The sequence below is a fragment of the Acomys minous genome (genome assembly GCF_964271855.1).
Source record: "Acomys minous genome assembly, chromosome: 7".
In the NCBI taxonomy this organism is placed as follows: Eukaryota; Metazoa; Chordata; class Mammalia; order Rodentia; family Muridae; genus Acomys; species Acomys minous.
In genome coordinates this window covers 83,294,130-83,352,285 of record NC_140488.1, presented here as the reverse complement: position 1 = coordinate 83,352,285, position 58,156 = coordinate 83,294,130, and the positions used below count along the sequence as shown (strand labels likewise).

General features: G+C 42.4%; 1 protein-coding gene across 1 annotated transcript; it reads right to left on the bottom strand.

The window, feature by feature from the left end:
- Positions 1-10,481: 10,481 nt before the first annotated feature.
- LOC311601239 (melanoma-associated antigen E1-like) lies at positions 10,482-57,947 on the bottom strand. Its single transcript, XM_084788628.1, has 5 exons — positions 57,865-57,947; positions 57,085-57,140; positions 55,919-56,972; positions 40,821-40,956; positions 10,482-12,138 (listed from the first exon to the last, which is right to left on the bottom strand). Exons 3-5 carry the CDS (start codon positions 56,944-56,946, stop codon positions 10,924-10,926), a joined length of 2,379 nt encoding a protein of 792 aa, XP_084644754.1. The 5' UTR covers positions 56,947-56,972; positions 57,085-57,140; positions 57,865-57,947; the 3' UTR covers positions 10,482-10,923.
- Positions 57,948-58,156: the final 209 nt, after the last annotated feature.

The following is a 58,156-nucleotide window of genomic DNA, read 5'->3' as shown; positions in this document are numbered from 1 at the left end:
ATACTGGTCTCTGGAGTCTGTTTCCTGGGTTGATGACTCATCCCCTCCTAGACCCTGGTTCCCACAGGTCTGTAATAGAATGAATTAAGCAAAGGAAAGAGGGTGTAAAAAGGAACTAAAGAGATTTATATTCTGGTAATGGTAGTTTTTATTGTTTTATAACCTAAATTTTCTTTGGTTTCATTTTTTTATTTTGTTTATTTATCTTTGATACAGTGTTTGTTATATAACCCAGGTTGGCCTCTAATTTACAATGTACCTGCTTCTGTTTTAGATCTTCTCAGATTACAGACAATATTTCTTAGAATTAAAGCTTCAATAACTCAAGTGAAAAAAATTAGCTGAAAACCACACCAGAATTCTAAATCAAGCAGAAAGACTACTAGGATTTAACAATGTTGATGAATTATTATCTTCTGACAGTAAGTCTGAAGCAAAAATGAATTATGCCTATAACATAGGAGATCTTTGAAACAACATTAAGAGATCAATCTTAAAAACAAAGCAGTTAGTTGAAGATGCACATATATTATACTGAAAGTATAAAAATATATTAAGTGAAATAATTGACAAAGACTCAAGTTCTGAGAAGTTATGAACATCAAGGTACTGAAAGCATTTAGAATGCCAAACAGACATAAACAGAAAAAATTCTCCACATGATATTTCATTTAAACTGCTAAGATTTCAGAGAACAGAATGTTGATAGGTGCCAAAGAGACATGCCAATTCTGTCATGAAGGGGCAATATGATAACTTTTGATTTTGAGGCAGAAACTATAAAATTTTAGGAAATCTTGGAGTAATGTTTCTAAGTATTAAAAGAATATAACTTCTAATCTGGTTTATTATTTCCTGCCTATTTGACACTCAAAATTAAATGAAAAAATAACCTTTCAAGATAAGCATAAACTAAACAATTCATGACTACTAAGCCAACATTACACAAAATACATAGAGGAATCATATACACAGATGAAAGAGAAAGACTATAAAACACAATCATGAGAGTTCAGGAAAACATAATACTTACTTGAAGATTATATAAAGAAGGTGAATTTAAAAACATGCAAATATTACTAACTCAATAGTTGTTGAAAATCTAATGAGAATGGAAGAATATAAAGTATTTGAAAACTCAGAAAACAAAAACAAGAACATAACATCCTCCCAAACTAGTAGTAGCTTGTTTAAAGTAACTATGAGGGAAAATAGTGTTAATTTTCAGACATCGAGTGTCACATATTGTCTGATTAGAAAAAAACCACAAGAAATTTATCTTATCTACAAAGTTGTATAAAGATCAAGAATGGAAACATGGAGAACTACATGCAAGCAAATGAAATTAAAAGGAAAGCAAAACTAGGTTTATTCTTACCTGACAAAGCAGAATTCAATTCAAATTCAGTAAAGACTGCTGTCAGAATAAATAAAAGTTTCTACAGATAAAGGTGACAATTTACCAAAAAGAAATAAGGGTTTTAAATATATAAAGAGTGAATGTTGGTCTATTCAATTTCATAAAAGTAACACTATCACTCATAAATGGGCATAATTCAGGGTTACATCAACATCTAATTTTCACCAATAGATAAGCCATCCAGAAATACACTAAGAAAAGAAACACTAACGTTTAGCTATGCTATGGATCAATCAGACTCAACAAATACCATTGAAAAGCTACAGAAAATATATTTTCTCAACAGCTCATGGAACATTCTCCAAAGCAGAATATAAAACATTCTTTATTATTTTATTGTTTGAGATTTTCATGCATACATCTTTTGTATGCTAAAGGAAACCATCATTGGAGTGAAAAGACAGCCCACAGAATAGGAAGAACCTTTACCAATGAAACTTTTGATAGAGGGATTGTATCTAGGCTATATAAAAATTTCAAAAGGCTGATCACCAAGAAAGCAAGCCACCTGATTAAATTTGGCACAGAAATAAACATTTGTGATAATAATAAATGGCTGATAAATTATTTTTAATGTTCAACATCTTTGCCTTGAAAAAATGCAAATGAAAACTATGAGATTTCATCCTAGCCTAGTTAGGATTGCCAAGATAAAATAATATCAACAACAACAACAGAAAGAAAGCAATTGCTTGCATGGATGTGGGAAGAGACAAACAAAATAGCTGATAGTGAAGCACAAACTGGTTTAGCAACAATGGAAATCAGTGTGAAGTTTCATCAAAAAGCTAGAAATAGTTCTATCACTCATGGAAAAATTCCTAAAGTATTCTATATCCTACTGTAGAGATTCTTGCTTATCCAAACTTGTTGCTGTTCTGTTGACAAAAGCTAGGAAATTGAAATAGCCAATATGCCCTTCAACTGATGAATCAATAACAAAAAGCATCATGATCAAAGGTAACTTGGGGAAGAAGGTACCAGAAGCCAGGACAGGAACTCAAGTAGAAAGGGGGAGGGGAAGACATAATGAAAATATATTTTATGAAAATATCTGATAATAAAACTGCAGTAAAAGACATGAAATTGGATAAAGAGACAGGGAAATGATGAGCCCTGAAAAACTAGCCTGAGAAAAGAAAGTGTTGTGTTTCAAAACCAATTGGAAATAAGGGCTTTACCAAGAAAAATTTCAGCATTGGAAAACAAGGAAGACAATATGAGTCCTCTACTTCAATATAGAGCCACAAATATGTATTTATTAGTGCCTTTTAGCAATCATGGTAAGCCTTATAAACTGCCAAAGCAGGTTTCTCATAATTGGGTATAAACTCTTTCAGATGAGGTTGAAATAAATATCATACTCAGGTGGCCATCCAAGCATATGGAAAATACTAATTCAAGTCCTGTGCTTCAGAAGTGGAAAAGACTGTAATAAACATTTCTAAAAGGGAAATATACAAAGTTCTGAGAAAACATATCCATCAAAACACCTGAAAATGGTTATCATTTTTATTGTACTTTCTTGGGCAAAAAAAGAAATTTAACAGTATTCTTTATTGATTAATTTTTAATGGAGTATATTATTGTAAAAATTAAGGAGTGCAAAAAACAAAATTTCCTTGAAATGAACTTATATTGCCGATAGAAAGAATAAAAAGGCAAGAAAACTGTTACAGTTGAACAAGTAGCATCCATTTTTTTTCCTGTGTGGAATCTCTGGTATAGAACCTACCCATCTAGAAAACAGCTGTCAGCAACACTGTCACAATAGGCATTTTGGCAAGTATGAGCAAGAGTAAATAAACCTCATGTTTAGTTGGAGGTGAGGAGTGAAAAAATAAGAGGCAAGAAGAAACAAAAATGATCTATTTAAGTATTACTTCTGGGAACAATTGGATGCTTCTGCCCCCAGGTAACAATCTTGTAAAAAATTATAATTTATTTTTAACATAATTTATTCAGGTTATATCCTGAATGTTATCCCCTCTCCTGTATCTTCCCATTCCCACCCTCTCTCCCACATCTGCCCTATTCCCCTCCCCTAGAACTATGACAGAAGGGAAATTCCGGCCCCACCATATGACAACAGCCTATCAGGTCTCATCCAGATAGCCTGCTTCCCCTTCCTCTGTGTGCTACTGGGCCTCCCCACCAAGGGGAAGTGATCAAATAGGGGGCACCAGAGTTCATGTCAGAGGCAGTCCCTGCTCTCCCCACTACCTTGGAGAATGAGCTGTCCATTGGATAGATCTGAACAGGGGGTCTAGGTTCACTGCACGCATTGTCCTTGGTTGCTACAGCAGTTTGTGCAGGTCCAGATTCGCCAGCCTTGATGGTCTGCTTGTGGGGCTCCTGGGCCCTCTGGGTCCTTCTATCCCCCAATTCTTTCATACCACTCTCTCACCTGGAGTCCAGCAGTGAGTCACAAAAAGTTCTTTCTCTCTGGGATCCTCAGTTATACACACACAGAGAAAACAATTTTGAGGAGTCTTTCTCTCATACCATGTGGGTATCAGGAACTGAACCTTCATACGTCTTCGGGCTTTACAGCAAAAATCTTTACCCTGAGCTATCTGAGCTATCTCTGCTGGACACATGCCCAGGTCTTTGATTTTGTTTTTAATATAGGGTCTTTTGGTTTTATTTTGTTTTTTGAGGCAAGTTCTTGCTATGTACTTTTGGCTAGCCTGGGACTCATTCTGCAGGCCAGGCTATCTCCACAAACATATAGAAATATACCTGCCTCTGCTTCCAGGATGCTCAGGTAAGAGGTGTGCACCACAACACCCAGGTTTATATATCCATATTTTATTCCACCAGGCTACTTATGTAATATCTTTCACTTCAGAAATTTCAAGCAGGATTTACATTGGGTTTTCATGCACCTTTTTAAATGGTCTCTACATGAGCAGTGGAGTGGAAGATGCTAGCTGGCAGGACCTTGATCTTTACTAATTTTGAGTCTAGGACATTTTATCACATTGCCAGCCAAGTAATAGTGATGGCCGTACCTCAGAAGACCTGTCTGCAGTAGGGGAAACTCTGAGAAATATCTCTGCATGAAAGAGGAAATAAAGTGGGATATTCTTGCCCTCTAGTAGGCCTGAGCACCCTGAAGTCCATGCAGCACTTTTCATGGACGCACAATTTACTCTCTTCCTCTGAGGCACAGCTTGGGTGAGGGATAGCAGGCCTGATATTATTGTGGTAATTTAAATATATATATCATAAGCACAATGAGATAGTATGATCATGGAGTGTCTATCTTGATTTTTACTTAGACTGCAAGTATATATCTATGATATCACACTGTTCTATGAACCTAAATGGTGCCTTACTAAGCATATTCCCTGTGTGGGAAGTAGAAGAAGCCTAAAGCTACATCCTGCCATCCCTGTCTGAGGCACACACAGGAAACTGAACAACTTTCCTGTTAGGCTTATGTTTGGGAGTAAGAGGTCTTCCCAGTTTCAATTCAGGGTCATTTTGCCATCCTGTAATAGCACTCAGGAAAACTTTCCAACAAAGATAACTTGAAACCACAAGAATCAAATGGCAGGAGCCTCATTACACCATCCCCACCAGAGGTGATGTAATTCTAAGTAATGAAAATGCTAGGAAATCCTCTCTTTCCTGGGATCATTTATCCACCGTCTTTCATCAGAATTCTAATCTTTACCTCTGGAAGTTTATAGCATGTAGACTTGCTTTTGTTTTGGTTTTTGTTGCTGTTGTTGTTGTTTTGTGGTTGTTTGTGTTTTGTTATTTTTGATACCTATTTTGCCTTTTATTGAAAATAGACCTTTTCTCACATAATGCACCCTAGTTACAGTTTTCCCTCCCACCCCTTCTCCCAGTTCCTCTGCAGACACCCCTATATTCCAGATCCATGCACTTTCTGTCTCTTATTAGAAAGAAACAGCCTCCTGAGTTATAATAATAAAATAATATTTTCATTTCTAGAATTCCCTCAGTTTATGCTTTCTTTACTGATTTCAATTTTATGTTTAGGTCCTTTATCATCATCATCATCATCATCATCATCATCATCATCACTATTACTATTAATTCGCATTACATCCCAATTGTAATCCCCTTATTCTTATATTCTGGTTCCCACCCTAACTCCCTCTTCTGCCCTATTGTCCTCCCCTAGACCTTTAACAGGTGGGGTTCTCCTCCCCCACCATCTGACCACAGCCTATTAGGTCTCATCTGGATAGCATTTCCTTCCTCCATGTTCCCACAGGGCCTCTCCGCCAAGGTGTGGCAATCAAATCACAGGCACCAGAGTTCATGCCAGAGGCAGTCCCCCTGCTCTTCCCTCCCCTTCTGCATGTGGAGAATGGGCTGCCCATCTGCTACATCTTAGCAAAGGGGGGGGAGGTCTAGGTTCTCTGCTCGCAATGTTCTTGGTTAGTGCAGGACCCTTAGGTCCAGATCCACCAGCCTTGATAGTCTCCTTGTGGAGTTCCTGACTAAATCCCCCTAATCCTTCCATCCCCAAAACTCTTCCTTACAACTTTCAGTTCTTTGCTAGGAGTCCTGCTCTGAGTCCTAGCATCTGTCCCAATCCCACACTGGGTGGAGTCTCTCAGAGAACAACTATGTTGGGCTAATATCCACTTATAAGTGAGTATATACCATGCGTGTATTTCTGGACCTGGGTTACCTCACTCAGAATGATCGTTTCCAGTTCCATCCATTTGCCTGAAAATACCAAGACTTCCTTGGTTTTGACAGCTGAGTAATATTCCTTTGCGTAAATGTGCCATAGTTTATGCTGTTTTAGTTGTTTCTTTTCTCTGCTTCTTTGTGTTTTCATAGATTTCTTTAAGGGACTTATTCATTTCTCCTTAAGGGTCCCCTATTGTATTCACAAAGGTTATTTTGAGGGTTTGCCTGTGCCTCAGCTATGTTGAAATTCTCAGGGCCTAATGTGATAGGCTTCCTAGGCTCTAGTGGAGACATATTGTCCTGGATGTTATATGCCATATAGGTATCTGGGATTGGGAAGACTGTAGTTCTAGGCGCTGATACCTGGTCTTATCTTTGTTGGGTGAGTGTTTTGTTTTTTCGATTGTGTTGCCTTCTCTGTTTCTTAGTAGATTGGGGTGGCTATGTGTTGCCTGGTTAAACAAATACTTCTGGGGTGCTGGTAGGTGTGGCCACTGGGGGGGGGTTCCTGTTGAAATATATTTCTGTGTATTGAGAGCTGACATTTAGGAAAATGGATTGGCTGGGGAAGGCCGAGGGTATCCACAGGAGTTAGGAAATGAGGGTGTTCTACCAGTACCTGATTAGTCCCCTGGGAATGGGTGAAAAGAGCGAGGAGAGGCCACAGCAGAAGAGCTGGGAGGAAGCTGGGGAATTGATCTTGGAACAGAAAGGGGAGTGTGAAGATCTGCAGTTAGCTTACTTGTTTCCTTGGTAAGAGTGACCTGGCAAAAGTGCCTGTGTTCATGGTAAAGTGCCTGCTAGGGTTGTGGCCCAGGATAAAGCAAATGGAGGATGGAGTTTAGCAGGGGCATAATATGTGTATCCACTGGAGATGGGGATGGGGTGGTGGCTGCAACTGGTTATCTTCAGCTTGAGAATTTGTTAACTTAAGGTTCTAGGGGCTGACCAAATCAGATGACTGCTGTCTTTCTTTTCCTCTTCTTTCTTTCTTTCTTTCTCTCTCTCTCTCTCTTCTCTCTCTCTCTCTCTCTCTCTCTCTCTCTCTCTCTCTCTCTCTCTTTCTTTTCCTCCTATTTAAATTCTTTGAGAATTTCATCCAATGAATTTTTAACAATATTCACCTCTTTCCCAAATTTTCCCAGAGAATTTCATCCAATGAATTTTTAACAATATTCACCTCTTTCCCAAATTTTCCCAGACCCACCCCACTCCATTCCCCCTACACACTCAATTTTGTGTTCTCTTTGTGTTTATTCATCGATTTGCATTTGTGCTACGCATGTATTCATGTATATTTGGCCATTTAGTGGAGCATGCTCAACCTACCAGTGGCTTTAGGTGAGAGCTACCTGTAAAGTTCCCATGTAAAATAGAGTATCTCATTGAGACATGAATTATGTTCAGGATATAGACTTATACTAAATTCATCAGAGATCCACTGTCAAGATATACATAAATGAGAATCAATTAATTGCTCATAAATAAACACACCCTTAATCACTACTTCATGGTTTCACTAGTCGCGCCTGATAAATTCCATGGGAATTAAATTTTAACATGAATTTTACCAGCGACTTAATTATACCATAATAGGTGTGGTCTTATTGGTCTACACTCGGTGTTGTTAACTTGACTTCTGGGGAACCCAACTCATCTCTCTTTACTGATACTATCTTCTCATACTAAAACCCTGCCTTCTCTCACAGGCACTTAGAGAAGAGACTCTAGCCTTCCTTGGTCATAACTATCTGTAGTTTGTTAACACAGAGACCTGTGGCAGGTAAATTATGTGCACCTAATGGTTGTTCTCAAAGACCTTCTCATAGTTCTCATCTTTACATACATCCATTGCAGGCATAACAAAATCTGCCCCTCAGTTTGCCATACCACAAGCAAAATAATAACATGTGAATCTTATAATACATGTGAATCTACTTTATAGGCCAAGTCCAAAAAACAAACAAACAAACAAACAAAAAGAAACCCCCAAAACGATGTAGTAACCTGTCTAGTTCTAATCTTAAACAATTATCATTCTCCTTGTTTCTTAGAAAAGTTTGCAGGGTGGAGAGATGGTGGAGAGGTTAACAGCACTGGCTGTTCTTCCAAAGGTCCTGAGTTCAATTGCCAGAAACCACAAGATGGCTCATGACCTTTTATACTAAGATCTGGTGCCCTCTTCTGCCCTGTAGGTACACATGCATGCAGAATAGTGTACTGGAAGGAGCTGAAGAGAAGGAACAGGACAGGAGCCTACCATAGAGATCCTCTGAAAAGATTCCACCCAGCAGGGCATTGAAGCATATGCTGAGACTCACAGCCAAACTTCAGGGTGGAGTGCAGGGAGTCTCATAGAAGAGTTAGGGGATAGAAGGACCTGGTGAGGACAGAAGCTCCACAAGGAGATCAACGGTGCCAACAAATACCTTGGGGGTGCAGGGGGGGGGTTCTGCGGAGACCGATGCACCAACCGAGGACCACCACACATGGTCCTAGACCCTCTGCTCAGATGTAGTCTGTAAGTAGCACAGTCCCCTTGTGGGTTCCATAGTATGGGGAGTAGGGGCTACCTCTGATGTGGACTCTGGTGCCCACTTATTGATCACTTCCCCCTGGCAGGGCAGCCTTGTCAGGCCAGAGTGGAAGAGGATACAGGCAGTCCAGATGAGACTTGATAGCTTGAACTCAGATGTTAAGGGTGCAGGGCTCCCTCTTTCTGAGGACTAGGGAAGGGAGGGAGAGGGTGTGAGGGAGGGAGGGATGGGGAGGTGACAAGGGAGGGGCTACAACTGGGATGTAAAGTGAACAACTTTTTAAAAAGTTGCTTTTGTAAGGGTATCACAGAATTAGGAAAATAAATTAAAATATTAGGTATTAATTAATTAATTAATTAAAAAAAAAAACGGAGCAATTGATGCACAATATGATCCCCATGCATCGAAAGGACCTAGGCCCCCTGCTCAGAGGTAGCCAATAGGTAGCTCAGGCTCCATGGAACAAGGGCTGTCCCTGCCATGGGCTCTGTTGCCAGCACTTTGATCACTTCCCCCTGGCAGAGTGCCCTATCAGGCCACTGAGGAAGAAGATGCAGGCAGTCCTGAGGAGACTGGGCAGGCTGAGGTCAGTTGACAGTACAGAAGGACTCCCCTTCTCTGAGGACCAGGGGAGGGGCATAGTGGGAAAGATGGAGGTAGGGCAGGAACAGGAGGAGACAAGGGAGGGGGCTATGATTGGGATACAAAGTGAATAAATCTTTTAAAACATATAAACAACAGAAAAGATTTTGGGAGAATATACGTAAACCACCTGTTATGTAAAGAGTGCACCCCAGCCCTGAAAATAGAATCCAAGGCACCTCCTCTTCCTGTCGAAGTGGAGAGTGCCCCATATGTACACTATCTCAAAGTCACTTATGAAAGCAGTTCACCATTGTAAACCATTGCATGTGATCCTTAAATTACCATGAAAAACTATTATTATGAAATGTGGTGGGATTATAATGATGGGCTTCAGAAGCAATTGTTACTTAATGATGTTATGAGGGCAAGCAACCATTTGGGGATTCATGGACCTGTAACAAAAGAATAGAATTTTTGTTTCTCCATTTCTCTCCCTTTCCCCTTCTGTCTATCCCACCTTTCCCCTGTGCCCTTCCCTAATCCCCCCTTCCCCCTCTATGCTCAGCTGCCCCTTCCTCCCTTCCCCTCCCTCCTCATTCCCATTCTCTTTCACCTCTCTCCCCACTTCTTCCATCTTTGTCTCAATCCCAGTGTCTTCCTTTTAGTCCATCCCATCTCCTCTATAGATCAGGAAGTATACTGTCCCCAGGAACTGGACTTCTGGACAGCCTGATCTTGTAGTTCCTGACCTCCGAGATGTAGAAAATTCCATATCCGTTAAGGGGATGCACATATCCCACCCATTGCGTGTGTTGTTATAGAAGCCAGCCGACTTGCACAATCCTGCCCCTTGACTATGAAGCACACCATTTCAGGGTATATATTTACCCACCACTTCAATTAGCACACCATCCACATAAACAATGAAAATTATATATCAGTCTTAGGTTGTTTAATCTTCCCACAACATACTATGTTCTTTACTCAGTGTGTTTCCCCTTAATAACTTTCATAAGAAACACCTTCACATCCATACCCCTTCTTTTCACTCTACCTTAACTTTCACTCTACCTTAACATGTATTGACAAGCATCACAGTGGTTGTGCTGCAGTTCATATCCTTGAGAATTCTCAAAGCAGAAACTCAGCCGGACGTGATGCCTCACGCCTTTAATCCCAACACTCGGGGAGGCAGAGGCAGGCAGATGTCTGTGAGTTTGAGGACAGCCTGGCCTACAACGCGAGTCCAGGACAGCCAAGGCTACACAGAGAAAACCCGTCTTGAAAAACTAAAGCAACAACAACAACAAAGTGAAACAAAGCAGAAACAAAACCACAGACACACACACAAAAAGGGAAGGTATTGGTTTATCTTAACATGCCAGTTTGACCAATGACTTATAAAGAATGAGGAATAACAGTAAAAAAAAGAAAAAGTACAAATTCCAAATCATAAACATTTAGTTTCTTCAACATTCTAGCACAAACCAAGGACAAAATCCTATTGCACGTAACTTTACCGTACCACATAGCAAAAATAGTGAAAGAAAACTAGGATTTGGCTATCATTTAGTCCTCCTAACTGTAGACCTATTTCATACGATCAAGAAAATTCTTCTTCTGATGCTTCGTCTTCTTTTCTTGACAGGAAAACTTCAAGTGTCAACAGGGGTGGTGGAAGCTGCTGGTAACTTGACTAGCTTAGTCAGCGTCAGCAGCAGCAGCGGCGGCGGCAGCGGCGGCGGCGGCGGCGGCGGCGGCAGCAGCAGCAGCAGCGGCAGCGGCAGCGGCAGCAGCGGCAGCGGCAGCAGCAGCAGCTCTATCTTCACCTCTGGCTTCTTCTCCTCCTTGCTTCTGCTCCTCCTCGTCCAGGGTCTCTTCGTAAAGGGCTTCGATGACAGCAGGTGTTGTTTTGTTGATCCTGGCCAAAAATTCCAGGACTTTCTTCTTGCTTGTTTCAGCGTAGGCTTGGGGACCCCACAGGAACTCATAGCGTGGAGGATCGCTGTTGGCCACCTGGCGGTACTCCAGGTACTGCAGCTTCACCAAATACTGGGTCATGAGCTTCCGGGGTTCACCAAAGATGTGGTGCTTCTTCCCTGGGTAGATGTGCTTCTTCTTCAGGATTTCCCACATCTCTTCTTCACTGGTGCGATTGCCCCGAACGAAGATGATAGCCAGGACACTCAGCAGGAAGCCATCCTTGGGTAAGCCTCTGCCAGCACGAATCCTCCCATTGTTGGGGAGCTTCAGCTGGCTGATGAGGTCATATGAGGAATTACTGGAGTTGACTTCCCTCACTTCCACTGCAAAGGTATCCTCGAGCTTCTGAGAAGCTTTCCTGAAGATCTCAGGAAAGTCTCTCTCATGCTTCTTGCTGACAAGCTTCAGCATTTCTTCCTTGGTGGTAAGCTGCTTCAAATTGTAGTTGTAGAGCAGGTACTGCAACAGCATCATCACCCTTCCTTCTATCAGAGCTTGGTGCTCAGCGTCAGAGTATAGGCTGGCCCCAGCAGAGTGTGCCCACTGCCTACTTTGCTCACTTTGCTCATAGCAACTTTCATCTGAATCAGAGGAAGAAATAATCAGAAAACTTGGGGTAGACGGTGGTGTAGTCGGAGGTGCCTCGGGAGTGCTGGGCACCTCAGCCTCAGCCTCAGCCTCAGCCTCAGCCTCAGCCTCAGCCTCAGCCTCAGCCTCAGCCTCAGCCTGGGTCTGGGAGGCAGCAGGGGACTCTTCCACTGCCTCTGGTGCTTCTTGGGCTGTTCTCTGAGCTTCCCGAGAAGTCTGAGCCTGACTTCGGGCCTGTTTGCGTTTCTCCCGGGCGTGGAGCTTACTCTTCTGACCTCGAGGCATGATGACTCTGGCTAAGGTCAAGAACAGCAAGTGTTTGAAGGAGGCTGGGGATGCAAACACCTGTAAGAAACAGAAGATGATATGAACCCTTTAATCAGAGAGAGAACACCTTGTTTGTAACTAAGGCTGCCTCTGTAGGTTTTCATGAGTGCAGCCCTTCAGGGATCCAACATGGTGCAGTTATAAAAAGATTATCCCCTGAATAAGAAGGTAGACACGCTTTTCTTTTTTCTTCCCAGTCTAGGGCTTCTCTATCTTGCCTGTCTTGTACTTGTCTAATGAGTAGGGGTGGCAGTGGAGGACTTCAGTTTTGAGGTTCAGGGAACCTCTCATTTCCTCTCAGTTCACATCACCAGCGGAAAACTTTTGAGCCCCTCTCCTTTTCTACCCTGAGGCTGTGATTTCTGTGAAATTCTAGCCCCTGTGTAGACATTATTCTTTACCTTGGCTTCTGGAAATACCTAGAAGCCACACTAGTGTGGATTTAATCCACGTCTTTTACCTAAATAAATAAATAAGTAAACAAATAAATAAAATCTGTCACTACTATTATTAGAACCACCAGCCACCACATAGCACTGGAGTAAACCAGTTTCTCTTCCATCAAAACTGCCCAGTCAGGCTGTAAAGTGGTGGCGCATGCCTTTAATCCCAGCACTCATAGGCAGAGGCAGGCGGATCTCTGTGAGTTCAAGGCCAGCCTGGTCTACAAATCGAGTCCAGGACAGCCAAGGCTACACAGAGAAACCCTGTGTCAAAGCACAAAATCAAGACAAAACAAACAAACAACAAGAAAAAAAACCACAAAAGCCGCCCCGTCAGTTTAGGCTGTCATTGATGGAGGGCTTCCCTAGGTTGACCTGCATCCTCACCTTGATTTCTGGTCATATTTAGGTTCTCCCCTATGCTGATTTGAGGCCCTCTACCCACACTGAGTTCCCCATATCTCCATGTACAAACAGCCCAATAGATTTCCTTGGGGTTCCTCAAGATGGATGGCATGGATAGGTCTCAAGTCACCTGACTCTCCTGGGATGGGTGATTCCTTCAGAACTCAACACTCTGCCTTTTAATTTCCAGAAGAACATGGTACTCCTTTTGCTTAGTGGAGGCAGCTGTATCATGAGGTTAAGCTCTCTACTCAACTTCCTTGTTTGAGATTCTCAAGTACACATATAGGATCCTCGCTGGTAAATTTCCTTGCACTTTCTGTTGTTACCACGGGCTTTCCCTCCAGCTGCTCCCTAGTTTTATTTTCTGCCTCATTCCAGAGAGCACAGAAGGAAAATGAGCGTGGATCTCTAGTGGCACACTCTCCTCAGGACTTCTCCAGACTGAGGACAATGGAGCTCAAAAGCACCATTAACTTGAGCTCCAGGGTATTCAGCACCCTCTTCTGGCTTCTGCCGGCAACTGCACCCATGCGCATCTATGCCCTCAAAGACACCTTTGATCAGAGCACTCTGGAGGAAGAGGCAGGCACACATCTGTGAGCTCAAGGCCAGCCTGGTCTCCAGAGTGAGTCCAGGACAACCAAGGTCACACAGAGAAAGCTGGTCTCGGAAAAAAAAAAACAGAAAATTTAAAAATGTAATAAAATAAAATAAATCAACCGGGCAGAGCGGCTGCACACCTTTAATCCCAGCGCTGGGGGAGGCAGAGGCAGACAGATTTCTGTGAGTTCAAGGACAGCCTGGTGTACAAAGTGAGTCCAGGAAAGCAACTCAGTCTCAATAAATAAATAAACAAATAATAAATAAATAAGTAAAGCAAAAATGAGTCTACTGGGCAGAGCGGCTGCACACCTTTAATGCCAGCACTGGGGGGGGGGGAGGGGGCGGCGGAGGGGGCAGATGAATGCAGTCGTCTTTGAGTTTGAGGCCAGCCGGGTGTACAAAGTGATTGAGTCCAGCAAAGCCAAGGATACTCATAGAGACCCTGTCTCCAAAAAAAAAAAAAAAAAAAAAAAAAAAAAAAAAAAAAACCAAAAAATGAACTAAACTAAACCAAAATAAAATAAAATAAGTAGCCAGGAGGAGCAGCTGCACATCTGTAATCCCAGCACCAGAATAGGCAGAGACAGGCAGATTTTTGTGAGTTCATGGCCAGCCTCATCTACAAAGTGAGTCCAGGAAATCCAAGGCCACACAAAGAAACCCAGTCTTGAAAGAATAAATAAATAAATAAATAAATAAATAAATAAATAAATAAATAAAATAAAAAAGAGTCGGCCAGGTAGAGTGGCTGCACACCTTTGAATGCCAGCACTGGGGGAGAGAGATGCAGGCAAACATCTGTGAGTTCCAGGCAAGCATGGTATGCAAAGTGAGTGAGTCCAGCAAAGCCAAGGCCACCCAGAAAAATCCTGTCAACAAAAAACCAAAAGAATAAATAAAGTAAAATGAAATAAAATAAAACTAAGTCCGCTGTACAGGGAGGCTGCACACTTTTAACCCCAGTCCTGGGGGTGGCAGATGCAGGCAGATTTCTGAGAGTTCAAGGCCAGCCTGGTGTAAAAAGTGACTGAGTCCAGGAAAGCCAAGGCTACACAGAAAGACCCTGTCTCAAACCCCCCACTCACCAAAGACGAAGTAAAATAAAATAAAATAAAATAAAATAAAACAAAACTAAGTCAGCCCGGCAGAGAAGCTGCATACCTTTAATGCCAGAACTGAGGAAAACAGAGGCAGGCAGATTTCTGTAAGTTTGAGGCCAGCTGGGTGTACAAAGTGAATCCAAGAAATCCAAAGCCACAAAAAGACACCCAGTCTTGAAAAGTTAATTAATTAATTAACTGATTAAAATGAAAAAAAAATGTCAGCCTGGTGGAGCAGCTGCACACCTTTAATGCCAGCACTGGGGGAGGCAGATGCAGGCAGACATCTGTGAGTTCGAGGACAGCCTGATGTACAGAGTGTGTGAGTCCAGCAAAGCCAAGGCCACACAAAGAAGCCCTGTCTCAAATACACGAAAAAATAAAATAAAATAAAATAAAACAAAATAAATAATACAAAATCAGTTGGTGGAGCAACAGCACACCTTTAATGCCAGCGCTGGGGTAGGCAATTGCAGGCGGCCATCTGTGAGTTCAAGGACAGCCTGGTGTACAAAGTGAGTCCAGGAAATCCAAAGCCACACAAAGAAACCCAGTATCGAGATATAAATAAATTAATTAATTAATTAAAATGAAGCATAAATATGTCAGCCTGGCAGAGCGGCTGCGCACCTTTAATGCCAGAACTGAGGGAAACAGAGGCAGGCAGTTTTCTGTGAGTTTGAGGCCAGCCGGGTGTTCAAAGTGAATCCAAGAAATCCAAAGCCACACAAAGAAACCCAGTCTCGAAAAATAAATAAATAATTTGATTAATGAAAATGAAAAAAATATGTCAGCCTGGAGGGGCGGCTGTGCAGAGTTTGTGATTCCAGCAAAGCCAAGGCCACACAAAGAAACCCTGTCTCAAGAACATGAAAAAATAAAATAAAATAAAATAAAATAAAACTAAGTCGGCTGGTGGAGCAACTGCACACCTTTAATGCCAGAGCCGGGGAGGCAGTTGCAGGTGGCCATCTGTGAGTTCGAGCACAGCCTGTTGTACAATGTGAGTCCAGGAAATCCAAAGCCGCACAAAGAAGCCCAGTATCAAAATACAAATAAATAAATAAATAAATAAAAATGAAACATAAATATGTCAGCCTGGCAGAGCGGCTGCACACCTTTAATGCCAGCACTGGGGGAGGCAGATGCAGGTAGACATCTGTGAGTTCGACGACAGCCTGGTGTACAGAGTGTGTGAATCCAGCAAGTCCAAGGCCACACAAAGAAACCCTGTCTCAAAAACATGAAAAAATAATGTTCTTCTTGTAGGTTTCTAGGACCCTCTGGGTCCTTCTATTTCCCCATTCTCCCATGCTTCTCTCACCTAGAGTCTCAATAGCATGTCCTCCCCTCTGTCCCACTTTCCTGGTAAGTGAAGACTTTCATGGGACACGCCCCTTGGGCTAGTGTCCAGAAATAAGTGAGTATATACCATTTGAGTCTTTCTGCTACTGGATTAACTCACTCATTATGATCATTTCTAGTTCAATCCATTTGCCCACAAAATTTGGAAACAGATCTGGGCCCAGAGGTCCTGCCCAAACTATGGCACCAGCCAAGGACAAAACCTGCAGTAAACTCCGAACCCCTACTCAGATCTAGCCAATGGACAGGACAATCTCCACAACTGAGTGGAGAGTGGGGTCTGACTTTCACACGAACCCTGGTGCCCCACATTTGACCACGTCCCCTGGATGGCGAGGCCTGGTGGCACTCAGGGGAAGGATGGCAGGCTACCAAGAAGAGACTTGATACCCTATGAGTATATACAGGGGGAGGAGGTCCCCCTCAGTCATAGTCATAGGGGAGGGGAGTAAGGGGAAAGTGGGAGGGAGGGAGGAATGGGAGGATTCAAGGGATGGAATAACAATTGAGATGTAATATGAATAAATTAATAAAATATATTTTAAAAACACGAAAAAATAAAATAAAATAAAACTAAGAGAGCCTGGGGGAGTGGCTGCACACCTTTCAGCACTGGGGAAGGCAGATGCAGGCAGCCATCTGTGAGTTCAAGGACAGCCTGGTGTACAAAGTCAGTGAGTCAAGCAAAGCCAATGCTAGAAAATGGAACCTTGTCTCGAAAAAACACAAAAGAAAATAAAGTAAAATAAAATAAAAATAAGTAAGCCAGGCTGAGAGGCTACACACCTTTAATGCCAGAACAGGGGGAGGCAGAGTTAGGAAGATTTCTGTGAGTTCGAGGATAGCCTGGTGTACAAAGTGAGTGAGTCCAGGAAAGCCAAGGATACACAGAGAGACCCTGTTTCAAAAAAACAAAAACAGAAAGAAATGAACAAACAAAAAGAAACAAAATATAATAAGTCAGCCAGGCAGAGCTGATGCTCACCTTTAATGCCAGAACTGGGAGAGGCAGAGGCAGCCAGATTTCTCTGAGTTCGAGGACAGCCTAGGGTACAATGTGAGTCCAGGAAATCCAAAGCCACACAAAGAAACCCAGTATCAATAAATAAATATATAAATAAATTAATTAAAAATAAATAGATAAAATTAAGTCAGCCAGGCAGAGGGGCTGCACACCTTTAATGCCAGCACTGGGGCAGGCAGACTCCGGCAGCCATCTGTGAGTTCGAGGGCAGCCTGGTCTACAAAGTGAGTGAGTACAGAGAAGCCAAGGCTACACAGAAAGACCCTGTCACAAAATACCAAAAAAAAAAAAAAAAGGAAAAACAAAACCAAATTAAATAAAATAAAAATAAGTCAGCAAAGCAGAGCAGCTGCACACTTTTAATGTCAGCACTGGGGGAGCCAGATGAAGGCAGACATCTGTGAGTTTGAGGCCAGCATCTTGTACAAAGTGAGTGAGTCCACGAAAGCCAAGGCCACACATAGAAATCCCGTCTCGAAAACACAACAAATAAAATAAAAGGAAATAAAAACAAGTCAACCTGGCCAAGCTGCTGCACACCTTTTAGTCCTGCACTGGGGGAGAGAGAGGCACAAAGATTTCTATGAGCCCAAGGCTAGCCTGGTGTAGAAAGTGAGTGGGTCTAGGAAAGCCAAGGCTACACAGAGAGATCCTCTATCGAATAAAACCAAAAAAATAAAGTAAAATAAAAATAAGGCAGCCAGGCAGAGTGGCTTTACAGATTTTATCCCATCCCTGGGGGAGACAGATGCAGGGAGATTTCTGGGAGTTCGAGGCCAGCCGGGTTGACAAACTGAGTGAGTCCAGGAAAGCCAAGGATACACAGAGAGACCCTTTCTCAAAAAAACCAAACAAACAAAAAATAAAATAAAATAAAATAAAATAAAATAAAATAAATATAAGTCAATCAAGCAGAGCGTCTCTACACCTTTAATGCCAGAACTGGGGGAGGCAGAGGCAGCAAGATTTCTCTGAGTTCGAGGCCAGCTTGGTGGACAAAGTGAGACCAGTAAATCGAAGGCCACACAAAGAAACCCAATCTCGAAATATAAATAATAAATAAATAAATAAAATAAAGTAAAATCAAAATAAGTGGCTGGGTAGAGTGGCTGCACACCTTTAATGCCAGCACTGGGGGAGGCAGATGCAGGCAGACATCTGTGAGTTCGACGACAGCCTGGTGTACAGAGTGTGTGAATCCAGCAAGGCCAAGGTCACACAAAGAAACCCTGTCTCAAAAACATGAAAAAATAATGTTCTTCTTGTAGGTTTCTAGGACCCTCTGGGTCCTTCTATTTCCCCATTCTCCCATACTTCTCTCGCCTAGAGTCCCAATAGCATGTCCTCCCCTCTGTCCCACTTTCCTGGTAAGTGAAGACTTTCATGGGACATGCCCCTTGGGCTAGTGTCCAGATATAAGAGAGTACATACCATTTGACTCTCTGTGCTTCTGGGTTAATTCACTCATTATGATCATTTCTAGTTCAATCCATTTGCCCACAAAATTTGGAAACAGATCTGGGCCCAGAGGTCCTGCCCAAACTATGGCACCAGCCAAGGACAAAACCTGCAGTAAACTTCGAACCCCTACCCAGATCTAGCCAATGGACAGGACAATCTCCACAACTGAGTGGAGAGTGGGGTCTGACTTTCACACGAACTCTGGTGCCCCATATTTGACCACGTCCCCTGGATGGCGAGGCCTGGTGGCACTCAGGGGAAGGATGGCAGGCTACCAAGAAGAGACTTGATACCCTATGAGTATATATAGGGGGAGGAGGTCCCCCTCAGTCACAGTCATAGGGGAGGGGAGTAAGGGAAAAATCGGAGGGAGGGAGGAATGGGAGGATACAAGGGATGGGATAACCATTGAGATGTAATATAACTAAATCAATAAAATATATTTTAAAAACACGAAAAAATAAAATAAAATAAAACTAAGAGAGCCTGGGGGAGTGGCTGTACACCTTTAATGCCAGCACTGGGGGAGGCAGATGCAGGCAGCCATCTGTGAGTTCAAGGACAGCCTGGTGTACAAAGTCAGTGAGTCAAGCAAAGCCAAAGCTAGAAAAAGGAACCCTGTGTCGAAAAAAACACAAAAGAAAATAAAGTAAAATAAAATAAAAATAAGTAAGCCAGGCTGAGAGGCTACACACCTTTAATGCCAGAACAGGTGGAGGCAGAGTAAGGAAGATTTCTGTGAGTTCGAGGATAGCCTGGTGTAAAAAGTGAGTGAGTCCAGGAAAGCCAAGGATACAAAGAGAGACCCTGTTTCAAAAAAAAAAAACAAAAAACAAAACAAAAAGAAGCAAAATATAATAAGTCAGGCAGGCAGAGCTGATGCTCACCTTTAGTGCCAGAACTTGGGGAGGCAGAGGCAGCCAGATTTCTGCTAGTTCGAACACAGCGTGGTGTAAAAAGTGAGTGAGTCCAGAAACCCAAGGCTACTCAAAGAAAGTCTGTTTCTAAAACAACAACAAATAAAATCAAGTAAACTAAAACAAAATAAAGTAAAGTAAAGTAAAAGTAAGTCAGTCAAGCAGAGCGGCTCTACACCTTTAATGCCAGAACTGGGGGAGGCAGAGGCAGCAAGATTTCCATAAGGCTGAGGACAGCCTGATGTACAAAGTGAGAAGTCCAGGAAAGCCAAAGGTACACAGAGAGACCCTGTCATAAAAAAGGCAAAGAAACAAAAAATAAAATAAAATAAAATAAAATAAAATAAAATAAAATAAAATAAAATAAAAATAGGTCAGCCAAGGAGAGCAGCTGCACACATTCAATGCTAGGCCTGGGGGTGGCAGAGGCAGGCTGACATCTATGAGTTTGAGGACAGCCTGGTGTACAAAGTGAGTGAGTCCGCAAAGCCAAGGCCATACAAAGAAACCCTGCCTAGAAAAACCAAAAAATGCAATAAACTAAACCAAAATAAAATAAGTCAGCCAGGGGGAGCACCTGCACACCTTTACTGACAGCACTGCAGGAGGCAGATGCAGGCAGACATCTGTGAGTTCCAGGCTAACCTGGTACAGAAAGTGAGGGAGTCCAGCAAAGCCAATGCTACACGAAGAAACCCTGTCTGTATAAAACCAAAAAATAAAGAAAAAAACAAGAAACCATTATCAAATAAAATACAACTAAGTAATGCTTGTGGAGTGGCTTCACAACTCTAATGTCAGCACTGGAGGAGGTTGAGGCAAGCAAATTTCTGTGAGTTCGAGCACAGCCTGCTGTACAAGGTGAGTGAGCTAAGCAAAGCCAAGGCTACCCAAAGAAAGCCTGCCTCTAAAACACGAAAAAATAAAATAAAGTAAAATAAAATAAAATAGAATAAAGTAAAAATAAGTCAGTCAAGCAGAGCGGTGCTACACTTTTAATGCCAGAATTGCGGGAGGCAGAGGCAGCAAGATTTCTGTGAGTTGGAGGACAGCTTGGTGTACAAAGCCAAGCCCACACGAAGAAACCCTACCTCAAAAGAATCAGAAGATAAAATAAAATAAAACAAGTCAGCCGGGCAGAGCGGCTGCACACCTTTACTGACCGCAGTGGGGAAGCAAATGCAGGCAGACATGCGAGTTTGACGCCAGCCTGGTGCAGAAAGTGAGGGAGTCCAGGAAAGCCAAAGCTATACACACACACACACACACACACACACCACTGTCTCTAAAAAACCAAAAAATGAAAAAACATTAAACCACTATCAAATAAAATAAAACTAAATAATCCTGGTGCAGTGGCTGCACACCTTTAATGCCAGAACTGGGGGAGGCAGAGTTAGGAAGACATCTGTGAGTTCGAGTACAGCCTGGTGTACAAAGTGAGTGAGTCAAGGAAAGCCAAAGATACACAGACAGACCTTGTCTTAAAAAATTGAAACAAACAAACAAATAATAAAATACAATAAAATAAAAACCGGTCAGCCAAGCAGAGCAGCTGCACACTTTTAATGCCAGAACTGGGGTGGCAGAGGCAGGAAGAGATCTGTGAGTTTGAGGACAGTGTGCTGTAAAAAGTGAGTGAGTCCGCAAAGCCAAGACCACATAAAGAAACCCTGTCTCAAAAAACCAATAATAATAATAATAATAATAATAATAATAATAATAATAATAAACTAAACCAAAATAAAATTAAGTTAAATAAGTCAGCCGGAGAGAACAGGTACACACCTTTACTGAGAGCATTGAGGGAGGCAGACACAGCCAGACATCTGTGAGTTCCAGGCCAGCCTGGTGTGGAAAGTGAGAGAGTCCAGCAAAGGCAAAGCTACACAAAGAAATCCTGTCTATGAAAAGAACGAAAAAAATGAAAAAATATAAGTAAACCAATATGAATTAAAATAAAACTAAGTGATCCTGGTGGAATGTCTGCACACCTTTAATACCAGCACTGGGGGAGGCAGAGGCAGGCAGATTTCTGAGTTCTAGGACAGCCTGGTGTACAAAGTGAGTGAGTCCGCAATGTCAATGCTACACATAGAAACCCTGTCTCTATAAAACCTAAAATGAAAAAAATGAAACCACTATCAAATAAAATACAACTAAGTAATCCTGGTGGAGTGGCTTCACAACTCTAATGCCAGCACTGGGGGAGGCTGAGGCAGGAAGATTTCTGTGAGTTCGAGCACAGCCTGCTGTACAAGGTGAGTGAGTCAAGCAAAGAAAAGGCTACCCAAAGAAAGCCTGTCTCTAAAACACCAGAAATAAAATAAAGTAAAATAAAATAATATAAAATAAACTAAAGATAAGTCAGTCAAGCAGAGCGGCTCTACACTGTTAATGCCAGAACTGGGGGAGGCAGAGTTAGGAAGATTTCTGTGAGTTCGAGGACAGCCTGGTGTAGAAAGTGAGTGAGTCAAGGAAAGCCAAGGACACACAGAGAGACCAGGTCTCCTAAAAATAAACAAACAAACAAACAAACAAACAAAGCCAAACCAACAATCAGAAAATAAAATAAATTAAAAGAAAATAAAATTAAATATGTTAACCATTGGTTAGGGAGGGAGGCCCATCTTTACTGACAGCACTGCAGGAGGCAGATGCAGGCACACATCTCTGAATTCCAGGCCAGCCTGGTGTGGAAAGTGAGGGAGTCCAGCAAAGCCAAGGCTACACAAAGAAACCCTGTCTCTAAAAAACCAAAAAATGAAAGAAATTAAACCAATATCAAATAAAATAAAACAAAGTAATCCTGGTGGAGCAGCTGCACACCTTTAATGCCAGCACTGGGGGAGGCAGAGGCAGGCAGATTTCTGTGAGTTCAAGCACAACCTGGTGTATAAAGTGAGTCAAGCAAAGCGAAGGCTACCCAAAGAAAGCCTGTCTCTAAAACACCAAAAAATAAAATGAAGTAAAGAAAAATAAAATAAAATAAATAAAAATAAGTCAGTCAAGCAGAGCAGCTCTACACCTTTAACGCCAGACCTGAGGGAGGCAGAGTCAGCAACATTTCTCAGCGTTCGAATACAGCCTGGTGTATATAGTGAGTCCAGAAACCCAAGAAATCCAGTCTCAAAAATTACTAAATAAATGAATAAATAAATAAGTAAGTAAAAATACAAGGAAGTCACCAGGCCGGAGTGGCTGTACACCTTTAATCCCAGCACTTGGCAAGGCAGATGCAGGCGGATGTCTGTGAGTTCCAGCACAGCCTGGTGTACAAAGTGTTTCAAGCAAAGCCAAGGCTACCCAAAGAAAGCCTGTCTCTAAAACACCAAAACATAAAACAAAGTAAAATGAAATGAAATAAAATAAAATAAAAATATGTCAGCCAAGCAGAGCAGATCTACACCTTTGATACCAGAACTGGGAGGAGGGAGAGTTACAAAGATTTCTCTGAGTTCCAGGACAACCTGGTATACAAAGTGAGTGAGTCAAGGAAAGCCAATGATACACAGAGAGACCCTGTCTCAAAAAAAATAAAGCCAAACCAACAAACATAAATAAAATAAAATAAGTCAGCCATGGGGAGGAGAGGCACACCTTTACTGAGAGCACTGTGGGAGGCAGATGCAGGCAGACATCTGTGAGATCCAGGCCAGCCGGGTACAGAAAGTGAGGTAGCCCAGCAAAGCCAAGGCTACACAAAGATACCCTGTCTCTAAAAAACAAAAAAAAAATGCTAAAAAGAAACTGGACCAGTATCAAATAGAATAAATCTAGGTAATCCTGGTGGAGTGGGTGAACATGTTTAATGTCAGCACTGGGGGAAGCAGATTTCTATGCGTTCCAGCACAGCCTGGTGTACAAAGTGAGTGAGTCAAGCAAAGCCAAGGCTACTCAAAGAAAGTTTGTCTCTAAAACACCAGAAAATAAAATATAATAAAATAAATGAAATAAAATAAAATAACATAAAATAAAGTAAAGTAAAAATAAGTCAGTCAAGCAGAGCGGCTCTACACCTTTAATGCCAGAACTGGGGGAGGCAGAGGCAGGTAGACATCTGTGAGTTTGAGGACATCCTGGTGTACAACGTGAGTGAGTCCACAAACCCAAAGACACACAAGGACACCCTGTCTCAAAAATAAAATAAACCAAAATAAAATAAGTCAGCCTGGCAGAGCTGCTACACACCTTTACTGACAGCACTGGCAGAGGCAGACATCTGTGAGTCCCAGGCCAGTCTGGTACTGAAAGTGAGGGAGTCCAGCAAAGCCAAGGCTACACAAAGAAACCCTGTCTCTAAAAAACCAAAAAATGAAAGAAATTAAACCAATATCAAATAAAACAAAACTATGTAATCCTGGTGGAGCGGCTGCACACTTCTATTGCCAGCACTGGGGGAGGCAGAGGCAGGCAGATATCTGTGATTTCAAGCACAGCCTGGAGTACAAAGTCAGTTAGTCAAGCAAAGCCAAGGCTACCCAAAGAAACCCTGTCTCTAAAACACGAAAAAATATAAAGTAAAATAAAATAAAGTAAAAGAAAATAAAGTGAAAACAAGTCAGTCAAGCAGAGTGGCTCTACACCTTTAATGCCAGCACTGGGGGAGGCAGAGGCAGAAAGATTTGTGAGAGTTTGAGGGCAGCATGGTAGACAAAGTAAGTCCAGGAAATCCAAGGCCACACAAAAAAATCCAGTCAAAAACTAGTAAATAAATAAATAAAGATTAAAATAAGTTACCAAGGTGGAGCATCTGTACCCCTTTAATCCCAGCACTTGACAAGGCAGATGCAGGCCGACTCCTGTGAGTTGAGGCCAGCCTGGTGTCCAAAGTGAGTGAGTCCAGGAAAGCCAAGGATACACAGAGAGACCCTGTCTCAAAAAAAAAGCCAAACAAACAAAAAATATAATAAAATAAAATTTGGCAGCCATGGAGAGTGGCTGCACACCTTTACTGACAGCACTGGGGGAGGCAGATGCAGGCAGACACCTGTGAGTTTGAGGCCAGCCTGGTGCAGAAAGTGAGGGAGTCCAGCAAAGCCAAGGCTACACAAAGAAACCCTGCCTATAAATAACCAAAAAATGCAAAACAAAATTAAACCAGTATCAAAGAAAGTAAAACTAAGTAATCTTGGTAGAGAGGCTGCACACCTTTAATGCGAGCACTTGGGGTTGGCGAGGCAGATGCAGTCCGATTTCTGTGAGTTCAAGGACAGCCTGGTGTACAAAGTCAGTGAGTCCAGCAAAGCCAAGGCTACCCAAAAAAAGCCCGTCTCTAAAACACCCAAAGTAAAATAAAGTAAAAAAAACTAAATAAAATTAAGTAAAAATAAGTCAGTCAAGCAGAGCAGCTCTACACCTTTAATGCCAGAACTAGCGGAGGCAGAGGCAGCAAGATTTCTGTGAGTTCTAGGACAGCCTGGTGTGCACAGTGAGTGAGTCCAGGAGAGCCAAGGCTACACAGAGAGACCCTGTCGCAAAAAAGCCAAACAAACAAAAAATAAAATATAATAGGTCAGCCAAGCAGAGTAGCTGCACACCTTCAATGCCAGAATTGGGGGTGGCAGAGGCAGGCAGACATCTGTGAGTTTGAGGACAGCCTGGTGGACAAAGTGAGTCAAGGAAATCCAAGGCCACACATAGAATTCCATGCTCAAAAAATAATAAAAAATAAATAACTAGAAATAAATAAATACAAATAAAAATATGTCACCAGGACAGAGTGGCTGTAGGCCTTTATTCCCAGCCCTTGGCAAGGCACATGAAGGTAAGATTTCTGTGAGTTCGAGGACAGCCTGGTGTACAAAGTGAGTGCAGGAAAGCCAAGGATACACAGGGAGACCTTCTCTCAAAATAAGCCAAACAAACAAACAAACAAAAAACATATAAAATAAAATAAAAATAAGCCAGCAAAGCAGAGCAGCTGCACTCCTTTACTGACAGCACTGCGGGAGGCAGAAGCAGACAGACATCTGTGAGTTCCAGGCCAGCCTGGTGCACAAAGTGAGGGGGCCCAGCAAAGCCAAGGCTACACAAAGAAACCCTGTCTCTATAAAACCAAAAAATGAAAAAAATTAAACCATTATCAAATAAAATAAAACTAAGTAATCCTGGTGGAGCAGCTGCACACCTTTAATGCCAGAGCTGGGGGAGGCAAAGGCAGGCAAACATCTGTGAGTTCAAGCACAGCCTGGTGTACAAAGTGAGTGAGTCGGCAATGCCAAGGCCAAACAAAGAAACCATGTATCGAGAAAACAAAAAAAAAAAAATAAAAATAAAATAAATCAAAATAAAATAAAATAAAATAAAGTTTAAAAAAGGCAGTCAAGCAGAGTGGCTGTAGACCTTTAATGCCAGAACTGGGAGAGGCAGAGGCACAAAGATTTCTGTGAGTTTGAGGCCAGCCTGGTGGACAAAGTCATTCAAGGAAATCCAAGGCAACACAAAGAAATCCTGTCTCGAAAATTAATAAATAAATAAATAGATAGATAGATAAATAGATAAATGAATAGATAACTAAAAAAATCAAAATAAAATAGGTAACCAGGGCAGAGCTGCTGCAAACCTTTAATCCCAGCACTTGGTAAGGCAGATGCGAACAGATTTCTGTGAATTTGAGGACGACTTGATGTACAAAATCAGTGAGTCCAGGAAAGCCAAGTATACACAGAGAAACCTTTTCTCAAAAAAAAGCCAAGAAATTTCGCAATTGGGTTGTTTGGTTTTGTGGTGTTTAGTTTTTTGAGTTCTTTATATATTTTGTATATTAAACCTTTGTCAGAGGTAGGGTTGGTGAAGATCTTTTCCCAGTCTGTAGGCTGTTGCTTTGTTTTGTTGACAGTGTCTTCTGCCTTACAGAAGCTTCTCAGCCTCATGAGGTCCCATTTATTAATTGTTGACATTAAGTCCTGGGCTGTTGGTGTACTGTTCAGGAAGTTGTTTCCTGTGCCTATGTGTCCCAGGCTCTTCCCCACTTCTTCCTCTAACTGAATGAATGTCTCTGGTTTTTTGTGTGTTTATTTGTTTTCTTTGCTTTTATTTTTTTCTTTTTTTTCCTTTATTAATTTATTCTTGTTACACCTCAATGGTTATCCCATCCCTTGTATCCTCCCATTCCTCCCTCCCTCCCATTTTCCCCTTATTCCCCTCCCCTATGACTGTGACTGAGGGGGACTTCCTCCCCCTTTATATACTCATAGGGTATCAAGTCTCTTCTTGGTAGCCTGCTATCCTTCCTCTGAGTGCCACCAGGTCTCCCCGTCCAGGGGACATGGTCAAATATGAGGCACCAGAGTATGTGAGAAAGTAATATCCCACTCTCCACTTTACTGTGGAGAATGTCCTGTCCATTGGCTAGATCTGGGTAGGGGTTTATGAGAGAAGCATGGGAGAATGGCAAAATAGAAGGATCCAGAGGATCCTAGAAAACTACAAGTAGAACATTATTATAGGCATATTTAGACCCAGGGGTCCCGCTCAAACTAAGGCACCAGCCAAGGACAATGTCTCTGGTTTTAAGTAGAGGTCTTTAATCCACTTGAACTTGAGTTTTGTGCATGGTGACAAATAAGGGTCTAACTGCATTTTTCTACATGTAGACATCCAGTTAGACCAGCACCATTTGTTGAAGATGCTATCAATTTTCCATTGAATAGATTTGGCTTCTTTGTCAAAAATCAAGTGAGCAAATGTGTGTGGATTCATCTCTGGGTCTTCAATTCGATTCCATTGATCCACCAGCCTATTGCTTTGCCAGTATCATGCTGTTTTTCTTACTGTTGCTCTGTAGTACAGCTTGAGATCAGGTATGGAGATTACCTCCGGAGGATCTTTTATTGTATAAGATTGTTTTTGCTATTCTGGGATTTTTATTTCTCCATATGAATTTGAGAATTGATCTTTCAATATCTTCAAAATATTTTGTAGGTATTTTGATAGGGATTGCGTTGAATTTGTAAATTGCTTTTGGTAAGATGGCCATTTTTACTATGTTGATTCTCCCGATCCACGAACAAGGTAAATCCCGCCATCTTGTGATGTCACCTTCAATCTCTTTCTTCAGAGGTTTGAAGTTTTTTTCGAATAAGTCCTTCACTTGCTTGGTTAGAGTTATGGAGAATTCTCAACAGAGGAATATCAAATGGCCGAGAAACACTTAAAGAAATGCTCATCCTCCTTAGTCATCAGAGAAATGCAAATCGTAACGACACTGGGATTCCACCTCACACCCATCAGAATGGCTAAGATAAAAAACTCAAATGCCACCACATGTTGGCGAGGATGTGGAGAGAGAGGAACACTCCTTCATTGCTGGTGGGAATGCAAACTAGTACAACCACTTTGGAAAGTTATCTGGCATTTTCTCAGAAAAATGGGAATAGGGCTTCCTCAAGACCCAGCTATCACACTCCTTGGAATATGCCCAGAAAATGCTCTAACACACAACAGGGACATATGCTCAACCATGTTCATAGCTGCTTTATACATAATAGCCAGAACATGGAAACAGCCTAAGTGTCCCTAGGTAGAAGAATGGACTAAGAAACTGCGGTACATTTACACTATGGAGTACTACTCAGCTATTAAAAACAAGGAATTCCTGAAATTTGTGGACAAATGGATTGACCTAGAAATTATCATAATATGTGAGTTCACCCAGAAGCAAAAAGAGACAAACGGTATATACTCACTTATATCAAAACACTAGTCCTAGGGATACGTCCCATGAAAAACTTTACTTACCAAGAAAGTGGGTCAGAGGAGAGGACACCCTATTGAGATTTTAGGAGAGAGTAGCATGGAAGAATGGGGAAATAGTAGGACCCACAGGGTCCAAGAAACCTATAAGAAGAACTTTATGACAGGCACATCTGGGTACTGGGGTCCTACTCAAACTATGGCACGAGCCAAGGAGAAATAGGCAGTAAACTTCAAACCCCTACCAAGACCTAGCCTATAAACATGATATTCTCCACCGTTGAGTGGAGAGTGAGTCTGACTCTCACACGAACTCTGGTGACCTTTTTCTGACCACGTCCCCTGGATGGGGAGGCCTGGCAGCACACAGAGGAAGGATAGCAAGTTACCAAGAAGAGACTTGATATTCTTAGAGCATATATAGGGGGAGGAGGTCTCCTTCAATCACAGACATTGGGGAGGGGAAAAGGAGGGAAGTGGGAGGGAGGGAAGAATAGGAGGAAACAGGGGAAGGGCTAACAATCAAGAAGTAATATGAACAAATTAATAAAAAATATTTTTTAAAAAGCCAAGAAAACAAACATAAAATAAATTAAACTAGTAGAAAATAAAAACAGGTAAGCCAAGCAGAGCAGCTGCACACCTTCAATGCCAGAACTGGTGGAGGCAGAGGCAGGCAGACATCTGTGAGTTTGAGGACAGCCTGGTGTACAAAGTGAGTGTGTCCGCAAAGCCAAGGCCACACAAAGAAACCCTGTCTCAAAAAACCAAATATACAATAAACTAAACCAAAATGAAATAAAATAAAGTAAGTCAGCCATGCAGAGCGGCTGCACACCTTTACTGATAGCAGTGCTGGAGGCAGATGCATACACACATCTGTGAGTTTGAGGTCACCCTGGTATACAAAGTGAGTGAGTCCGCAAAGCCAAGGCCGCACAAGAAATCTTGTCTCAATAAACCAAAAGATACCATAAAGGAAAACAAAATAAAATAAGTCAGCCTGGCAGAGTGCCTGCAAACCTTTACTGACAGCGCTGCAGGAGGCAGATGCAGGCCGACTTCTGTGAGTTCGAGGACAGCCTGGTGGACAAATTGAGTGAGTCCAGCAAAGACAAGGTTACACAGAGAGACCCTGTCTCTAAAAAACTAAAACAATGAAAAAACAAAACAAACCAAAAAATATATACATTAAATAAACCTAAGTAATCCCGGTGGAGTGGCTGTATACCTGTAAAGCCAGCACTGGGGGAGGCAGAGGCAGGCCGGTTTCTGTGTGTTCAAGGCCAGCCTGTTGTAGAATGTGAGTGAGTCCCGGAAAGCCAAGGCTACACAGACAGACCCTATCTCAAGAACAAAAACAAACCAAAAAATAACAACAAAAACAAAAAGTAATAAAATAGAATAAAAAGAAGTCAGCCAGGTACAACGGCTACACCCCTTTAATGCTAGAATTTGGGAAGGTAGATGCGCATAGACAGCTGTGAATTTGAGGCCAGCCTGGTGTACAAAGTGAGTCCAGGAAATGCAAGGCCACACAAAGAAACCCAGTCTTGAAAAAAAATAAGCAATAATTAAAATGAAATAAAATCAGAATAAGTCAGCTGGGTGGAGCAGCTGTACACCTTTAATCCCAGCACTTGGAGAGGCAGATTCAAGCAGAATTCTGTGAGTTTGAGGACAGCCTGGTATACACAGTGAGTGAGTCCAGGAAAGTCAAGGATACACAGAGAGACCCTATCTAAAAAAAAGCCAAACAAACAAAAACTAAACTAAACTAAACTAAACTAAAGTAAAATAAAATAAAAAAAAGTCAGCCGGGCAGAGCGGCTGCACACATTTACTGACAGCAGTGGGGAGGCAGATGCAGGCAGATATATGGGAGTTTGACACCAGCCTGGTGCAGAAAGTGAGGGAGTCCAGCAAAGCCAAGGCTACACACACACACACACACACACACACACACACACACACACACACACACACACACACAAAACCCTGTCTGTAAAAAAACAAAAAATGAAAAAACATTAAACCAATATCAAATAAAATAAAACTAAGTAATCCTGGTGCAGTGGCTGCACACCTTTAATGCCAGAACTGGGGGAGGCAGAGTTAGGAAGACATCTGTGAGTTCGAGTACAGCCTGGTGTACAAAGTGAGTGAGTCAAGGAAAGCCAAGGATACACAGAGAGACCTTCTTAAAAAATCCAAACAAACAAACAAATAATAAAATACAATAAAATAAAAATAGGTCAGCCAAGCAGAGCAGCTGCACACTTTTAATGCCAGAACTGGGGTGGCAGAGGCAGGAAGAGATCTGTGAGTGAGGACAGTCTGCTGTAAAAAGTGAGTGAGTCTGCAAAGCCAAGACCACACAAAGAAACCCTGTCTCGAAAAACTAAAAAACAACAACAACAAAAAAAAACAACAATAAACTAAACCAAAATAAAATTAAGTTAAATAAGTCAGCCAAAGAGAAAAGCTACACACTTTTACTGAGAGCACTGAGGGAGGCAGACACAGTCAGACATCTGTGAGTTCCAGGCCAGACTGGTGTAGAAAGTGAGAGTCCAGCAAAGGCAAAGCTACACAAAGAAATCCTGTCTATAAAAAAAAAAACAAAAACAAAAACAATGAAAATAAGTAAACCAATATGAATTAAAATAAAACTAAGTGATCCTATTGGAATGTCTGCACACCTTTAATACCAGCACTGGGGGAGGCAGAGGCAGGCAGATTTCTGTGAGTTCTAGGATAGCCTGGTGTACAAAGTGAGTGAGTCCGCAATGCCAAGGCCAGACAAAGAAACCCCGTCTTGAAAAAACCAAAAAACAAAATAAAATAAGCCAAAATAAAATGAAACAAAATAAAATAAAACAAAAATAAGTCGGCGAAGCAGGGCAGCTGCACACTTTTAATGCCAGAACTGGGGGAGGTGGCAGATGCAGGCAGATATCTATGAGTTTAAGGACAGCCTGGTGTACAAAGTGAGTGAGTCCACAAAGCCAAGGCCACACAAAGAAACCCTGTCTTGAAGAAACTAAAAACTAAAATATAATAAACCAAAATAAAATAAAATATGTCAGCCAGGCAGAGCTGCTAGGCACCTTTACTGACAGCACTGGGGGAGGCAGAGGCAGGCAGATTTCTGTGAGTTCCAGCACAGCCTGGTGTACAAAGTGAGTGAGTCAAACGAAGCCAAGGCTACCCAAAGAACGCCTGTCGCTAAAACACCAAAAAATAAAATAAAGTAAAATAATATAAAATAAAGGAAAGGAAAGGAAAAATAAGTCAGTCAAGCAGAGCGGCTCTACACCTTGAATGCCAGAACTGGGGGAGGCAGAGTTAGGAAGATTTCTGTGAGTTCGAGCACAGCCTGGTGTACAAAGTGAGTGAGTCAAGGAAAGCCAAGGATACACAGAGAGGCCTTGTCTTAAAAAAGCCAAACAAACAAACGAAAAATAAATTAAAATGAAATAAACAAAATAAAAATAGGTCAGTCAAGCAGAGCAGATGCACTCCTTCAATTAAAGAACTGGGGCATGCAGAGGCAGGCAGACATCTGCAGGTTTGAGGACAGTCTGTTGTACAAAGTAAGTCCGCAAAGCCAAGGCCACACAAAGAAACTCTGTCTCGAAAAACCAAAATATACAATAAACTAAACCTAAATAAAATAAGTCAGCCGGAGGGAGCAGCTGCACACCTTTACTGACAGCACTGGGGGAGGCAGAGGCAGGCAGATTTCTGTGAGTTTGAGCACAGCCTGGTGTACAAAGTGAGTGAGTCCAGAGAAGCCAAGGCCACACAAAGAAACCCTGTCTCAAAAACAAAAACAAAAACAAAAACAAAAACAAAAAACAAAAACAAAACAATAAACTAAACCAAAATAAAATTAAATTAAATAAGTCAACCAGAGGGAGCAGCTGCACACCTTTACTGAGAGCACTGAGGGAGGCAGACACAGTCAGACATCTGTGAGTTCCAGGCCAGTCTGGTGTAGAAAGTGAGAGAGTCCAGCAAAGCCAAAGCTACACAAAGAAATCCTGTCTATGAAAACCAAAAAATGAAAAAAAAAATAAACCAGTGTCAAATAAAATAAAACTAAGTGATCTGGGTGGGGTTTCTGCACACCATTAATGCCTGCATTGGGGGAGGCAGAGGCAGGCAGATTTCTGTGAGTTCCAGCACAGGCTGGTGTACTGAGTGAGTGAGTCGAGCAAAGCCAAGGCTACCCAAAGAAAGCCTGTCTCTAAAACACCAAAATAGGAAAGAAAGTAAAATAAAATAAAATAAAACAAAACAAAATTAAGTAAAAATAAGTCAGTCAAGAAGAGCGGCTCTACACATTTAATGCCAGAACTCGGGGAGGAAGAGGCAGGCAGACATCTGTGAGTTTGAGGACAGCCTGGTGTACAAAGTGAGTGAGTCAACAAACCCAAGGACACACAAAGACATGCTGTCTCAAAAAATAAAATAAAATAAAATAAAATAAACCAAAATAAAATAAGTCAGCCTGGCAGAGCTGCTACACACCTTTACTGACAGCACTGGCAGAGGCAGACATCTGTGAGTCCCAGGCCAGTCTGGTACTGAAAGTGAGGGAGTCCAGCAAAGCCAAGGCTACACAAAGAAACCCTGTCTCTCCAAAACCAAAAAATGAAAGAAATTAAACCAATATCAAATAAAATAAAACTATGTAATCCTGGTGGAGCGGCTGTACACCTCTAATGCCAGCACTGGAGGAGGCAGAGGCAGGCAGATATCTGTGATTTCAAGCACAGCCTGGAGTACAAAGTCAGTCAGTCAAGCAAAGCCAAAGCTACCCAAAGAAACCCTGTCTCTAAAACATCAAAAAATAAAATAAAATAAAATAAAAGAAAGTAAAAGAAAATAAAGTGAAAACAAGTCAGTCAAGCAGAGCGGCTCTATACCTTTAATGCCAGCACTGGGGGAGGCAGAGGCAGAAAGATTTGTGAGAGTTTGAGGGCAGCATGGTAGACAAAGTAAGTCAAGGAAATCCAAGGCCACACAAAAAAATCCAGTCAAAAAATAGTAAATAAATAAATAAAGATTAAAATAGGTCACCAGGGTGGAGCATCTGTACCCCTTTAATCCCAGCATTTGGCAAGGCAGATGTAGGCAGACACCTGTGAGTTGAGGCCAGCCCGGTGTCCAAAGTGAGTGAGTCCAGGAAAGCCAAGGATACACAGAGAGACCCTGTCTCAAAAAAAGCCAAACAAACAAAAAATATAATAAAATAAAATCAGGCAGCCATGGAGAGTGGCTGCACACCTTTACTGACAGCACTGGGGGAGGCAGATGCAGGCAGACACCTGTGAGTTTGAGGCCAGCCTGGTGCAGAAAGTGAGGGTGTCCAGCAAAGCCAAGGCTACACAAAGAAACCCTGCCTATAAATAACCAAAAAATGCAAAACAAAATTAAACCAGTATCAAAGAAAGTAAAACTAAGTAATCTTGGTAGAGAGGCTGCACACCTTTAATGCGAGCACTTGGGGTTGGCGAGGCAGATGCAGTCCGATTTCTGTGAGTTCAAGGACAGCCTGGTGTACAAAGTCAGTGAGTCCAGCAAAGCCAAGGCTACCCAAAGAAACCCTGTCTCTAAAACACCCAAAGTAAAATAAAGTAATAAAATAAAATAAAATAAAATAAAATAAAAATAAGTCAGTCAAGCAGAGCAGCACTACACCTTTAATGCCAGAACTAGGGGAGGCAGAGGCAGCAAGATTTCTGTGAGTTCTAGGACAGCCTGGTGTGCACAGTGAGTGAGTCCAGGAAAGCCAAGGGTACACAGAGAGACCCTGTCGCAAAAAAGCCAAACAAACAAAAAATATAATAAAATAAAACTAAATCAGCCTGGTGGAGTGGCTGCACACCTTTTATCCCTACACTGAGAAAGACAGAGGCACACAGATTTCTGTGAGTTCGAGCACAGCCTGGTGTACAAAGTGAGTGATTCAAGCAAACCCAAGGCTACCCAAAAAAAGCCTGTCTCTAAATACCAAAACATAAAATAAAGTAAAATAAATTAATATAAAATAAAATAAAGATAAGTCAGTCAAGCAGAGCGGCTCTACACTTTTAATGCCAGAACTGGGGGAGGTAGACTTAGGAAGATTTCTGTGAGTTTGAGGACAGCCTGGTGTACAAAATTAATTAGACAAGGAAAGCCGATGATACACAGAGAGACCCTGTCTCAAACAACAACAACAACAAAAAAAGCCAAACCATCAAAGAAAAAAGAAAAGAAAAGAAAAGAAAAGAAAAGAAAAGAAGCCAGCTTGGGGTAGGAGAGGCACCCTTTTACTGACAGCACTGCTGGAGGCAGACACAGTCAGACATCTGTGAGTTCCAGGCCCGCCTAGTGTAGAAAGTGAGAGAGTCCAGCAAAGCCAACGCTACACAAAGAAACCCTGTCTCTAATAAACAAGAAAATGAAAAAAATTAAACCAATATCAAATAAAATAAAGCTAAGTAACCTGGTGGAGCAGATGCACACCTTTAATGCCAGCACTGGGAGAGGCAGAGGCAAGCAGATTTCTTTGAGTTCCAGCACAGCCTGGTGTACAAAGTGAGTGAGTCCAGCAAAGCCAAGGCTACCCAAAGAAAGCCTGTCTCTAAAACACCAAAAAATAAAACAAAGTAAAATAAAGTAAAATAAAATAAAATAAAGTAAAGTAAAAATAAGGCAGTCATGCAGAGCGGCTCTAGACCTTTAATGCCAGAACTGGAGGTGGCAGAGGTAAAATGATTTCTATGAGTTTGAGGCCAGCCTGGTGGACAAAGTGAGTCCAGGAAAGCCAAGGCAACACAAGGAACACAGTCTCAAAAAATAGTAAACAAACAAACAAACAAACAAACAAATATAAAAAATGTCATCAGGGCAGAGCGGCTGTACTCCTTTAACCACAGCACTTGGGGAGGCAGATGCAGGTAGATTTCTGTTACTTCGAGGACAGCCTGGTGTACAGAGTGAGTCCAGGAAAGTCAAGGATACACAGAGAGACCCTGTCTCAAAAAAGCCAAACAAACAAACAAACAAAAATAAAATAAAATAAAATCAGGCAGCCAAGCAGCATGGCTGCGCACTTTTACTGACAGCACTGCTAGAGGCTGATGTAGGCAGACATCTGTGAGTTTGAGGCCAGCCCGGTACAGAAAGTGAGGGAGTCCAGCAAAGCCAAGGCTACACAAAGAAACCCTGTCTCTAAAAAACAGAAAAATTAAAAACATTAAACCAATATCAAATAAAATAAAACAAAGTAATCCTGGTGGAGCGGCTGCACACCTCTAATGCCAGCACTGGGGGAGGCAGAGCAGGCTGATTTCTGTGATTTTAAGCACAGCCTGGTGTACAAAGTGAGTGAGTAAAGCAAAGCCAAGGCTACCCAAAGAAACCCTGTCTCTAAAACACCAAAAAATAAAATAAAGTAAAATAAAATAAAATAAAGTAAAAATGAGTCAGTCAGCAGAGCGGCTCTACACCTTTAATGCCAGAACTGGGGGAGGCAGAGGCAATGAGATTTCTGTGAGTTTGTGGCCAGCCTGGTGGACTCACCAGGTTGGAGCTTCTCTATCCCTTTAATCCCAGCACTTAGCAAGGCAGATTCAGACAGCTTTTTGTGCGTTTGAGGCCAGCCTGGTGTACAAAGTGAGTGAGTCCAGGAAACCCAAGGATATACTGAGAGACCCTGTCTCAAAAAAAGATAAAGAAATAGACAAACAAAAAATAAAATAAAATAAAATCTGGCAGCCATGCAGAGTGGCTGCACACCTTTACTGACAGCACTGTGGGAGGCTGATGCAGGCAGATATCTGTGAGTTTGAGGCCAGCCTGGTACAGAAAGTGAGGGAGTCCAGCAAAGCCAAGGCTACACAAAGAAACCCTGTCTCTAAAGAATCAAAAAATGAAAAAAAATTAACCAATATCAAATAAAATAAAACTAGGTAATCCTGGTGGAGCAGCTGCACACCTTTAGTGCTAGCATGGGGGAGGCAGAGGTGGGAAGATTTCTGCGAGTTCGAGCACAGCCTGGTGTACAAAGTGAGTGAGTCAAGCAAAGCCATGGCTACCAAAAGAAAACCTGTCTCAAAAACACCAGAAAATAAAGGAAAATAAAAGAAAAGAAAAGAAAGCAAAAATAAGTCAGCCAAGCAGAGTGGCTGTACACCTTTCATGTCTGAACATGTGGAGGCAGAGGTAGCAAAATTTCTGTGAGTTTGAGGATAGCCTGGTGTATACAGTGAGTGAGTCCAGGAAAGCCAAGGTTCCACAGAGAGACCCTGTCTCAAAAAAGCCAAACAAAGAAACATAAAATAAAATAAAATAAACATAAGCCAGCCAAGCCGAGCAGCTGAACACCTTTAATGCCAGAACTGGGGGAGGCAGAGGCAGGCAGACATCTGTGAGTTGGAGGACAGCCTGGTGTACAAAGTGAGTGAGTCCGCAAAGCCAAGCCACACAAAGAAATCCTGTCTCAATAAACCAAAAAATACAGTAAAGTAAACCAAAATTAAGTAAGTCAGATTGGCAGAGCGCCTGCAAACCTTTACTGACAGCACTGCGGGAGGCAGATGCAGGCAGACATCTGTGAGTTCCAGGCCAGCCTGGTTCAGAAAGTTAGGGAGTCCAAGAAAGCCAAGGCTACCCAAAGAAAGCCTGTCTCTCGAACACCAAAAAATAAAACAACGTAAAATAAAGTAAAATAAAATACAATAAAATAAAGTAAAAATAAGTCAGTCAAGCAGAGCGGCTCTACACCTTTAACGCCAGCACTGGAGGAGGGAGAGGCCACACAAGAAACACAGTCTCAAAAAATAATAAGTAAATAAACAAACAAATAAATATAAACGTAAGTCACCAGGGCAGAGAGCCTGCACACCTTTAATCCCAGCACTTGGCCAGGCAGATACAGGCAGATTTCTGTGAGTTTGAGGACAGCCTGGTGTACAAAGTGAGTGAGTCCAGAAAGCCAAGGATATACTGAGAGACCCTGTCTCAAAAAAAGGCAGACATATGTGAGTTTGAGGACAGCCTGGTGTACACAGTGAGTGAGTCCACAAAGCCAAGGCCACACAAAGAAACCGTGTCTTGAAAAAAACCAAAAAACCAAACCAAAACAAAAAACAAAGAAAAAACCTAAACCAAAATCAAATCAAACCAAATCCCATCAAAAAATTTCAGCCAGCCAGCCAGAGCGGCTGCACACCTTTACTGACAGCGCTGGGGGAGGCAGATGCAGACAGACATCTGTGAGTTCGAGGACAGCCTGGTGGATAAATTGAGTGAGTCCAGCAAAGACAAGGTTACACAGAGAGACGCTGTCTCTAAAAAACTAAAACAATGAAAAACCAAAACAAACCAAAAAATGTATACATTAAATAAACCTAAGTAATCCCGGTGGAGTGGCTGCATACCTGTAAAGCCAGCACTGGGGGAGGCAGAGGCAGGCCGGTTTCTGTGTGTTCAAGGCCAGCCTGTTGTAGAATGTGAGTGAGTCCCGGAAAGCCAAGGCTACACAGACAGACCCTATCTCAAGAACAAAAACAGACCAAAAAATAACAACAAAAACAAAAAGTAATAAAATAGAATAAAAAGAAGTCAGCCAGGTACAACGGCTGCACCCCTTTAATGCTAGAATTTGGGAAGGTAGATGCGCATAGACAGCTGTGAATTTGAGGCCAGCCTGGTGTACAAAGTGATTGAAGCCACCAAAGCCAAGGCTATACGTAAGGACCCTGTCTCGAAACAAAAACAAAAACAAACAAACAAACAAAAGAAGTAAAATAAAATAAAAATAAGTCAGGTGGGTGGAGTGCTTGTACACCTTTAATACCTGGACCGAGGGAGGCAGATGCAGGCAAACATCTGTGAGTTCGAGGACAGCCTGGTGTTCAAAGTGAGTCCAGGATATGTAAGGCAACACAAAGAAACCAAGTCTTGAAAAAAAATAAGTAATTAATAAATAAAATAAGGTAAAGGAAAAACAAAATAAGTCACCTGGGTGGAGCAGCTGCACACCTTTAATCCCAGCACTTGGATAGGCAGAGGCAGGCAGAGTTCTGTGAGTTTGAGGCCAGCCTGGTGTACACAGTGAGTGAGTCCAGGAAAGCCAAGTATACACAGAGAGACCCTGTCTCAAAAAAAAAAAAAGCCCAACAAACAAAAACTAAACTAAAATAAAATAAAATAAAATAAAATAAAAACAGGTCAGCCAAGCAGAGCCGCTGCACACCTTCAATGTCAGAACTGGGGGAGGCAGAGTCAGGCAGACATCTGTGAGTTTGAGGACAGCCTGGTGTACAAAGTGAGTGTGTCCGCAAAGCCAAATCCACACAAAGAAACCCTGTCTCGAAAAAACCAAAACATACAATATAGTAAACCAAAATCAAAGCAAAGCAAAGCAAATAAAGAAAGTCCACAGGGCAGAGCGGCTGCACACCTTTACTGACAGCACTGTGGGAGGCTGATGCAGGTAGACATCTGTGAGTTCCAGCCCAGCCTGGTACAGAAAGTGAGGGAGTCCAGCAAAGCCAAGGCTACACAAAGAAACCCTGTCTCTAAAAAACCAAAAAATGAAAGAAATTAAACCAATATCAAATAAAATAAAACAAAGTAATCCTGGTGGAGCAGCTGCACACCTTTAATGCCAGCACTGGGGGAGGCAGAGGCAGGCAGATTTCTGTGAGTTCAAGCACAGCCTGGTGTACAAAGTGAGTCAAGCAAAGCGAAGGCTACCCAAAGAAAGCCTGTCTCTAAAACACCAAAAAATGAAATAAAGGAAAATAAAACAAAACAAAACAAAATAAAATAAAGTAAAAATAAGTCAGTCAAGCAGAGCGGCTCTACATCTTTAATGCCAGAACTCAGGGAGGCAGAGGCAGCAAGATTTCTGTGAGTTCAAGGCCATCCTGGTGGACAAAGTGAGTCAAGGAAATCCAAGGCCACACAAAGAAACCCAGTCTCTAAAAATAATAAATAAATAAACAAAAATAATAAATATAAAAATAAGTCACCAGGGCGGAGGGCCTGCACACTTTTAATCCCAACACTTGGGGAGGCAGATGCAGGCAGATTTCTGTGAGTTCAAGGACAGCCTGGTGTACAAAGCGAGTGAGTCTAGGAAATCCAAGGATACACAGAGTGTCCCGGTCTCAAAGTAAGCCAAGCAAACAAACAAAAAAGGAAATAAAATAAAATAAAAACAGGTCGGCCAAGCAGAGCAGCTGCACACTTTCAATGCCAGAACTGGGGGAGGCAGAGGCAGGCAGACCTCTGTGACTTTGAGGACAGCCTGGTGTACAAAGTGAGTGTGTCCGCAAAGCCCAAGCCACATAAAGAAACGCTGTCTCGAAAAAGCCAAAAAAGTACAATAAGCTAAACCAAAATAAAATAAAGTAAAATAAAATAAGTCAGCCAGTCGGAGCAGCTGCACACCCTAATCCCAGAACTGGGGGTGGCAGAGACAGGAAGATATATCTGTTACTTTGAGCCCAGCCTGGTGTACAACGTGCGTGAGTCCAGCAAATCCAAGGCCACACAAAGAAACCCTGTCTCCAAAAAACCAAAAAATAAAATGAAATAAAATAAAATAAAGATAAGTCAGCCAGTCGGAGCGGCTGCCCAGCTTTACTCCTAGCACTGGGGGAGACAGATGCAGGCAGATTTCTGTGACTTCGAGGCCAGCCTGGTATACAAAATGAGTGAGTCCAGCAAAGCGAAGGCTACACAGAGAGATCCTGTCTCGAAAAATAACAAAAACATAAAATAAAATAAAATAAAATAACAGAACAAAAAGTCAGCCGGCCGGAGCGGCTGCATACCTTTTATCTCAGCACTGGAGGAGGCAGATGCAGGCAGATCTTTGTGAGTTCAAGGCCAGCCTGGTGTACAAAGTGAGTCCATGAAAGCCAAGGCTACACAGAGAAACCCTGTCTAGAAAAACCAACACATAAATAATAATAATAAAAAAGGACCGAGGACAAAAGTGCAAGTGGTGGTAGTTGTGTAGTTGCTCGAGAAGTCCCTCAGCTGAGAGTGAACCCAGGGCTTTTCTAAATTGGAAGATTCAGCGTCTTTGAGCAAGACACGTTAAACCCTCGAAGATGGCGGAAAAACCCGCGATGTCCTGCTCCTCCCCCACCCCTTGCCCGCTTTTGGTCGTGGACGGAAGGCCTGTCTTCTAAACCGACAGAAGCTTAAAAAGTCACAGAAAAGTCATTCGGAACGAAGGGCACAGCTTGTGGGGTTGAAGGACTGAAGGACGGGGACTAAGGACACTATTCTCTGAGATAGGGCCATGACTAACACAAGGGCATCGGCGGGGGGCCTAAGGAGAGGTTGCGCCATGGCGAACGCGACATTTCCCCAGGAGAAAGTTGTGGAGAAAGCGAGGCTCTTTTTCAGTGGGCATAAATCAAAAATTAAATAAAAGACGGTGTATCTGTGGCAGGGTGTTGTGGGTGTTCTCATTTAAGATAGGTGAATGGTGTGCCTCAATCCTGTGAGGACCGAGGAGACCGAGGACGCCCCCTAGTTCCCTCGTGGAACTCTTGGGAGCAGGGAGGGGGCGCTCTTTTCGGGTGACTAAGAGAAGGAAAATAAAGCTTTAGGGGTTCTAACTGGGGGGCTGGGCGTTCCTCAGTCCCACTCATCTCCTCACCTTGACACTGGCTGAAGCTTGGACCTGTTTCACTGCGCCTGCTGAAGTAGAGGTTGCCTTTGGCTGGGGCGCGGGAGCATCGCGTCTCCCCCCAGCCTCGAAGTGGGTCCTGAGGCTCCGAGGAGGAAGTGAGTCACTAAGAAAAGCAACGTGAAGGAAGAGAGGCTCATGGGGGATGGCGTGCACTACTCTTCTGGCGCCTCCTCTCGTGTGGGGGGAGTGGGCTCCCTCAGTCTCAGAGAAGTCTGGATACTTTGTGGTGCTTTAGGCTGAGTTGGCTGGCACTCTGGCTAGTAAGACTTCAAGACCTCCTCTGAAGCCCAGTGGTGTTGGTGGCGCATGCCTTTAGTCCCAACACCCGGAAGGCAGAGGCAGGTGGATCGCTGTGAGTTCGAGGCCAGCCCGCTCTATAAAGTGAGTCCAGGACAGCCAGGGCGACACAGAGAGAGAGACCCTGTCTCGAAAAAACCACTCTTCTAAGATCCTCATTAAGGAAGTCCGTATGATGGATGAAACATAGCTTCCCTTGGCCTAAGTGCAGGTAACGGGAAATCTCTTGAGTGTACTATTATGATTGGGTGTTCTTACAAATGATCTGGGCCAGCAGGGAGCTGTGGCGCACACTCCTTTAATCCCCGCACCTGGGGAGGCAGAGGCAGGAGGATCCCTGTGAGTTCAAGGCCAGCCTGGTCTACAAAGCGCGTCCAGGACACTCAAAGCTACAAAGAGGAAACCCTGTCTTGGGGGAAAAAAACAAACAAACAAAAGGCACCACAAAACCAAAACATAAAGAAACAAACAAAATCAAACAAAACAACAGCAACAATAAAGGTGGGGCAGGGAAGAGAAATTATCTAGGCTCCACATCATTGCTCATGAATATGGTTTCTTCAAAAAATGGCAAACTCCTGCATACTCTTGTGACCACTGGAGCAAGTCGGTTTCTCAGGATTATTGGCTGATGGGGAAGTTCAAGAGTAAGATGTTGGGCTTGGTGCCGAAAAGTGTCATTCAGGATAAATACTCTATGACCTTTTCCTTTTCTCTATTATGCACACTCCATTTTTGTAAACTCTTTTAAAATATCAATTACTGCAGGAAAATGACAAGTTATCTTGTTAGATACTTTTTTTTCGTGAATATCAAGATATTTTGTTATTATTATCATTATTTTGATTTGGCCCATCAGAAAAAGAGCACCATTTCAAATGAAACAATATTGTCCGGAGGGTCATTACTGAGTTAAACTCTCATCAGATAGAACACGTTTGCATAAAGTGGCTTATGGAATAAATCCAGGCTGAGATAAGAGTAAAGATCTGTGTACACTTTTAAAAAAATACGACAAATTGAATCCAGTTATTGTATTATGTAAATACATTCACACTTTGATGTGTGAGCAGATGAGACCTATACAGAAACTTTTCAAAGAAATTTGTTCACTTTATTTTTTAGTTTAAAATTAATTTGATACCCCATGAGCATTTATGGGGGGGAGGTCCCCCTCAGTCACAGTCACAGGGGAGGGGAGTAAGGGGAAAATGGGAGGGAGGGAGGAATGGGAGGATACAAGGGATGAGATAACCATTGAGATGTAATATGAATAAATTAACAAAGTGTATTTTAAAAAAGGAAAAAAAGAGAACATAATACCATAAGAATTATATTTATGTTGTTTCCACCACTTCATCTCCTTAATCGTGGGAAATAAATTAATATCAACTTGGTTACTCATTTTGTCATGAAAAATGCATTTCTCATTATTTATTCTCCTTATTTAATTTGCTGTTCTCTTTTCCTCTACTATGGATCCAATCACAATACTTTCAGCTAAAATATTTTTTAATAAATCAACTGAAATGTACTTAGAGGCCTTTAGGAGGAGAAAAGATGAATAAAGATCAGTAAATACACTCAACTCTGGCAGTAGTGGAATAACACAACACTAGGTGATTTCTGATTAGTGATGTGTCCCTGCTCCATCCTCCATCACTGTCATAACAACTCAGGAATCTTACGGTTTATGTTTTACCCAACTGACTTTGATAAGCCTTTTTATGCCATCAGCATTTACGGTCCTTAAACCTCACATGTGGAAATGTGTTTTCCTTCTTTATTTTTTTTTAAATTTCATTTATTTATTTATTTATTTACCTATTTATTTATTTTGGTGGCACATGGCATTTAACCCAGGGAAAACTCACATTTATTCCCTAGATACACACAGTTGACAATTTAGAAACTAAGATCCACATAGGGAGAACATATAATATATGTCTTTCTTACTTTGTGTTATACCATACAATGTTTACGAGTCCCATTTTTTGTCCTGCAATTTTAACTTTTCCTTTCTTAATTAAGATGATCAGATTGTGCGTGTGTGTGTGTGTTTGTGTGTGTGTCTGTGTGTGCGCACCCGGGCGCGGGCGCGGGCGCGCGAGCACGCGCACAGGCACAGCGTGCACACGCACAGGCGCAGCGTGTGTGTGTGTGTTCCCTGCATGGGTATCTGCACCATGTGCATGCCTGGTGCCTGTGGAGATCAGAAGAGAGCATTGTATTCCCTGGAACTGGAGTTACAGATGGTTGTGAGCTGCCATGCCGATGCCAGGAATCAAACACGTGTTCTTTGCAAGAGCAGCAAGTGCTTTTAACTCCCGGGCCAACGTTCCAGCTCCAGTAATTTCACTTTATCTATTAATAAAAGTCTGTTGTGTATAATGAGCACATTTTCATTATCCACTTTTTATGTTCATGGATGTCTAAACTAATTCAGTTTCTTTGTTATTGTGAATACAGCAACAATGAATCTGAATGGGCAAGTATCTAGTTAGATGTAGAATCTTTGGGCATATGATTAGGAGTGATGTAACTTGGTCATGTTTTCCAGCATTACTTGTGGGGCCCTTCTAAGTTGCTCAGGCTGATTTTTAACTCACTATGCAACCCAAACAGCCTACAAACTTAAGATGCTATTGACTTAGCCTCCCAAGCAGCTTGAGTTACAGGCCTGCACCACCATTTTCTTAGTTCGTAAGTTGAACATTAATTGCAATGTGGCAGAATTACGAAATAGAGACTTTGAAAGACAATTGTGCTAGTGGAAATCATGTGGGTGGGACTGCCTCAGGATTCTTATAGTGTCCTTATAAGAACAAGCCAGAAAAAAAAACTTTTTACTTTTTCTATTGCCACCATATGAGGACACAGATTTACATTTGTCTGAAAAGGAGATCTCACCAGATACCAATTCTGCCAGCACCTTGATCTTCCATAGCCTCCAGACTATCAAGGAAAATAAAATTGCTTTTAGAGCCACATAGCCTAAGATGTTCTGCTACAAAAGCTCAATCATATCAAACCAATAACGTAAAATCATTAGAATATACGTCCTCTAGAAAATCCTAGTCACAAGGCTGGCAGATGTTTTGTGTTTCAAGAACTTCAGGTGTGACTCTTTCTCTACTCAGGTAATATCACCACCATGTCTGAGATTTTATTTTTTGTAGTCAAAAACCTAATCTGACATAATGCTAACAGAGCCAAAATATGCTCTTACTTTTGAGAAACTCCAGTCGAGAGCACACATAGTCCAGCTGATTTAGTTATGTTACACTACACTGAGATTAGACAAAGATACCACCAATTCTTGCCTATTGGATGCTGAACTTCAACTTTCTCTCTCTAACATTTATCACGTTGAATTTTTACCCTCATTAAGTCAGAGGCAACTCTTCTCAGAGATAAAGACTTTAAGACTAAACTCTTAAACACTAATACTGGGGCACAGGCGTGACCTCAAATGAAGTGAATCGTGCACACAAGAAGCCACACAGCATCAATATCCACAAATGCCCCACCATGTGAAGAGACATGAAGAGAAAATATGAAGAAAGAGATCTCACACAAAGTCCATAATAATGGCACCTTGATCTTGATCTCCTAGCTTCCGTAACTGTGAGAAAATGAATTTCTGCCTTTAAGTCACTCAGCCTGTGGTACTTTTATGGTAGACTAAGCAAGTGAATACTTTATCCTTTACAGAGGTTTATTTCTAGAATATGTCTGATCCTAAACCATTCATAAGAACGTGCTTTAATGACCCACTCCGTCTATGAAGGAGAAATTTTCACAGGACCGTTTTGTGGCAGTCAAAGGCACTGTATTGATCAAACCAGTTGTTGCTCTTTTACCATGGCTGACAGCAGTAGTAAGCATCATCCTAACTTACACCTTTGGGTCACATAGGGATTGTTATTTTTAAAAAAACAAATCAAAACAAAACAACAAACAAACAAACAAACAAACAAAAAGCAAGCAGGATCTAACGGGCAGCAGCATTTATACATCATGGCATAGAAACACTTAATGCCTACGGAAGAATGACTTCTTGTTTCAGCAATTGTCAAGGCTGGTGGGACAGAGAGGCCCAATGCTTAGGAATAAGCAAGAAGAGTTCTTGCTCCTCCAGATAAACATGGTTGTTTATCAGGGAGTACCTACTTGGAAGTAAAGTATAGGGAGGACTTACGCTTAGGCCACTTGCAGTTTCCAATTGTACCAACTGCTCAGCACTGCACAATACCACAGGTTAATTGTAGGCCCTCCTCTACAGGGTGGGTTTCCATTATGTTCTCCTCCAACACTGCTTCTGCATGGCTTCTGCTCACCAGTCTTATGGCCTCACATGGCTCACATGTAATTTACTTCCCGTTGCATCACATGCTGACTTAACACTCACTTAGGTTCTCACTAACTTGTCTGAGAAAAGTTACTGTGCTCCTCGCTGATTTCTTTTCCCATTTTCGTGTAACCCATAGGGATCATCTTAACATTTGCCTCATATTATTTCAGTTTCTAGATGCTGAAATTATATGAGAAGAAATGGAATGTTTTCCTCATCGTCCCTCATATGGGATGATACCATCCCTACAGAACGAGAAGTAAATGTTTGGGACCAGATGAACATTGAACAAGAATGTCCTCAACCAATTATAATAGTCTTAGCATGTCACATTATACATCATTTAGTTTTATATAACACAAAATGAAGAGAAATAATGTCATGAGGAGAAAAAGATTGCCCCATCTCCTCCGAGTGGTGGCAGAGCTTGTTCTGTTGACTCGAGTGGATCAGAGTCTGATGTAGACAGGGAGCTTACTGCTAATGTGAATGGTAGCTAGAAATGTAAAACAAGAGGATTCTGACTCATACACAGACAGTGTTCATCAAATCATTTAGAGGATGAAATATTTGAAGTCTAAGACACGGGAAATGTTGTTTTCCCTCCTTTTCTTCACACACACACACACACACACACACACACACACACACACACATATATATATATGAAGCTGCTAACCTGCACTCCTGGTTCACTCAAATAATTAAGTTCCATTCCTTCTCAAGTCTCTGATGGAGTTGAAGACCAGATAGTTTAGTCTTGGAGTTAGCCTCAGCCATTAAGGGGTTAAGATGTTTCTAGGTCTAGATAGATGTTTTAATTTGACAGAGATGAGGTATGATGGATATTGATTCTCATTCAGAGTTTTGGAATCACCAAGATAGGAAAGACGTTTTATTCAAGGCTGCCAAATACAATTAACCAAAACACTGTGAATGTAACATTCTTATAATCCCTGATTGTTTCATGGTTCTTCTTGCTGTATGTAATTTTTTATTTATGTGTAATACTCTGAGTCTTTATATATCTGACAAGTAAGTATACCTTCTTTATAAATTACCCGGGATCAAGCACACTCCTAGAGCAGTACTTACAGGCTGTGTGCTGCCACGTGTTAAAATTCCCCAGCCCTTCCAGACATTGGTGGTGCATGTCTTTCATCCCAGCACTCAGATCTCTTTGAGTTCAAGGGGAGCTTGGTCTACATGGTGAGTTCCAGGAGAGCGGGGATTGTTACCTGGGGAAACACTGTGTCAAACGAAATAAAACAAACAAAAATTTCCTTAGTACTGAAAGAGAGGATGCCTTAGGAAATAAAGGATTTCCGAAGAATGACTTTTACCTCAGACAGAGCCTGTGTGTGTCACCTTTCCATATGTAATCAGTGCTTGGTAAGGACACATTAGAAAAGTTATTCCCCAGTCTCTTGGCAGTCACAGTTAGTCCTACACACTGCTAAAGCATCATTCTCACTTTTGTGATATACTGGCTCCAGCAAGATAGACATAAGATTTACAGACATACAGGCACAGTAAGTGGCCAACCAACCGTGTGGGAGATGCTCACTGGAGCCTTGAGCTTTAGAAGTAAAGAAACTGGGGGAGATATGTCCCAGAAAGGATGGATTGGAGAGGTTCTGGAACCCTGTAAACATCAAGACTCCTGAAAACTATCATTATGATAGTAAATGATAACTAAAAGTGAAGTCAAAATGTATCTTTGGAGATTTTACAACCAATATTTCTTTCTAAACAGAATGCCTCATGTTGAGGGCTCCCTCCACAGAATTGTTTTTCTCAGCAATGTTACTGTGTGACATAAAGGAAAGGGGAGAAAGCTTCATTGCTTATTGCTTTACCTCTTATTTCTTTTTCTCTTTACTTTTGTTCTACCTCAAATTTTGGGTAGCACAATCAATAAGGGTAGAAAAAATAGACAACTTTGTCCTTATTGATTTTATTTTATTTTCCTTTTTTAATTTTTTCTTTTTTTATTGAAAAATGAAATCATTCGTAATAATCTCATTTGCTATCCCATCCCATGCATCCTCCCATTCCTCCCTCCCTCCCATTTTCACCCCATTCCCCTTCCCTATGACTATGACTTAGGGGGGCCGCCTCTCCCTGAATATGGTGCTAGGGTATCAAGTCTCTTCTTGGTAGTCTGCTATCCTTCCTCCGAGTGCCATTGGGCCTCCCTATCAAGGGGGCATGTCCAAATATGGGGCACCAGAGTTCGTGTGAAAGTCAGTCCCCAGTCTCCACTCAAGTGTGAAGAATGTTCTGTCCCTTGGCTAGATCTGGGTAGGGGTTTGATGATGACTGCACGTATTGTCCGTGGTCGGTGCCATAGATCGAGCAGAATCCCTGTGCCCAGGTCTGCCCATCATAGTGTTCTTGTAGGTTTCTAGGACCCTCTGGATGCATCTATTTCCCTATCTCCTCTATTTCTCTCATCTAGAGTCCCAATAGGATGCCCTCACCTCTATCCCACTTTCCCGGTAAATGAAGACTTTCATGAGACCTGCCCCTTGGGCTAGGGTCCATTTCTAGTTCAATCCATTAGTCGACAAATTTCGGGAGTTCCTTGTTTTAATAGCTTAGTAGTATTCCATAGTGTAAACTTACCACAGTTTCTTTATCCATTCTTCTACTGAGGGACACTTAGGCTTTTTTCCATGTTCTGGCTATTATGAATAAGGCCGCTATGAACATGGTTGAGCATATGTCCCTGTGGTACGCTGTAGCATCTTCTGGGTGTATTCCAAAGAGTGGAATAGCTGCGTCTTGAGGAAGCCCTATTCTCAGTTTTCTGAGACAGCGCCAGACAGATTTCCAAAGTGGCTGTACTAGTCTGCATTTACATCAGCAATGAAGGAGGGTTCCTCTTTCTCCACATCCTCGACAGCATGTGGTGTCGCTTGAATTTTTGATTTTAGCCTTATTGATTTTAAAACTGAAATGCTTTTAGCGTTCCCTAAATCCACACGATATTGTCTATGTATCACTTGTGATACATAGGTTTTATGTTGAAACATGCTCCTTCTATACCCAGTTTCTTCTATACATGCATCATGAAAAGACACAGCAGTTTTCAAGGCCTTTCAGTTGTGGAGAGTATTACTCTTCAATCTGTTTATGTTCCGTACTATGATTATGGATGTGCATTATTAGTACTGTTCAGTAGTATGTGTATTCTGTGGATATAAAGTTTCTAAAGGCCATTTGTTCGATACTGTAACTGAACTCTGATGTTTCTTTGTGAAGTTTTTCTAACATTTATTGTGTTGGGGCCTTATGTGCTTTTATCTCCAAGAGTGCTCCGTGAACTTGGGTGCCCGAGAAGTCAGTGCATATTTATTTGAAATTCTTACACTTTCTTTCTGGATCATACCCTTTTACAATAGGTAACAAGCTTACACACACACACACACACACACACACACACACACACACACACACACTTGAATGTGGTTTAAAATCCACAGTCAACTCATCCCACATTCTTGTAGATTTCCTTTTCTAGGAATATCAGTTTGCATCATTTCATCATCCATCCATATGTATATTGGCTGCTGACAACAACAGATAGTCTGAAAATATCCTTATTGGATGACCCAGACCATCTACACTATGGATGATTAGTGAACTGTATGGATTACGATGGATTACGTCCCACCCTTCGCTGGTTTTCCTCTATTGATTTCAAGTACACTAGATTGCTTACTTTCTTCATTTATATTACAAGTTTGATATTTTACTGAATTAATATTCAAGGGTTTTCTAATTCTCATTTGGTATCCACTGTCCAATAAGGTTTACTTAGTTACTTAGTCAGACACTGATGAGTTTTATTCTTCTCTTTCTTGCTCTTCCCTGTCTTCTATACCACTGGCCTGGTAGTCATGAATTGTTTTTATTTTATTCTGCTCTTTTTATCCTGAATCATAACAGTGTTAAGAATTACTATATTGCACGAATATTTTCTTCCACAATTCGTGAGGCATCATTTCTTTCTAACTGCTAATAACACTGTGGTTTTTGATGTCTTAGTTGATGTTCCAATTTCATGATTTCCCTTCCTGAGTTGGATTTTCTGTCTCAACTTTCAGTAATCTTCCTTGGTTCTGTTATTTTGGTAGTTTAACTGTAACATCACGTAGTGTGACATCCTAGTCGTGTCTATTTGGTGTTCTTAATGCTTCCTGTGGAAATTATATATATATACCCATATTTGAGAAAAATTTTCTGCTGTTGTCTGACTGAACGTTCCTTATCCTTTTAACCTAGTGCCTCCAATGCTTCACCCAGAAGTATTATTCACTCATTTGATCTTTTACTCATGCCTCAAACATCTTTATATATTAGACACCTTTATTTACTAAAATATTTAAAACATGATTTATTTATTTGTTTTCGTTATACCTATTTGAATCTGACACACCCTATCCCCAAGTAGAGCTACAGTGCAACAGACCAATTTGTGTTATATTTTGAATGTTTCATGTACACATGTTTTGCTCAGTGGTTTATCAGAACACCAACCTGAGGAAATTCTTTCCTGGCACTTTAAATATACCCACAAACACATAGGAAGGAAGCTCACAGGGACTAATGGAAAACCTGTACCGCTAGTTTGCTAAATTGATGTGGTAGCAAACTGCTTTTTAAATACTTATCTCTATATCCATAGATTAAACCAACTCTCAGCCCTCATTAGAGAAGCTTCTTTTTGCTGTGGACAGCAGTTAATACAGAAACTCTCAATTTGTCCAAGTGTAGGGAACAAATCTCTGTGGAATACTCAGCTCCGAATGGAACATCTATGCCACACTATGCTGCCCTCAAAAAGAAACATTGACGAGGGGGCAATATGATTGGCAGAGCCAGAAGACATGGAGAAGTGCTGTGAGATGCCGTCTTCTGGCCATGACATGTCATTGGACACAAGCCCTCATTACAGCTATGGCTACCTGCATAAGGCCCCCACAAGGTCAAGCCCATTAATATACCAGCATGGATGGGAGAGCAGATCATTAGGACCTACCCTTAGCAAAGGAACTACTGGTAGCTTACAGCTCCTGAGGGAGAAAATTGTCCTCCTTTAAGGCACTGGATCCTGGTGGGTTGACCAGTGTATGTCCTTCCATCATGAACATTTGGGTATCACTGTGCTGTGATTCAGCACATGATTAAAATAAGAAAAGAACATGAGATAGAAGGCATGGTGAGGGCAGTCCAGAGGAACTTGGAGAAGGGTGTCAGGGATGGATACGATCAAAAGACATTGTACACCTGTATGAAAATTTCAAAAATTATTGTAAAATAGTTAAAAAAGGAAAAGAGCCATTTTTTAAGAAGAGAGAAAAATGAACAAAATAAACCAGAAGGGAAGGTCCTGACTGAAGGAGGGGGGACCAGAAGGAGCACAAATCATAGGAACAGGGAAGAAAGGTGAAGCACCAGAATCAACAAAAATTTGTAAAAAACATTCAATCATTAAACCCAGTACTTTGTATTCCACCTTTTAAGGACATCTAAAAAAGTCAAAATAAACCAGATAATGGTACAAAATATATAAATTACCGGGGCCATAACTTTGGTTCTAATTTTTTTTTTAATCACTCACACTCACATCCCTTCACTTCTCACAGCTCAAGTAGACGTTCGGCCTTTGGAATGACTTCTCTCAGTATTACAAAATGGCTCCCAATTTAATAAGGAGGTTTTAGTAGTTAACACAAACCAATAAAGATAAAAAAACCACAACAAATAAATAAAAATCAAGTTCTTGCTCTCAGGATTCGCTTTCTTAGGGGCCTGCTCCTTCCAGGCCCATGGTACCTACAAGTGAACAGGATGCAGGAGATGGTTATTCTGCCTACAGGAGCTCTCTGGACCATTCCAACATCCTTTTTCTGAGACTTCCTGGGTACACAATCCTTATACTCTTACCTGCAGGTGGCTCTTCACAGCATGTTCCTTTGGAGGCTTCCCTCTGTTCTCAGTGGTGAGACAGCCCCTGCCTTATACCTCTGGTTGACAACAACCCTGCTCTATGGTGGTATTTCTTTCCACAGATGGACATCATCTTTGTGTGGTAGTTTACACCACACATTATGCCTCCCTCATTCTTCACATGGTGCACCCGCTATTTTCTCTTTTTTATTATTTGCTTTTTGAACATCCATTTCACTAGATTATTTTCAAAGGTATGGGTTGATTTTAAGAAATTTTTGATTTTTAATTCTCACTATGTTTCAAGTGCGAAAATACGATTTTGATGAAATAAACTTGGAAGCTTGGATTCTATTGTTTTAACCTGAAACAGGGTAAAGTGCTTAAAGGGCTATGGACGTAAGCATGTTTTAATCATATGATGATATTCAATCTCCATATTGAGATTAATTTACCTTTAATAAATAGGTGAATAAACTTTCTTTTGCTTGCCTCTCCTCTCTTTTCCCCTCGTCTCATTTCTCTTGGTTGTGCCCCTCACATCCTGTTTTCCTTCTCACTTTTCCCTTTTTTCCTCTTCCCTCTCCACCTACTCCATCTCATTCAAGGCAGTAAGGTTACGCCCAACTCCTCAGGAACTGAATCTGTAGCCACCTTGACCTTGTACTTCGGAGGCTTCCAAACTGTGATAATTAAACATCTTTTAGGCGATGCCCTGCATCTCCATGAATGATACTTTATGAGAGCAGCAGCATAGACCTCCAGGATTTTGTCCTTCAACTCTCTGGCACTCCATCTGAGTGTGTACCCTTACTTAATACTTCCATTTTTCCAACTATCCTCCCATTCAAGAAAAATAAAAATTATGCCCCATGGGACTTGCTCATCCACAAATGCCCAAACTGCTTTGATTAGAATATTTCCACGTTATCACTCGCATTAGACAAACAACCTCAGGTAGAACAACCCTGATAGAGCTCACTGGAAGACCAACAGTGCCAGGTAACCAGGGCCCAGAAGGGCCTATGGAGTCTGAAGTACCAGCCAAGAACCATGCATGGACTGGACCTAGACCCCCTACACAGACTTAGCCTATAGGCAGCTCAAGATTCATGTGGGTCCTCTGGTTACGGTAGTGGGGACTTTTTCTGACATAGACTTTGTTGCCTGCTTTTGGGTCATTACCCCCTGGTGGGACTGCCTTGTCAGGACGCAGGGGAAGAGGACCAACTCAGTCCTGATGCAACTTGATTACCTGGGTTGTGGATGGGGGACTCCCCTTTTCTGAGGAATAGGGAAGGGAGGAGGGAGAAGAGAGGGTGGGCCTTGGAGCAGAGGAGTGAGGGGGGCTAAAACCAGGATGTACAGTGAAGAAAGAAAAAGAAAGAAAGAGAGAAAGAAAGAAAGAAAGAGAAGAGAAGACAATGATAATAAAAGAGAAGAAATGAAAAGAAAAATATTCTCCTAGGGTATGATGGCGCACTCCTGTTATCTCATTCTTCAGGGGGAAAGAGGCAGGCATATCTCTGTGAGTTACAGGACAGCCCTGTCTACAAAAAACCCTATCTGGGAAAAGAAAGAAAGCAAAAGAAACGGGTCTGGAGAGATGGCTCAGAGGTTACGAGCGCTGACTGCTCTTCAAAGGGCCCTGAGTTCAATTCCCAGCAACCACACGGTAGCTCACAACCATCTATAACGAGATCTGATGCCCTCTTCAGATGAGCAGGTGTACATGCAGGCAGAGCACTGTATACATAATAAATAGATTAATCTTTAAAAAAGAAAAACACCCTCACCCTCACTCCCTTTTCACATTATCATATCTTAGAAAGAGCAACTCATATCTTATTGGTGTTACTTCTGTTCATATGCTCAAAATTCTGTTAAAAAGACCTTTGTCTTTAAATATCTCAATACCACCACAGGGATTGGCAATGAGGATGTGCTCCGTGTACGTAAGCTGAAAATTAGTCGAGAAATACAAAGTCAAATTCATCAACCTAATTTTTCTAGACTCTTGCATAGCTAGGTGCAAAAGTAGTATTACCCTAATCATGTTCAAAAGAGACGGAATACAGCTACAGAAACAGAGGCTCCAGTATTCTCCCCCACGTCAGTGTACAAGCACATTATTGGCGCGTCTAAGAATATAAGAATCCAGCTTCTGCTCACGCTTCTCCTCACAGACGCTGACAGGCACCTTCCTGGGACGTTGTTTGTGAGCCCCTAACTAGCAGACTTCTCGGCACCAGAGCAGCTCAACTAGAAAGTAAGCTTACATATATCAAAGGGATGTCACATCTTACTCCTCACTCCCATCTGTCCTTCTTGCTGGACAACGGGGAGCAGGGATGCAGGGCTTCACTCTGAACTTCTCCCACTTATCAAAATGTGTAAGAAAAGGATACATCTCCCACCACACAAACTCTGATTCCCTTTAGAGACCTCACCATGCAGGGTACCTGAACCCTTCTCAGAGCCCATGCCCTGCTTTCGCCCTGCTATCTGCGTGACCATGCATTAATAATTCTTCTAATACACCTCTTAGTGCCCAGGAATCTGTGTGAGTGTTGTCATGAGCAACACAGCCCCATCCAAAACCTAACAAGTACTTGTTTTTTTTTTTCCTTTCTTTGGTTTTGAATTTTTTTCTTTTTTCTTTTTGTGTTTTAGGGGGAAAATCATTTGTCGTGCTCCATTTCATATGTAGATGATGGGGGAAAGCTTCAGGTGTCAACAACAGTGGGAGAAGCCACCTGACACAATTGACTATTTCCTCCCCCAGGTTATGTTTGGTCATGGTCTTCATCAATGCAGCAGAACAGTAACTAATATACCACTGAAAGGCGCTTTCATTTTAAGGTCAAGTAGACAGAGTTTCCTCCAAGGGTGCGTTATTGCTGTGAGCAGGTTCTTACCAGGATCACTCACATTCTCAACCCTGGTACTCATGCCCATGAATGTAATGGCAGGGTTAGGACCCAGAATAAAGAAGGGGATTGCTGACTAATGGGAAGGTTTACAATGAGCCTTGTAGAGAGGGCTTCAAATGTGTCAAAGCAACCGCTTGGCAAAAATGTCCTCAGTTCTGCCACTGAAAGAAATCCGCCCCACAATGGGCAAGTTTAGATGCAGGCAGAAGCCATGGCCAAACTCTGCCAAGACAGCGTGAGCAAGTCCTCAATAGTTCCTGCCTCACAAATATGTCTGTCACATATATTGGGCTAGAAGGCTGAAGATGATGCTTTAAGAAACCTCATTTGAACACACTTTAAAGATAGAGAAATTGGCTCGAGCCGCCCATTCTGAGAGACAGACAAGTGTCTTCTTGGAACCTCTTCTCAAGAGATTGTCATCCATTATCTCAGAAAACCCCTGCACTTCACAGTGTGGCTTGTGCAGTGTCTTCATCTGTACTGGGATAGACACACGGACTCTGGTCATTTCTATCCCCAGCAAGATTTCATGCTGGTACACTCAAAATCCAAGCGGGCCTTTCTGGCGTGTTTCCTGTTCTAGCTTCGCCTTTAAAGGCTGGGATGCACTCTGTGGTCACTGTTCTTCAATTCACACTGCTTCAGGGTCCCCACCTTCCTCTTCTGAGCATCTGGCCTTGCTCATCACTCCCACAACCTCAGGCAAACCACCATGCAGCAGCTTCACTTAAATTACCTGCTGTGGACAGAACGGAAATCCCCTAAGGCTCTAAATGATCGCAATCAGACATCTCATAGCAGCACTGAATCAGAAACCTGCTCTTCCTACTCTTTCTCTTGCATTCCCCACTTATCTTAGAGAATTCTACCCTGTTCCTTATATGTAGCTACTGCTAAATTCTAAGTTCCTGTGGGCAGTGGGTGGATCTTTGTTGTCATCGACAATAATGTTGGTGGAGAGGAGCTACCAAAGGGCTAATGACCAATGATTGACGGGGGAAAATAATGAAAAGGCAGGGAGATTGGATATGAAGCTTAATGTATCAGTTTATTTTCTTACAGAGTTTACTAAAGTAATAAAACCAACTTTACTTCGGTTAAAATTACAAACTCAAGGCAAAGACAACAGAGACATGGATGACTTGACCACTTGACTTTGTTTCACCAACTGTAGCACATCGCATTCTATCACACTCTTTCCCATGCCTTGTTTTCTTAGACTTACTGAGATGATACCGGTGGAGAAGGTTTTACAATCCATTTAAAACCCCAAACATCTTATTCTTAAACTTGACAGAGAGCAAGAAGTTTTGCAGACATGAGGTCAAAAAGTATACATGAAACAAAGCAATCTTCACTTACGGGGATGCCAGCAATGTAACGAGGAAAGAGGGGTACTTTTCCCATGCATAACAAGAAGAAGATACACTCTTTGTGCATTCCCTCCCACCCCTAAACAACCCACTACTCAGAAGACTGCCTGCTCTTCAGCACAGTGGCAACTATCCCCAGGGGCTAGCTAAGTGTGGGAGGAGCTGCTAGCGTGGGCATGGGAGAGAGTCCTGGCAACACGGTAACGACCAGCCTCACGTCTCCTTGCTGCTCTCTCAGCCCAGTTACTCAGAGCCTCCTCATACTGTTGAGGATAGTAACCAGGAATGGCATCTTTGATCTTAGCTAAAACATCCAGGACTTTTGCCTTGGTGGTTGCATTACGGGCTCTGGGACCCCACAGGAACTCATAGCTTGGGGGATCACTGCCAGGCACCTGGCGGTACTCCACATAATTTTGCTCAACTAGCTCTTTGGTGAGGAACCTCCGGGGCTCCCCAAAGACTAAGTGCCTCCTCCCAGGATATATCCCCTGCATATGGAGGAACTCCCAGACCTCCTGCTCACTGGCATGGTTGCCTTTCATGAGGATCATACCCAGGAGGGTCAGTATGAGACCTGTCTTTGGTAATTCTTTCCTGCCACCCACATTTGCCCCGGGGGGGATGGGTAACTTGCTAACAAGGACATAGGAGGGAATGTTAGGGTTGTCAACCTTCAGCTCCAGACCATAGACCACCTCCAGCTGACAGGTGGCTTTCTCCAGGATCCAGGTGAAGTGAGGCTTGTACTTCCTGCTGATCAGCTTCAGCATATCTGCCTGCACAGGCTGCTCATCCTCCTGGTACTTCTCCAGCATGTAGTGGAATACCTTGCTGGCCTGCCTGGATATGGGATCTGTGCGTGCAGACTGGATGGCGTCTGCTATAGTGGAGACATTTGAGCGTCTCTCATCGACACCTGAAACAGAAGCCTGAGCGCCAGCCTCACCAACGGGGTGGGGCACAGGTAATACAGGAGTGCCCTGGGATGTGGCCTCCTGCGACCCCCGAGGAGGGCACACATCAGGGGAGCTGGAGGCATCTCCCTGGCCAGGAGACATGGCTGCTTCTTCCTCCTGAGCAGTGGGCTGAGCACCCTGGGTTTTCTGGCTCTCTGCACGCATCTGCTGCCTTTTGGCCCGCGAGCGGCTCTTGCTCTTGTTGCCCCTAGGCATGATGCTCTGGCTAACAGACAGGAGTGCTGGAAAGGAAAGGGGAGAGAGAATGGCACTATGTCAGCATCTTTAGGTAGGGAGCAATGTCCCTTTAAAGAGGGCCTCCCCGCCCCCCTCCAGCTGCATTTCTCCTGGCACCTTTCTGGATTCAAACTGTGTTCCTCTTCTCTTCTTCAGTCCACTCCCTGAGAAATCTGTGGAGAGAATCAAGAGTGTGTTAGGTCACTGCCTGTTAACCCCAGACATAGCTTACTAGGGTAAAAGAAGTGCTCCCAAAGGGACCCATTTTATTCCCCACTTCTAGAGAAACCTATGAGGGGAGATTGAAACAATGTTTGTCCTCAAAGTCTGACACCATTCAGTGGAAACCAAATATGCCCATGCTTTTGCAAGCCCCGCCCCGCCCGCCCTCGGGCCCTCCCCTCGCCCCGCCCTGCCCGCCCTCGCACCCTCCCCAATGCCCCAGGCCCCGGTTCCTTCCCAGAAATACTATCCACTTATTTCCCACCTCCTTATTCTCCAAACGACAATGTAGTGTAGTATCTTAACTCTTAGGCCCGCCAGACCCATGACCCACGTATGCCGCACGGGGGAACAATTACGTGAACCCAAACCCACACACAGCATGGAGTCTTCTATTTTTACAATTCGCCTCTCCCTACACCCATAGAGATCTCATCTTTCCATTTTTTTTTCCTGTGAGGCTCCCAAGCTCTAATATAGACCTTTTACTCCCGAAGAACAAGGAACAATGATGAAAATTGGGCCTAACTGTCATACTCAGGAATTCTGTGGAAAAGTGTGGGACGAGGCGGTTGCTGGTGCAGGGTGAGGTGTGAATTTAGGAATCTATAGTGGGAATGGCAGTTTAAACTCTGGTCCTCACTCAAAGGACCTTCACCAGGGAAAGAATCTCACCTGAGGAAAGGCCACACTTCTCAGATCAAGGCCAGGTCACAGAGGCAACGGCCTAGGACAGGCTCCGGACAGGCTTCGGGAGAAGAGGAAGTTGAGGTATTGCACTTCCGCCCCCCCCCCCCGCACCCTCCCCTCGCCCCCTGGCTCCGCCCTGCTGCTGCCCTGGCCAGGGTCCCCGCCCCCGCCCCCGCCTCTGTCCCCGCCCTCTCCCCCAGCCTCTGCCCTCCATGCCCTGCCTCAGCCCTCACTGGGCTCTTGGTCCTCTAAAAGTACACCATGGGGATAACTAATC

Bases quoted from the DNA above. Each gene is read 5' to 3' on its own strand.
- LOC311601239 (XM_084788628.1), bottom strand. From the start codon at position 56,946: ATGCCTAGGGGCAACAAGAGCAAGAGCCGCTCGCGGGCCAAAAGGCAG. The intron at 40,957-55,918 runs GCTAGCCCCTGG...TGCTTTTCTTAG, and splicing joins AGCAGCTCCTCCCACACTTA to TGACTCACTTCCTCCTCGGA. The intron at 12,139-40,820 runs GTGAGGAGATGA...TGTTTCTTACAG, and splicing joins AAGCTTCAGCCAGTGTCAAG to GTGTTTGCATCCCCAGCCTC.